Here is a 70,747-nt window from a genome sequence, read left to right as displayed (position 1 = left end):
TTATATATATGATGTTGTGCAAAACATATTTCCATATTAGCCATGTTGCAAAAAAAAACCCTAAGAAAAATAAAGTTTTTAAAAAAAATATACTTCAAACTGCATTCAGATTCCATCAGTTCTCATCATGGAAGTGGATCGCATTTTTCATCATGAATCTTTTGAAGTTGTTTTGGATCATCATCTTGATCTGAAATTATCTGAAATTAAATGCCAAAAAAGTATTTCCATATACACAATTGAATACAAAAGGATATTACATATGAAATAATGAATGTCCACTTCATACTGCTTGAGGGAAAAGTATATGAAAGATTTTTACATGCTTTCAAAATTGTTCTTTCTTGCCTGGATTTTCTTCTGAACTGCCTTCTGTTCTTTTCTGTGCTTCTTTAAAACTTTCTCAGGGAACCTCTTTTTGGCAATATTATTGCTAACCCTCACTCTCCCTCTTCCATTTCTTCTTCCCATTAAAAACTGAGAAAATGTAGGAAAACCTCTTATAACAAATACAAATAGTTAAGCAAAACAAATCCACACAGTAGTTATATCCAAAAATGTATTTTTCTTTTTGTAGACTGAGTCTATTACCTTTCTATTAAGAGGTGGGTAAATTACTTTATCATATGTCTTCTAGAGACATGGTTGGTCATTGTATTGATTGAAAATTTTAAATCATTAAAAAGATTTTTTTCTTTATGTTGTTATAGTATAAATTACTCTTTTAATTTTGCTCATTTCATTTTGCATCCGTTCTTTATTCAGGATTCTCTGGAATTGTTTCTTTGGTCATCTCTTATAATTCAGTAACATTCCATTACATTCATATATCATAGTTTCAATTCTGCCATTGCCTTTCTTTTTCATTTTAATTCATCCTTGAGTATAATAAGGAAGTGTGTTTTTCATGTCTAACCCTTCCCAGTATTATAGTTCCTCTTAACACTCAACCCAACCCTCTCACTTATGTTCCTGTTGAGTCTGATGTATTTCTTTTTTTAAAAATAGCATGTGTGTGTTTCAAATAAGAAGTGAGGTTCATTTGATGGCCACTCCCTCCACCCCTTCTTCCATTTTTGTATATTATTATCTCATATCCCCATTATGATAGATAATGCATTTTTCCTTTTGCTGTCCCTTGTCTTTACCATAAGAACTCTCAGAGCAGAACCTAACTACCCCTTGGACTTATCTAAGGATAAGAGTATTACTAAGCAGTTTTCAATTCTCTTAGAAGACATTCCCCTGAAGGGACACTTGTTTCTTCCTTCCTTATTAGAATGTTAGTCCTATATTGTGTTAGAATTTTTTATGTTTGGACTGAATTATATTTAATAGGTGGTCTCCAGGGACTTAATGACTAAATCCCAAAAATGATTTACTAAAGTAAAATGGAATTTATGGAAGTTTATTTTTACAATAGAGGGAAGATATTAAGGAAGAAAGAAAGGGGGGAGAGAGAGAGAGAGAGAGAGAGAGAGAGAGAGAGAGAGAGAGAGAGAGAGAGAGAGAGAGAGAGAGAGAGAGAGAGAGATGGATGATTTTGGATGATTGTATTCCAAGATCTCATCTAGTTTTTGTGAATCTTAAAAACTACTCAGACTGCACTTTAGAAGATTTGATTTTAGTTATTTCCTTATTGTAACAATGGAGATACTTGGTCTAACAAGAATCAGGAAAACATTGGGAACTTTTAAAATTACTCCACCCTAATTAGGCATACTTTAGGGGAAGATAAAGTTGTAAACTCCTGATTGAACAATGAAGGTACTTAACTCATACCTTATAGTGAAGCTAGAATCTTAAGCTAGGTCTATTTTATATCTAATACAAAAAGCTGCTAAGTACCTGTAAAGGTTAAATTAATCACAAAAAGGTCAAGTAACTCACAAAAGGCAAGCTTAACAAAGAAGCATGAATCAGAAGATATAATCTAACCAGAGAAGGTGAGAACTAAAGAGTGGTGAGAACTAAGAATGGGCAGTCCTGGAAAAAAAGTGTCTACTGTGATTGGTAGATGTAAAAATTTAGGGGAGGTGACATGAGAGAAAATTCCCCTTAAAAGAAGGATAAAGGTCAGTTCAAGAGATTATTCTGAACTCAGTTCAGGAGATTGAGTTCAGTGGAGGACTGGAACCCAACTTGGAGATGGTCTTGTGGTGAGTGATAAGACTGACTCCCTTACCCTTAGGCTCAGGGAGGCCGCTTTGGCCAGGGCCTTTAACTACTGCTTGGCTCAACCTGAGCCAGAGCAGTTTGAATTAAGTCTCTCTCTCTCTCTCTCTCTCTCTCTCTCTTTCTCTCTCTCTCTCTCTCTCTCTCTCTCTCTCTCTCTCTCTCTCTCTTCCTCTCTCTCTCCTTAATTCCTTCTCTCTATATTAATTAAAATCTCCATAATTCCCAGCTGACTTGGGTATTTTATTATTTGGGAATTTTCCCTGGCGACTAATCATTTAGATTTAAGTCAAAACACTAAATTTATGCTTTACAGTTTTAGTAGACAATACCAGATATTGTGTAATCCTAATTGTGGTTTCTTAGCATCTGAACTCTTTGCTCTGATTTTCCTGGGGTTTTTCTTTGCAGTTTTTTTTCTAAGTGATGATCAGGGGACTCTTTCTATCATCATTTCCTCCTCTGCTTCTGATAGATCTGAGGAGTTTTCACTTATGATTTTGTGACATGTAGTATCCAGATTTTACTTTTTTAAAAAAATCTTGGTTTGGGGGGAGTCCAATGATTCTGAAGTTTTCTCTTATTCTTTTTTTCAGATCAGTTGTTTTTATATGAGATATATTATACCTCCTCACCATGTTTTCCAGTCTCTTCATATTTTTCTAATAATTTAAAAAAGCATTTTTCCTTTCCTTGCTATCTCCAGTCACTGATTTTTAATTGATCTGTTTTAGTTTTCAGGGAGTCTGTTTCTTGGGTAAGATTTACCACTTTCTCTTCTAGGATGCATTTTATTCTCCTTCCAAGTCTTTCTTACATAGTATTTATCTCTTGTTTCGTGTAGCATTTGTGGAAAATCCCTTTTTTCTTTTGAGTCTCTGTTTATAGTTGGCATGGGGCTAGATTGGAAGTGACTTTTTAGGCCGGTTGTCATTTTAATTTATTTGTATCTACAGCTTTTAGCTCTTAAATGGGGGTTCTGTGACAAAGCCATGCTTGCTGGATATTTGGGGAGGGTTAGGAATGTTTTTGATTTGGATACCCTAGGTTCTTCCACTAACCTCTTCTTCACAAGGTAACCCTTCTGCCCTGCCACCCCACACCCAAATCTTTGAAGTTTTGAGCACTGGATCCTCAAGACCCTTTCTGGAATCTCAGGCCGTCGGAGCCCCCAGGTAACTGAGCTGTCCATGTGTGAATACTGCCCCACATCCCTCTGGCCACTATCACTCCCTGGATTTTCAATGTCCCCACCCTGGGGCTTTCTGATCTTTCTGGCCTGTTTCTGCTTCTGAATACAGAGCCTTGTAGGCTATATGCATCGTTGACCCATCACTAGTCACTACTCCCAATGGCAGATTAGATTTGTTCACTTGCACTAGAGCTGATTTTGCTGTTGCTTTCCTGGACTTCTGACTGACTCTTTGTGAGGTTCTATTGTGGGATAAGTAATTTGTGGTAACTTCTAATTGGATTTCTTATTCATCCTTTGTTCTGGTACAAATTTCAGGGTTTTAAGGGACTTGGGCAGTAAGCTTCCCACAAGGTAGTAATCTTGCCATCTAGCTCTAAAGAACAAATCATTTCCATCTATCACAGAATCACTAGGGAAAAGACATTTTGCCAATTAGTTTAGCATTATTTTAGGGATATATTTATGTCCTTTCACCCCAGCCTCACCTACTGCCCTTTCCTAAATCTTGATCACGATTTAGGATGTTTTATCCTCCCCATTAAAATTTGTAGTAATTTCGAGAAAAAAAATGTTTTGATATCAGGGGTTAAAGGGAGTAGAGCAATTATAAGAAACAATACAGGATGCATAGAACAAAAATGATTCAAGGAACAGTAAAGTAAACCTCATGAGCAGAGAGCGTAGAATCAATCTTGGAAAGGATTTGTCCTATATAAAGCTAAAGGCTCAGCTTCGGAATACTCCCTACATAGAGGACCTTGATACTGTACATGTAGACAGTTTAGGAAATTTTCCTAAATGGAGTTACACCTGCTCTCTACCTTCATCTTGGTTCTTTGTGTATCTGTCTAAGATTTAAAATTATTTGCATATAGTAGTTCATGAATTTGTCACAAATTGGTTCACTTGACCCCTACCCTAAGAAAATGTCCTAATAGAATTCATGTCTTATTTCTCATTAAGATCCTAATTTTCTTTCCAAATTTGCATAACTAAAAAAGAGAATATGTTCACATGATAATTTAAAGTACATGCAATTTACTGCACTAAATTGAAATTAGAGTATTAAAACTTCAAGTAGTTGAGCCTTGCTCAAGGACAAGATCTATTATCTCCTTGCAACAGCTGTTGGGATTAAGAGCCGAATTCAGTTTTATAGTTACTAGAGAAAGAGATTCCCAGATGTTAGTGAACCATTCATATCGATTAGAGTTTGAACTCATTCCTTCACTGTCCCCAATTTTTAACACTTGTATTCGAGGGAGCCTAAATTTTTTTTTCTTTTAAATTCGAGAAGTACTTCCTGCATGAGCACAGTTTAAATCTCAAGGAGGAAAGGAAGGGATCAATCCACCATCTTCCACTGTAGCTCCATGGTTTGGGGTTTCACAAATCATTTCTGCAAGTTTTCTCTCCAAGTTGTGTCTCATGTTCTCATGTAGGTGGCAGTTCTTGCCAGTAGTTCTCAGACTGATATCACTGGCTATCTAGCAATTCAGGAAATAGAGGAAAAGTGGTGCATTTCTCCATCTGATAGGCAGGGCAACCTCTGCCCAACATGATCCAATGTCCATGTGGATTCTCTCTGACCTAGTTGTGTCAATAAACCAGTCAACTGTGCTTTTTTAAAGTCTTGTTGTATGTTGCAATTAGCCACAGTGTCTCACGCCATTTACTTCCTAATTCTTTTAGTCTCTTGTCCCTGGAATGTGCTGGTCCAAGTAGAAACCAGGTAAAAATGAAGCAAGAGCCTACCTGAATAGAACAAGGACTCATAAATACTTGGGGGGGATATTTGCCAAGACAAACACAGGAATTATATGAATACAACTACAAAACACTTTCCACACAATTAAAATAAGAAATACTTGGGTGAATAACTTGTTCTGGATAGGTAATTTTTCCAGGTAGCTGAAAATTTACCTCTTTGAGGATTATATCATTTAAGAATTTTCATAATTTTGCATAGAAATATTTTTTGCAGCATGTTATATATTGTCCTGCCCTTAACAATTAATTTGATATATTTTGTTTTTACATTTCTCAGGATCCTCTCCAACCCCCAGGTATACCTCAAGGCAAACATTTTTTGTTTTTTGTTGTTTTTTTTTTAATTTAAACCCTTACCTTCCATCTTAGAATCAATACTGTGTATTGGCTCCAAGGCAGAAGAGTGGTAAGGGCTAGGCAATGGGGGTCAAGTGACTTGTCCAGGGTCACACAGCTGGGAAGTGTCTGAGGCCACATTTGAACCTAGGACCTCCCATATCTAGGCCTGACTCTCAATCCACTGAGCCACCCAGCTGCCCCCAAGGCAAACATTTTTTAAAGATGGGGGAACAAACACTTCAATAAAACTGACCAACATATCTAAAATGCCTGATTTTATACATAGTATTTCATAGCCACAATTCACTTTTATATCTCATCTTTGGAGCCAAGCTTGTTATTATACTTAGCAGCATTCAACTAAAAAAAGATATTAATATCTTGTTTTTATGTGACATGCACTTCTTTCTCATTGAAGCCTCATCTCTCTCAAAGAGCCCTTAAAATGAAAAACCAAAAGGAGAGATGGGTGGGGGAAGGGAAGTTCCACAAAACTAATCAGCGTTATCCCTCCTTCCAAAAGTGATGCTATATGCAATGTTCCATATCCATAATTTTGAGTTCCAAATTCTCTCCCTTCATCTTTTCCCACCCTCCCTGAGAAGGCAAACAATTTGACATAGATTATGCATGTGCAATCATGGAAAACATATTTCCATGTGAGCCATCTTGCAAAAGATAAAACAGACCCCCTGCCAAAGATAAGAAAAATAAAGGTAAAAATTTTAAGCTTTTATCTGCATTCATATTCCATCAGTTATTAGATTCCTCTGGTTCTGCTCACTTCACTTGGCATCACTTCATATGTCTTTCCATGTTTTTTAAGAGATCATCTTGTTTGTATTTCTTATGGCACCATAATATCCATTCCAATCCTATGCCACAACTTGTCCAACCATTTCCCCAATTCTGATTTCTGTTCACAAGCAAAAAAACAAAAACAAAAACAAAAACAAAACAAACAAAAAAACAACCAATAATCTAAAATGCTATACTAGAAAAAAATGTCCAGAAAAGTTATATTTCAATTCCTATTAGTCAGTAAATATTTATTAAGCATCTTCTTTGTGCCATGCACTGTGCTAAGCACCGGACACAGAAACATGAAAAAGAAAGTCTTTGCCTTCTAGGAGTTTACAATCTAATGGGGGATACCAGCATACAAAATGAAGCTGAAAAGGTGGGAGGGAAGGTCCTTGGCAGATGGTAAGGAGGAATGTTTAATAGAAACTAGTCCAAGGTTTTTGAGCTGCTAAGAAATAGAGATGGTGGGTGTGGAATCTATTTTTAAGTGGAGGCTTTGGAAGAAGTTTTTTGCTCTGTCTTCTAGTCTTCCACTCAGAGGGGCAGAGAGGCTCCCTGGGAGTACTAATGAGGTAGGAGTATCAAAGCTGATGTAATCTTGCAGGATAATGAAGCTTCCTTGGAGTGGGATGGAGTCCAGTCCAAGGAATGCCAACTGGTGGGAAACCTCTGCTCATTTGTGACTTGGAAATGCCAACTGAGCAAAAACTTTGGTATGTTCTACCTTTAAGTATGGTCTTCATACTCAGCCTGTATCTACTTTACAAGGAAAAGACTAGTCAGGAATGGAGAAGTTCATCACCAATAGGTCGGCCACTTGGTAATGAATTCTTTGGCCTTGGCAACCAATAAACAGAGAAAGAATATGAAATGGTCCTAATTCTCTGTGGGCCTATTCTGCTCCTGCAATGGCGGTGATAGAGTGACAGAAAGGAAGGCACAGGGTTGGCTTTTAGACTCTCCAGGAATATTGCTGTTGGAATTCCAAATGTGAGAGTCTTGTCTGATGGTAGAACTGTCAGTGGAAGAACTAAATGATGTCAATATTGCAACTGTCTCTATAAATAAAACCAGAACACCAAAAGATATTGATAAAATGTAAGGATGGCGCATAGGGTCAAATCAGTTTTTTCAACTTGTGCAAAGACAACAAGAAACCTCATTTCATGGGACACTTGGTCACCTTGAATTTCAATGCTTAGGATAAGAATTTACAAAGGACTTACCATGAAGATAATTACAACTTCTGTACCAACATCTGTTGTGGAAATTGAGGAGATAGAAAAGTGCTACTAAGAACTTGCTAAGACTCTTCCAATGAAGTCAGCCTGGAAGGACCAGCTGGAATGGCGGAGTAAGAGGAAGCAGTACAGCCCAGGTCCCTCTACAACTGCACCAACAAAGATCTAAGAAGGATGCCTGACCAAGTAATAATCAGGAAAATAGTTCATTCGAGAGAAAGCTGAGTCACAAGTTTCTCTGAATAAGGTCTCATGTTCAAGATATATATTAAGGAATATATTCCAATTTGTATGAATAAGAGTCATTCTCGGACTTCCGGGTAATCATGGCTGCAATCTAGACGCGGCACGTTTCCTCTCCCCAGCACCGAACGAAATAGACTACATCAAAGGAGCATAAAATCACCTTTGGAGGAACAGAAGGACTCCCCAGTACCCCACAGAGGCAAAGGTACGTGGGGCTTGAACATTTCCACACTAAAATAAGAAGGAAAAGCTTGCACAGAAAAGTGAACTGAGCCGCCCTTCCCCCACCCCACCTCCCCCACTAAACCAGAGTGAGCTACCTGAGCGCTCACCGGGACAGCGAGTGAGTGGGGAGCGTCTCTGTCTGGGGGGGCACTCCAGGGTCCTTGGGATCTGGGGACTGCCAGGAAAAAACGTCTCAGGGCGCTTTCACTGGAGAAGCCAGCGGACTTCGGGCGGGCTGCGCTGAACAAGGCGCACGGATTATCTGGGCGGAGCTGAATACCTGGGCTCGGAGGCTGGGAAGAACTAGTCTGAAGCAACCTAAATTCACAGAAAAACCACTCTTATAAACCAGACCCCAGACCAAAAAGGAAAGGGAAATAAAACCACCAAAGGGATGGCTCACATGGCCCAAAATCAAGCCTCCAGGAAGAAAGGGAAAAAAGTGACTATTGAAAACTTTTATGGTGGAAGTACCCAAGGGAAAGAGGAGAATGAAGAGGAAATCCAAAAAAATTCAGAACACGCCTCCCAAAATGGAAACTATCAACAAGCTCTGGAAGATCTCAAACTGGAACTTATCCAAAAGATGGAAACCTTCTGGAAAGAAAAATGGGAGAAAGAGATCAGCTGTCTGACAGATAAGACTGCTCAATTGGAAAAAGAACTCGAAGCAGCCAATACAAGGGCAGACAAGGCTGAAAAGCAAATCCAGTCCCTAATGACCAGAATTAAGGACCTCAAAGAAAGTGAGATGATAAAACAGCAAGAATCAATAAAGCAAACCCAAACAATTAATGAATTGGAAGAAAACAGAAAATATCTCACTGAGAAGGTCACGGACCTGGAGAACAGAGGAAGACGAGAAAATCTCCGTATCATCGGTCTCCCAGAAAAACCAGAGGTAAACAACAAATTGGATTTTATTCTAGAGGAGATTATAAAAGAAAATTGCCCCCACGTTCTGGAGCAAGGGGGCAAAATAGAAATAGAAAGGATTCATAGAACACCTTCTATACTAAATCCCCAAAAGACAACGCCTAGGAATGTAATTGCCAAATTCAAGAGCTTCCAAGTAAAGGAGAAAATCCTACAAGAAGCCAAGAAGAAGAGCTTCAGATACAAGGGGGCTCCCATAAGGATCACACATGACTTAGCGGCTAACACACTAAGAGACCGCAAAGCATGGAACACGATATTTAGAAAGGCAAGAGAGCTGGGTCTCCAACCAAGAATCAACTACCCAGCAAAACTGACTATATACTTCCAGGGGAAAGTATGGGCATTCAACAAAATAGAAGATTTCCAAGCATTTGCTAAGAAAAGACCAGAGCTCTGTGGAAAGTTCGATATCCAAGCACAGAAAGCAAGAGAAACATGAAAAGGTAAATATGAAAGAAAGGGAAAAGGAGATAAATCTTATCTTTCTCTTTAAGTCAAACTCTCTTCTATAAGGACTACATTTACATCTAATTATATATATTAATATGTGGGGAAAATGTTTTGTGTAACTCTCATAAATTGTATCATCATAAGAGTAGTTAGAAGAAACATGCATAGGGAAAGATTGGGGAATCAAGAAGATTTGGGGAAAGTTGGGGCAAAAAAAGGAAAAGGGAGGGGGGAACCGTGATAATACTAAGATTAACTTCAAGAAATAGGGGGGGAATCAATAGAATAAACTTTCCCATATAAAGATACACATGGGAAGGGGAGGGGAAGAACTCTCATATGAGAAGGAGAGGAAGAGAGCGTGAAGTGGAAGTACTTAAACCTTACTCTCAGTGAAATCAAATCTGAGAGGGAAGAACATCTAGATCCAGTGGGATCCTGAATTCTATCTTATCCATTAGGGCAAGAAAGAAAGGAAAATTAAGGAGGGGGAGGGGGGAGGGAGCACAAAAAGGGAGGGAAGGAGAGGGGGGAGGGGAAGGGAGCATAAAAAGGGAGGGGCTAGAAAGGGAAGCATCTCAAGGGAGGGGACTAGGGGGACTGACCTAAAGTAAATCACTGGTTCAAAAGGAGAAAGCTAAAGAAGAAAGGTCAGAACTAGGGGAAGACATCAAAATGCCAGCGAATCCACAAATAACAATCATAACTTTGAACGTAAATGGGATGAACTCACCCATAAAACGCAGACAAATAGCAGATTGGATTAGAACACAAAACCCTACCATATGTTGTCTTCAAGAAACACATATGAGACGGGTTGACACTCACAAGGTTAGAATTAAAGGTTGGAGTAAGACCTTTTGGGCCTCAACCGATAGAAAGAAGGCAGGAGTTGCAATCATGATATCTGACAAAGCCAAAGTACAAATAGACCTGATCAAAAGGGACAGGGAAGGTAAATATATTCTGCTAAAAGGAAGTATAGACAATGAGGAAATATCACTAATCAACATGTATGCACCAAATGGTATAGCATCCAAATTTTTAATAGAGAAACTAGGAGAATTGAAGGAGGAATTAGACAGTAAAACCATATTAGTGGGAGACTTGAACCAACCACTATCAAATTTAGATAAATCAAATCAAAAAATAAACAAGAAAGAGGTAAAAGAGGTGAATGAAATCTTAGAAAAATTAGAATTAATAGACATATGGAGAAAAATAAATAGGGACAAAAAAGAATACACCTTCTTTTCAGCACCACATGGCACATTCACAAAAATAGATCATACACTAGGTCATAGAAACATGGCACTTAAATGCAGAAAAGCAGAAATATTAACTGCAGCCTTTTCAGATCACAAGGCAATTAAAATATTGATCGGCAAGGGTACATGGAGACCCAAATCAAAAATTAATTGGAAATTAAATAACATGATACTCCAAAACCATTTAGTTAGAGAAGAAATCATAGAAACAATTAACAATTTCGTTGAAGAAAATGACAACGGCGAAACATCCTTTCAAACCTTATGGGATGCAGCCAAGGCAGTACTTAGAGGAAAATTCATATCCCTGAGTGCATATATTAACAAATTAGGGAGGACAGAGACCAAGGAATTGGAAATGCAAATCAAAAAACTTGAGAATGAACAAATTAAAAACCCCCAGAAGAAAACCATACTAGAGATCCTAAAAATTAAGGGAGAAATTAATAAAATAGAAAGTGACAGAACTATTGAGCTAATAAACAAGACTAGAAGCTGGTACTTTGAAAAAACAGACAAAATAGACAAAGTACTGGTTAATTTAATTAAAAAAAGGAAAGAAGAAAGGCAAATTAATAGCATCAAGGATGAAAAGGGGGATCTCACCTCAAATGAAGAGGAAATTAAGGCAATCATTAAAAACTACTTTGCCCAACTATATGGCAATAAATTTACCAATCTAGGTGATATGGATGAATATTTACAAAAATATAAATTGCCTAGACTAACAGAAGAAGAAATAGTTTTCTTAAATAATCCCATATCAGAAATTGAAATCCATCAAGCCATCAAAGAATTGCCTAAGAAAAAATCCCCAGGGCCTGATGGATTCACCAGTGAATTCTATCAAACATTCAGAGAACAGTTAACCCCAATATTACACAAACTATTCGACATAATAAGCAAAGAGGGAGTCCTACCAAACTCCTTTTATGACACAAGCATGGTACTAATTCCAAAGCCAGGCAGGCCAAAAACAGAGAAAGAAAACTATAGGCCAATCTCCCTAATGAATATAGATGCAAAAATCTTAAATAGGATACTAGCAAAAAGACTCCAGCAAGTGATTAGAAGGGTCATCCACCATGATCAAGTAGGATTCATACCAGGGATGCAGGGCTGGTTCAACATTAGGAAAACTATCCACATAATTGACCACATCAACAAGCAAACCAACAAGAATCACATGATTATCTCAATAGATGCAGAAAAAGCCTTTGATAAAATACAACACCCATTCCTACTAAAAACACTAGAAAGCATAGGAATAGAAGGGTCATTCCTAAAAATAATAAACAGTATATATCTAAAACCATCAGCTAATATCATCTGCAATGGGGATAAACTAAATCCATTCCCATTAAGATCAGGAGTGAAACAAGGATGCCCATTATCACCTCTATTATTTGACATTGTATTAGAAACACTAGCAGTAGCAATTAGAGAAGAAAAAGAAATTGAAGGCATCAAAATAGGCAAGGAGGAGACCAAATTATCACTCTTTGCAGATGACATGATGGTCTACTTAAAGAATCCTAGAGATTCAACCAAAAAGTTAATTGAAATAATCAACAACTTTAGCAAAGTTGCAGGATACAAAATAAACCCACATAAGTCATCAGCATTTCTATATAATTCCAACACAGCTCAGCAGCAAGAACTAGAAAGAGAAATCCCATTCAAAATTACCCAAGACAAAATAAAATACTTAGGAATCTATCTCCCGAGACAAACACAGGATCTATATGAACACAACTACAAAACACTTTCCACACAACTAAAACTAGACTTGAACAATTGGAAGAACATTAACTGCTCATGGGTAGGACGAGCCAATATAATAAAAATGACCATCCTACCCAAACTCATCTATCTATTTAGTGCCATACCCATGGAACTCCCAAAAATTTTTTTTACTGATTTAGAAAAAAACATAACAAAGTTCATTTGGAAAAACAAAAGATCAAGGATACCCAGGGAATTAATGAAAAAAAATACAAAGGAAGGGGGTCTTGCAGTCCCAGATCTCAGACTATATTATAAAGCAGCGGTCATCAAAACAATTTGGTACTGGCTAAGAGACAGAAAGGAGGATCAGTGGAATAGACTGGGGGCAAGCAACCTCAGCAAGACAGTATATGACAAACCCAAAGATCCCAGCTTTTGGGACAAAAATCCACTATTTCATAAAAACTGTTGGGAAAATTGGAGGACAGTGTGGGAAAGACTAGGCTTAGATCAACACCTCACACCCTACACCAAGATAAATTCAAAATGGATGAATGACTTGAACATAAAGAAAGAAACTATAAGAAAATTAGGCGAACACAGAATAGTATACATGTCAGACCTTTGGGAAGGGAAATACTTCAAAACCAAGCAAGAATTAGAAAGAATTACAAAATGCAAAATAAATAATCTGGATTACATCAAATTAAAAAGTTTTTGTACAAACAAAACCAATGTAACCAAAATCAGAAGGGTAGCAACAAATTGGGAAACAATCTTCATAAAAACCTCTGACAAGGGTTTAATTACTAAAATTTATAAAGAACTAAATCAATTGTACAAAAAATCAAGCCATTCTCCAATTGACAAATGGGCAAGGGACATGAACAGGCAATTCTCAGCCAAAGAAATCAAAACTATTAATAAGCACATGAAAAAGTGCTCTACATCTCTTATAATCAGAGAGATGCAAATCAAAACAACTCTGAGGTATCATCTCACACCTAGCAGATTGGCTAACATGACAGCTATGCAAAGTAATGAATGCTGGAGGGGATGTGGCAAAGTGGGGACATTAATTCATTGCTGGTGGAGTTGTGAACTGATCCAACCATTCTGGAGGGCAATTTGGAACTATGCCCAAAGGGCGATAAAAGACTGTCTGCCCTTTGATCCAGCCATAGCACTGCTGGGCTTGTACCCCAAAGAGATAATGGACAAAAAGACTTGTACAAAAATATTCATAGCTGCGCTCTTTGTGGTGGCCAAAAATTGGAAAATGAGGGGATGCCCCTCAATTGGGGAATGGCTAAACAAATTGTGGTATATGTTGGTGATGGAATATTATTGTGCTAAAAGGAATAATAAAGTGGGGGAATTCCATGTGAACTGGAACAACCTCCAGGAAGTGATGCAGAGCGAAAGGAGCAGAACCAGGAAAACATTATACACAGAGACTGATACATTGTGGTACAATCGAAGGTGATGGACTTCTCCATAAGTATCAATGCAATTTCCCTGAACAATCTGCAGGGATCTAAAAAAAAAAATACTACCCACAAGCAGAGGATAAACTGTGGGAGTAAAAACACCGCTGAAAAGCAACTGCTCGACCACAGGGTTGGAGGAGATAAGACTGAGGAGAGACTCTAAATGAACACTATAATGCAAACTCCAACAACAGGGAAATGGGTTCGAGTCAAGAACACATGTGATAACCAGTGGAATCATGCGTCGGCTATGGGAGAGGGAAAGGCGGGGGGGGGGAGGGGAGGAAAAGAAAACGATCTTTGTTTCCAGTGAATAATGTATGAAAACGACCAAATAAAATAATATTAAAATTAAAAAAAAAAAAGAAAAAAAAAAGAGTCATTCTCCAATTGATTAAAAAAAGAATGAGCGGAGTTTAAGAGAAGAAATCCAAACTATCTAAAGCCATATGAAAAAAATGGCCTGAATTACTAAGATATATAGAAGTGTAAACTAAAGAGACTCTGAGCCTACACCTTGAACTTCCCTAGATTGGCAAAGTTGGCCAAAAAAAAAGGGGGGGTGTGACAAGGAAATCACTTTAAAAGACTAATATATATATTAATTTAAGGTCGCCAAGGAATTCAGCTATGTAATTCCTAAATGAAAACTCAAGTCAGCTGTCAACCTTTTATGGAGTTTAATTTCAATAGGAGGAAGAAAGGAATTAGAGATAGAGAGAGAGAAAAAGGGAGAGAAGGGAATAGGGCTTAAATACCCCTTCTGTTTAGGCTGGGCCAAAAGGCCCAAGCCCTTAGATAGCTGAGACAAAGGAAAGAGATCAGTCCCTGTTACTCACGTGACCAAAATGGAGAAACAGTCTCAGAGGCCCCCACCTTCAGCTTCCTTCAGAGCAAGCTTCTCAGAGTACACTGCCACCACTTCGACCAACTCCTCAACCACCTCCGAGTCTTCAGACCCCCCTCATCTTTAAGGAAACCATCCAAGTTGCCTCCCCTCAGTTCTCACCTCTACCAATCACTGTCCATCAATTTCCCTGTGCCAATGGAGGCTCTAGCTTAACCCAGGACCGCCCAGAGGCTTTGCACATGTCTGTTGAAGGTCATATTTTCAAATGATTAAATCTTTGCTCCTTTGCTACAGTCCTTTCTAAATCCTGTTAACCTGAGTAGGGTAGAGATTGGAATAATTAAATTTTGATCTAGGCTGCAGCCCTTACTCAATCCTGTTAGGACTGAATAGGGTGGAGATTGATTCCAAGTATCTCCATTGTATCAATTCTAAAATCAACCATGACTCAAAGAAATTCCTGTTCTATGCTTAAGCATAGGTCAAAGTCCTTTCCATTGTTCAGCAAAGGGTTCTGTCCTAAAGTAATCTTAAGAAGGTAGGAGAAGGAACCTCCCATGCCAATGGGGTTCACATTCCAATAGCCAAGACCCACTATCAATAGGAAATTTTTCAAGTATGAAATTTCCCAATGGTGAAATTTCCAATATTTATAAGTCTAAGAAATTTTGAGGTTTACAGGGGTGATGACAAATATTGGGGCTGCAGTAAAACAAGCACATCGATGCACTATTGATGGAGCTGTAAATAGGTAGAACCATTTTGGAAAGCAATTTGGAACTCTGATTCCAAAATTACTAACATGTACATATCCTTTGGTCCAGAAATACTACTAAAGACCTATTCCCCAAAGAGATAAAAGTCAAAGGAAAGGGTCCTACATATACAAAAATATTTGTATCAGCTCTTTTTGTTGTGGCAAAGAATTAGAATCTATGGGATGAGGGAGGGGGGAAGAATTGCCCATCAACTGGGAAATGGCTAGGTAAATTATGGTTATATGAAAGTAATAGAATGCTATTAGGCCATAACAAACAGTGAAGGGTATAGTTTCAGAGACACTTGCAAAGACTTGTAAGAAGACTGAAGTAGAAAGAACTAGAAGCACAGTGCATGCACAAAACAATGTAAAATGCAATGATTTTGAAAGACTTAAAAACTGTATTCAAAGCAAGAATTAATCATGATTCCAGAAACACTGATGAAGAATGTTTCCAATCTCCTGCCAGAGAGTTGATAGACTATACAGGACAAGACACACATTTTTGGACATAGACAATATGAGGATTTGTTTTACTTGACTATATATATTAATTACAAGAGTTTTGTTATTCCTTTTTTTCTTTGAGTCTGGGGAACTAATAATTAATAATTGAATAAATAAAATTTAATTAGAAACAAAGCATAGCATATACTTTATATTCTGTGATTTTGGTGCAAAAACTCAGAGAAGGCTAGTGGAAAATATATTTAAAAATATGACTCAGGACCAAGAAATTAAAGTGGCCAAAGACCTGTGTCTAAAAAGAATTTCATACCTACCTGCTTAACAGGGCAAGTAGCAAAAATGAAGTTGACTCGGTTTTAACTAACACGAAGCAATTGGTTACTAAAGAAGGAGTCATTTCTGAATCAAATGTCAATTTAAAGACAGGCATTGGTGTTTGTTAATGCATGTGTCAGTATTGGAAGAGACACAAATATTAACTAATACATGGACCCTGACCTCAATGAAATGATGATTTAATATAAACACAGATAACTGTAACATATCTTATAAAATGCATTCAAAAGTTCACATGATTGATTGATTATAAATTTAGAGAAAGTCATATAATCTAACCCTCTCACTTTTCAGATCAGGAAACTAAAGTTCATGAAGATTAAGCAACTTTCCCAAGGAATCTAGCTAATAAGTGGCACATGCAGAACTCGAACCCAGGGCATCCAAACTCATCTCCTGTACTCTTACCACTATTCCATACTGTGGTACAACCCAATATTGGGCTTCTAGAAAAAAAGAGAAAAATTAATACCATATTAGAAAAGGAGATAAAAATGAGAAGCTGATAAGGCATATAATTAAAATAACTCCAATTTTGAATGATTTAAATAAGCCATTGATGTTGAAAAGATGGCAGATAGATAAAGGGATAGCATTGATAGAGATTACCATTAGTTTTTAAGGAAGTTTAACTAAGGTAAACCAGTCACCCCAATGAGGAGGCTAAAATCATATAGAAATCACTGTAACCAGTACATATTTGATCTTGCCAAAAGGAAAGATACTGTAGCCAAGAACAATATAAGTTTATAAAATTAACTCATTTATATAATCTCACAAAAGGATTATGGAACATAATCCTCCTCCTCCTCCTCTTCCTATATATAATGTTATATATATATATATATATATAGGTATACCTCACAAAAGGAGGTAGCTAGGTGGCTCAATGAATAGAACACTGGTCCTGGAGTCAGGAAGATCCAAGTTCAAATTTGGCCTCAGACACTTCCTAGCTATGTGACCCTGGGCAAGTCACTTAACATCCGATGGCCTGATAAAAGGATCCATTGGAGAAGAAAGGGGCAAACCATTCCAGGATCCATGCGAAGAAAACACTATGAGTAGTTATGGAACATCAGGCCATGAAGAGTCAGAGATGTCTGAGTGACTAAAATATTCACATCACAAAACAGCAGAACTCAGTGTGTGGGTATAGTGAAAAGTGTAAGAGATGCACTTAAAAGCCAAATCATCCTGAAAGTACTTCATGATAAAAATAGAAGACCAATTAAAAAATGGAAACAAAATATTTATAAAAATTTTTTATAAATAAAATTTGTAAGATTTATAAATAAAACAAACTATTTTGTCTGTCAGTGACAGTAGAGCAGGGTATTTTTTATTTTAATTTCTAATATTAGACTTGGCATGATGCAGGAAGAAATAGAAAAGGTACTAAAAAAAAATTAAAATGGGAAAAGCAGTCCAACCAGATCAAGTATACACGGAGAGAATTTTCCTGGAGGTGATACAATTATTTGAAAACTAAGATCAGTTAGGAGACTACTATGATAATCTTGGCAAGAAATAATCAGAAATAGTGGCCATAACTGAAGGGATGGGGATGGTCGAGAGATATCGTGGAGGGAGAATCAACCGGACTTGGCATCTGATTGGACTTGAGGAGTGAAGGAGAGAGAAGAGTTCAAGATGATCCTAATCTTAGATGTTAGGAGAGAAAAAAGTATTCAGGAAGAGTTGGTCAACCATGAATAATGTTAAAGAAATGTCCAAAAGGAAGCCAGAGAAAAGCTCATTAGATGTCACAGTGGTGGGAGACTCGTGTCTTTGGGACACATTCACCATAAGGCCAAAGAATGTATTCATTGGGAGAAGGTTATGAACAAGATGTACCTTCCCAGAAAAATATGTGTGTGGGAGACTTCCTGACTTCATGGAAGAGAAGAAAGAATTGGGGAGAGAGATAAATGACTACTGTAGCAAGGTGCCCCACAGACCGTATCTTATCTAGCCAGGATGTTGTAATTATTGAATAAAGTGAGAGCACATATGTAAAGCATTTTCACAAACCCTAAAGCACCATATAAATGCTAAATCTAGTCTTTCTTTCTTTCTCCTCTTTCTTCTCTTTCTCCTCTTTCTTTCTTTCTTTCTTTCTTTCTTTCTTTCTTTCTTTCTTTCTTTCTTTCTTTCTTTCTTTCTTTCTTTCTTTCTTTCTTTCTTCCTTCCTTCCTTCCTTCCTTCCTTCCTTCCTTCCTTCCTTCCTTCCTTCCTTCCTTCCTTCCTTCCTTCCTTCCTTCCTTCCTTCCTTCCTTCCTTCCTTCCTTCTTTCTTTCTTTCTTTCTTTCTTTCTTTCTTTCTTTCTTTCTTTCTTTCTTTCTTTCTTTCTTTCTTTCTTTCTTTCTTTCTTTCTTTCTTTCTTTCTTTCTTTCTTTCTTTCTTTCTTTCTTTCTTTCTTTCTTTCTTTCTTCTTACAATCAATATTGTGTATTGGCTCCAAGGCAGAAGAGTGGTAAGGGCTAAGCAGTAGAAGTCAAGTGACTTGTCTAAGGTCACACAGCTGGGAAGTGTCTGAGGTCATATTTGAACCCAGGACCTCCACTGAGCCACCCAGCTGCCCCCTTATTGTTTCTTATAGAAGGAATGGGGAGAAACAGTCTGGAGCAGAGAATATATAGAACCATCTTGTGTTGAGGATCAGGGTATCCCGAGAATTTCATCAAAATTTCTGACTACTCTCCATGAGTTGCTGAGCTATTTTTTTCTTCCACAGTATTAGGAGTCAGAGGTTAAGGAGGAGATTTCCCTAGTGCGTGGAAATTTTTTGAGATGGGGGAGAGATCAGTGTGGGATGTGTATGTAGTTGATTTGAAAGTGAGGGTGAATTTTCACTTTCTTCATTGGTGCTACTGAATTTTATAGTGCTTTCAAGCACTATATACATACATATATATATATATATGTAAGGAAATTGCAAATCCCTCCTCCTTCCTTCTGCCCCCGAGGTAAAGCCAAGTGATTGAATAACAGCAGGATTGAGGAGGAGAAAACTCGGGAACTCCCTAGGGAAGCTGATGAGCGTCCCTTAGAGTAGATTGTACCAGAACCTCATTTGGAAGCTTGGAAGTAGGTAGGATAGCGGCAATTTAGAGATCGAAGGTAATCTTTGAAAGAACAGTTTAAGGAACTTGTTAGGTGTCAGAAGTCGGAGAGCAAAAATCTGTGGAGTGTGGTAAGGAATTCAGCTAAAGTCCATCCCTTTTTTTTCATTTTTTAAAAATTTATTACATTTTTTATTTCAAATTCATAGGAATAGCAGCCATTCTGAAATTATGAAGCCTACTCTATATTGTCAAATTATTATTTTAAGACCTCAGGATTCTCAAATACATAGGCCAGGGCAGATTCCTTTATTGCTGGCAACATTTGTGAAAAAGACACATTACAGGTTATTATTCTTTTTTTAAAAAAATATATTTTATTTGATAATTTCCAAGCATTATTCGTTAAAGACATAGATCATTTTCTTTTCCTCCCCCCCACCCCCCATAGCCGACGCGTAAGTCCACTGGGCATTAGATGTTTTCTTGATTTGAACCCATTGCTTTGTTGATAGTATTTGCATTAGAATGTTCATTTAGAGTCTATCCTCTGTCATGTCCCCTCAACCTCTGTATTCAGGCAGTTGCTTTTTCTCGGTGTTTCTGCTCCTATAGTTTATCCTTTGCTTATGAATGGTGTTTTTTTTTCTCCTGGATCCCTGAAAGTTGTTCAGGGACATTACACCGCCACTAATGGAGAAGTCCATTACGTTCGATTATACCACAGTGTATCAGTCTCTGTGTACAATGTTCTCCTGGTTCTGCTCCTCTCACTCTGCATCACTTCCTGGAGGTTGTTCCAGTCTCCATGGAACTTCTCCACTTTATTATTCCTTTTAGCACAATAGTATTCCATCACCAACATATACCACAGTTTGTTCAGCCATTCCCCAATTGAAGGGCATCCCCTCGTTTTCCAGTTTTGGGCCACCACAAAGAGCGCAGCTATGAATATTTTTGTACAAGTCTTTGTGTCCATTATCTCTTTGGGGTACAGACCCAGCAGTGCTATGGCTGGGTCAAAGGGTAGATATTCTTTTGTCGCCCTTTGGGCATAGTTCCAAATTGCCCTCCAGAATGGTTGGATCAGTTCACAACTCCACCAGCAGTGAATTAATGTCCCTACTTTGCCACACCCCCTCCAGCATTCATTACTTTCCTTTGCTGTTATGTTAGCCAATCTGCTAGGTGTGAGGTGATACCTCAGAGTTGTTTTGATTTGCATCTCTCTGATTATAAGAGATTTAGAACACTTCTTCATGTGCTTGTTAATAGTTTTGATTTCTTTATCTGAGAACTGCCTATCCATTTCCCTTGCCCATTTATCAATTGGAGAATGGCTTGATTTTTTGTACAATTGTTTTAGCTCATTATAAATATGAGTAATTAAACCTTTGTCAGAGGTTTCTATGAAGATTTTTTCCCAATTTGTTGTTTCCCTTCTGATTTTAGTTATATTGGTTTTGTTTGTACAAAAGCTTTTTAGTTTGATGTAGTCAAAATTATTTATTTTACATTTTGTGATTCTTTCTATATCTTGCTTGGTTTTAAAGCCTTTCCCCTCCCAAAGGTCTGACATGTATACTATTCTGTGTTTACCCAATTTACTTATGGTTTCCTTCTTTATGCTTACAGGTTATTATTCTTAAGAGAAGCCTATGACATGATCTTATTGGTGCAGGGAAGTGTCCTACCCATCTATCTGGGCAGTAACTATGGAAATAGAACAATAATCCTCACTTGATTTTTAAGTGTCAAATAAATAACGAGTGACTAGCTAATAATTGGTGAGTGGACCCCCTCCCCCCAATCAGTGTGCATAGCTCATCAGTATCATTGCTGGCATCTTTGAACAGCTATTTTCATATAAACATTCAAATGAATATTTCATCTCATCTGCATTACAGATTTAACCCTGGCAAGTATTAAAAATAAATACTTTCTGTTCAAACCACAGCCTTGTTTTCCAATGCTTCCTTTACATATCTCCTTCTCTAGTTCCCAAATAATATCCAAAGAGAGAAAGGGGTTTTTTCCAGTCTGTAGAGAGTTTTCAAGAAAGTGTTTTCTCCCAATGGTAAAAAAACTGTTACTAACGCAGTTTCATTTTCTTGGCTTTCTGGCATTTGAGCTCCTCCTCTTCACGTCTCATTTCTTCGAGGTCCTCTTGCATTCCAAGTCTCAAGCTCTTGGCTTCCTCTTTCTGTTGCTCTTTCCAACTGCTTTCCATGTAACGTAAAGCATAATCACTCTCATCTTTGTATTTATTATGGTCATATCCAAAGATTTCCCGGATATGTTTTGATATTTCTTCTTGAGGCTCTCCATCATCAATGAAGTCCTCCATTTCGGAATCATACTCCTCATCCTCATCTTCCTCAAGATAGCGTTTCCTGGCCATAGGGGGAAAAGGGTGCCTCTGGGCACCTTGTGGATATACTGCAGGTCTGTAGCCAGGTGGAGGGGGTCTCATTCCATTCACCATTCCATTGCTAGGTCGGCTGATGATATTCTTGGAAGAGATAGTTTCTGAAACAACTGTGCATCGGGGCTTCACAGAGGGGCCTGAGCCACTGACTGTCTGCTCAGGGCCACCTGAGCCACTGGCGGGTCTCCCAGGGCCACCTGAATTGCTAGAGAGTCTCCCAGAGCCACCTGAGCTGCTGGAGGGTCTCCCAGGGCCACCTGAGTTGCTGATGGGTCTCCCAGGGCCACCTGAACTAGGTTGCCCAGGGCCACTCAACCCACTAACAGGTCGTCCGACTGGGGTCACTGTCTGTCCTGTAGAACTTGTGCCACTGAGTGGCCGACCAGAGCTTCCTAAATTGCTTGTAGGATGCCCACGGCCACTTGATCCACTCACAAGTCGCCCACTGGGGCCTGAGCCACCAACCAAACGTTTGGATCCACTGATTTGCTGTTCGGGTCCTGAGATGGAGCTGCCACTGTGCTTCCTAGGGCTTGGGCTTTGGACTGGCCAAGCAGTCCCTACACCTGGCCGGCCTGAGGTTGAGTTAGAACTGTTCCCTGGCTGCTTGGCACCTGAATCTCTTGTCTTCTCATGTGGAGTAGAGACAACCCCAGACTTGGAATGGCTGGGATGGGAAGAAGGGGATTTGGAGGGCCTATGCCCATTAGATTTTTGAGTCCCATGAACCATAGTCTTTGAGATCCCTTTGCCCATAGAATGGGAGCTAGAGTGGGATTTCCCTGACCCATTGAGTAAGAGGCTGTGACTTTCACTTGGTGAGTGCTGGAAGGTGTCTCCAGAGCTTGCTTTGGTCCTCTCTCCTGGCTGGGACTTACTGGATGGCAGTCTCATAGTTTTCTCAGTAGTTGCAGAAGATCTAGATTTTTTCTCAGCACCTATATGGGTAAGGTGACGCCCTCTGGAAGAGGAATGCTTGTCCCCAGGACCTCTGTGTCTTTCACTAACACTCTCTTTTGAAGAAGGGACCTTTTTAGACATAGTTGGAGGAATTAGCCTTTTCTCTCTTTCAAGCATCTTTTTCTCTTTTCCTCTATCTATATTTTTGTGTTTCCGTTCTAAGAATTCTTTTTCTCTCAATTCTTCTGCAGTTCTGGGCCGCTCTTCTATTTTCTTTACTACCTTAATCTCCACAGGTTCATACTGCTTCTTCTCAGCCAGCCTGAGTAAGTCTGTGAAGTTCATGGGTGGAGGGGCACTTCTGAGGGGGGCCTTTGGTTTTGTTATAGTCTTCAGGGGTGCTTCCTGCTCCTCATACTCCTCATTCTCTGACTCTGTCTGACAATATTCCAAAGGTGGTTCTGTGTCATCTTCATTGGAACATTCTTGGTCTGCTTCTTGTCCTGTGGGTCCCTCAATTCCGTGTTTTTTCTTTGCTTTCTCTTCAAGAGGAATCCCATCATAACCATAGAAGTTGTCTTTTGTCCGCTTTGCCATGGCTCTTGCTTTCTTGTCATGTTTTAGCTCTATGCGTTTCTTCACCAACTCTTCTTTTTTCCTCTTTTCCTCTAAGGCTTTTTTCCTTAACTCTTCTTCTTTCCGCTTGAGGAAAGCCTGCACTGCTGCTGACTGGACACCCTTGACTTTGGGATCTCCTTTAGGAGGACTTACTGCCAAACTGTATCTTTTCGGGATGATGTTGAGTCCCTGTTTCTCAGACGCCACCGTCAGGATGTCCCGGAAGTCCATGGTACTAAATCTTGTGGCCGGGCAGGGCCAGGGCAGCACCGAGGCTCGCGGGCGCAGCCGGGCGCCTGGGCTGCTGCAGCTACCCTCTGCGCTCCCCCCCATCCCTGTTTTATGAAGTTTAAAAGAGAGAATGGATAGCTTAAGGAGATAACAAGATCAAAATAATCAATTATGGGCGTTTATTCAGCGGCACTGTGCCAAATCGCTGGGCATTTTTCCTCTAGGACAGGACATTTTTCTTTAGGAAGCTGAATTCCAAGGTCTGGAGTCTCGGTGCTCTTCTTTTGAGCTAAGCGGATGAGAGTGCAGGCGAATCTTGCAGGAATCCCAGCTCTCGTAATAAATGAATAAATAGCTTGAAACACTTTGAGGAAAGCCCTGCTTTTCAGAAGATGGGGCGGAGCCTGAGGCAGGAGGGGGCGTGTCACAATCGCGTCCCGAGAGAGACTTGCGGGCCTCAGACTTCGTCGGAAGGGGGCGGGTCCTGTCCCTGCTGCGTGCTGACGTCATGCGCCGCCTCACCGGCCCCCGCCCCTCCACCCCGGCGCGTGCCGGCTGCAGCCGCGGCGCCTCCCTCTCCTATACCTCTTGCGGCCTCCCTCCCGCCTTTGCGTTTCCCGCTCCAGGCTCGGGCTCCGGCGATGGCGGAGGCCGTGGAGCGCACGGATGAACTCGTCCGTGAGTACCTGCTCTTCCGCGGGTTCACGCACACGCTGCGACAACTGGACGCAGAGATCAAGGCTGATAAGGAGAAGGGGTTCCGGGTGAGGAGGCCGCCGCGGGCTCCGGGACCCCCTGGGAGGCGGGGGCGGGGGCCACTGGTGGACTGCCGGCCGCGGCCTCGGCCGGTATCTGTGGGCCAGCGACGGCAGAGCTTCTATGTGTGAGCTGAGGAGCCCCGGCTCTCAGACTTAGGAAGTTTGGTTTCTGCCGCGGCAGTGCTCGGGGATTCTGCTGCCGCCCTAGAGTGGCTGCATCTCGGTAAAGTGGTTCCTCTTGTCCCTGGTCCGTTGGCCTGTAGACATTTATTAAGTGCCTGCTGTATGCCCAGGCCCTCAGGAGGGAGGGGAGCCGCGGAGGGCTAATCCTGGTCGCCTTGGATCCCGGTGTAGTCAGTGGAGTGACATCGTTGGGTGACATTCCAAAAAGCAGAATCATAAATGCTGTCTTCACTGTGCAACATCATGCGACTGGTGTTTATTAAGCACCTGCGGTATGCGAGGCATTGGCCTAGGTGCCATGGACACCCGATCCCTGGCGTTTAACTTCTGCTTGCTAGCCCTACCCTGGAGATCTCCGATTTATCCTGTGTAGATCTTGTTTGTACATGGCTGGGGGGGGGAGGGGGCTGGGCTGGGGTTGACCTCAGTGACCTCTTGGGTCCTTTCCAGCCCTCCACCTGAGATGCTGTGATCTGTTTTCTCCATTGTACACTTCACAAGCACTAACTAGGCCAGGTTCTGGGCCAAATGCTGGGGAGGATACAGAAATTGGCAAAAAATGGCCCTTGTAGCCTAAGGGGCTCTGTAACCTCAGCATTTGACCCAGAGTCTGTCCTATACCAAGTGCTTGTGAAGTGTACAAAGGAGAAAATAGATCACAGCATCTCAGGTTGAGGGCTAGAAAGGACCCAGGAGGTGGCTGAGGCCACTGACATTCTCATTATACAGATGAGGAGACTCCTTTCTAGCATCCTCTCCACTCCACCAGTCTGCCTCTCACAAGAGGAAAGGAGGAGGTAGAGAACACTAACAATCAGGGGATTCAGTAAAGACTTCTGCTTGGAATGAACACATGAACTAAGCCTTGTGAAGAAAGATAAAAATTCTAAGGACATTGTTTTGGGCTCAGGCTACAAACAACCTGTGCAATGGCCTGAAATGGAATGCTCAGTTGAGTGAACAGCAAACAGGCCAGCTTGACTAGAATGCAGAGTAAATAAAGGAAGTAATGTGAAATGAGTTTAAAAAGGAAGGCTGCACTCAAAGAGTTAGTTCCCATCTTCTCAAAGATGCACCCAGAGGACTTAGGATAGAATTTTACAGCTGGAAAGGAATTAGTAATTATTGTCGGTTTACAGATAGTTCAGCAAATTACTCAAGTTTCCACTGCAAAGACTTTGGTGGAACCTGAACTAGAATTAAGGTCATCTCATTTTTCATTCATTGTTTGTCTCATGATGCTAAAGGCTGACTCACTGTGGGGTTAAATCAAATATCTAAAATGAATTAAATTTTTTAAATTAAATTATTCAATTTATAAGAGTGGCTGAAGCTTTTTATAAGTAAATGTTAACTTTTAGGGTGAAAGATTCAGGAAGTTTCTTTTGATGATGAGAAAGCTGAATTAATTGAAAAACTGTTTCCTGCTATTCCTGTCGACCTCCTTCTCTATCTCACTCTCTTCTCAGGTGGACAAGATTGTGGATCAGTTGCAACAATTAATGCAAGTTTATGACCTGGCAGCACTTCGGGATTATTGGAGCTACCTTGAGCGTCGTCTCTTCAGCCGATTGGAAGACGTCTATCGACCTACTGTCAACAAGCTTAAGACCAGCTTGTTCCGTTTTTATCTCATCTATACAATCCAGGTGTTTTAGGCATTAGGGGCTTTGCCTTAAAACAAGTATGATTTATTTTTCATAAAGATGAAATATCCTTATCAGATTGAACCACAAAAGAGGACCTTGAAAGTGACTATGAGACCATCAGTTTCTTTCTTTTCCTTAGCATTAGTGTAACACCTTAACTTCTCTCTCTGGCTCTTGTTTTTCTCTCCTCTTCAAGTTTCTAGGCTCTGATTCCTCCCACTTAATTATAAAGATTTTTCTTGACGCAAGAAACATACCCTTTTTCCCCCTGAAAATTAGAAATATCTACTGATTGTCATCTTGTTTTCCTTGGGTTTCTTTAAGCCACACTTAAAAACAGTGTCTGGACTCAGTGCCTTTGTGATATCTAGAGGAATGACTCTGAGGCCTTAGCTAGTAATTTGAATTATTAGGGATGGCTTCAGAATTGCTCTTTGATATGGAATATTTGCATTATATGGTATAGAAAAATCTAACTACTTGACTCTTTTCTTCTCTCTTTTGTGTCATTGGTAGACGAACAGAAATGATAAAGCTCAGGAATTCTTTGTGAAACAGGCCACTGAACTCCAGAACCAAGCAGAGTGGAAGGACTGGTTCATTCTACCTTTTCTCCCATCTCCAGACACCAACCCTACCTTTGCCACCTACTTTTCCAGGCAGTGGGCTGACACTTTCATCGTGTCCCTTCACAACTTCTTGAGTGTCTTGTTTCATTGCATGCATATCCTTTCACCTGTTTGGGAGTGGACAATGGGGAGGACTTTTTGGCATGATCACTCCTGTGGGCTCTCACTGAGTCACTCTGGACAATTTATTTTCAAAGTGCTTTATCATTGTAATATATAAAGTGTTATAGGAAGTACCTGACTCTCAATCCACTTAGCTACCTAGCTGCCCCAGAAACTGGTAGTTTAAACACAGGAAGCCGTTTTGGATTAAAATGTGGTTTTGGTAAAGGCTTTGTTCATCAAATAAATAAATGTTCATTAGTTCATAGATCTAGAGCTGAAAGGCCGTCTAGGCTAACCCCTTTATTTAATAGGTGAAGAAACTAAGGCCCAGGGTTGTTAGATGACTTGTCCAAAGTCACACAGTTAAGTATCTGAGGTAGGATTTGAACTCAGATCTTTTTGACTCTAACACTTTAACTACTTCATTAAGTTGCCTTAATGTTTTATAAATGCTTTGAAAAAACAAACAATGCTTTCACTTCTTAATGCTTTCTTTTATCCTGAATACCTCAATAATACCTTCTCTCACAACAGAGAAATATAATCAAGCAAAATAAATCAATAGGTTGGCTGTGTCTGATTATGTATGCTTTATTCCACACCTGTAAACTACTACCTTTCCCCTGAGAGGAAGGAAGCATGCTTCACCAGTAGTTTCCTGACATCATTGCATTCATGAAAGTTCGACAGCCTGTATTTTTATTTGCCAGTTGTCTTTCAGTGTTTTCTTTTACATTATTGCCATCTGTTTTGTTCTTCTGCTTCTGCTTGTTTAAGGTTTATCATAACTGAAGTTGTTAGGTGTCAGGATGTTAATAAGGGCCCTTTATTCCATACCAAAAAAAGTGATATGGGTGGATATCTGGAGGGTTGTGCAAGTTCAAGAATGTCTTGTCATTTTGTTGTTGTAAATCCTTTCCTGCTAAGGAAGGTTATGCCTATTCAGCTTGGAAAGCGGGAAGTAAATGGATGATCCTTTTCCCCCATCTGATAGATTTTTCACATTTCTCAGCAGACCAATTGGCCACATGCCTGCTGAGTCACAAGCGTCTAAGAACTCATCTAGTCAACTGTCTATTGTTAGCTGGCTAAGGCCTGGCTTTGGTGTATTTAGTTACTACTTTAGAAAAATGCTAACCTAGGCCTACAAATTTGTTTTTAAAAAATGATCACTATTAAAAAAAAATGTATGTCATTTGACAGAAATCTTAAATTTGGCTTTTTAATGTCTATTTTCTGCCCAACCAAACTTTTACGTTCTCCTAGGCAGGGTTCAGAAGGAAATTAGGCCAGATGTTAAGTATTAATATTAATAATAGCTGATATTTATACAGCATGTTACAGTTTATAATTTGCTTTGTATTCATTATTTCATTTGATCTATATCTGGTGAGTTGTAGATATTAGAAATATAATCCTATCATCATCTTGAATTCTCCTCGTTGGCTTGACTGAATAAAGAACATTGGCCTGAGGCTTTTAGAGAAATGCCCCCAAAACATACTGTGCATCATTTAGCAGAGGAGCAGCAGTAAGGTCCTAGTTGATTGTGATTTAACATGGCTATAGTAAATTAGAAGTCTGATTGAGACAAATAACTTGTTCTAATTTTTCTCTTGCTTAAAGGAGACAGGGGTGGTTCTCCTCGCAGAGTGAAATTTAGGGGAGGGGAGGGGAGATTAAAAGTTTTTGTCCAAGGCTTTCATTTTACGAAGTTCTTTAGGCACCTCTCAGAATTACTCTTAAGTGGCATTTATGCTTTATTGGACCTACAATTTCCAGAGGAAAGTAGTTGATATATTATAGAAAATACACCAAAGTGGAATAGGTGGTTATTTAGAAAATAGATAGAAGAAAAATATTAAATTGGCCTTGGATTTTTTTTTTAATCCCCAAAGAAAGGGAAAACCCCAAATGTCATCTTGTGTCCATTCATGTAGTCCCAACTCGGTTCAGAGATATTTTCCAGATTGATTGGGACTTTTCTATCAGGTGTATGAACCATCTTAAAATGAGGCAAGGCAGGGGGACAGTACTGATAAAGGAAACCATTGCTTGGTGTACATGGTAGAGAAAACTTGATTAGCTTCAAGAGAAAATTATTGAACTGTCAAATACAAGATTTGTGAACACCGACCACTGCCTGTTGGTCATAATCCCATGTGACCAACCTTTCCCAATTTCCTGGAGCTGAATTTAAGAGTAATTCTGACTGCCAGGCTGGTAGGGTCTAGTCTGGGTCCCAGCAGTATACTGTCTTGAAAGGTTTATTTTAGCTGGTTCCTGTACAGACTTGTTTTTAAATAGAATGGGTTTGTTAGTGTTCTTTTTTATTGTAGTACTCTTACTGGCTGCCCTGTGTCCAAAACAAGTGATTGCATGCAACAAAAGTACAAACGAAAAGGACCCAATAATAGTTCTCCATATTTTGTTATTGAGTAGACACAGGTTTCTTTTTTTTTTAATGATTTAAAAAAAATACTGTTTTTCAGACAGTTATGTTGGTACTTTTTTTTTAAAGTTAGGTCAATGTTGTCTTCCAAAATGTTAAAAAGCATCACTCACTTCTGCATTGAACTTATAGTGTCAACACAAAGGTGTGGAAAAATCCATCCTGAGCCAGTTCAATTATGTGTAAATTCATACTTTTTAATTTTTTATGCAATCCGATGAGTAGATGAGCTCAGATTTAAAATTCTTAAAAAAGCATGTTTATTGTAACAAGAATTGTTATGTATTAATACTTCATTTTTCAATAAAGATTGACTTGTGTTGCTTAAAAAAAATGTAATCCCCATTTTGCAGATGAAGAAACTGAGGCTCAGAGAAGGAAGTAACTTCTTTAAGATTATGTGGCTACATAGAGGCAGAGCTGGTATTCAGACCTAGGATTTATAGCTCCAAGTCCAGTATTCTTTGCTGTACTCCACCAGAGCTACTGTAGTCCAGTTTGTTAAATATTAAAAAAATAGCTGCCGTCTCCTTTACTGTGATATGCTATGAGGATGGAGGGATGGTTGGTAAACATTTTGCCGGCAGGCTTATTCTTTAACTTAGTGCACCAGTGCCAGTAATCCTGAACTTTGAGGCCGAGTGTCAGAGAACTTCTCAGGTACAAGAAGAAAACGAAGCTCTGCGTCAGAAGGTTAGTTCTGTTTCATTCTACTCAGTCTCACACATTTGAGAGCACTTCTGCTTTCTGGGATGAAATACAGCCGGGGGGCGGGGGGGGGGGGGGGGGACTGCGGCTCATGGCCTGTTGTCATGGAAACTGACCATATCAGCAGCTGGCAGAGTCTAAGGCCACTTCAGTATTTTTGTTTTCTGGGCACCCATAAATTTGGATTGTTGTCAGCTAAGGAAATCGCTTTAAATTTCTTTAGCTCAATCAAATAACCAGAATTGGACCATGTATGTCTCATATATGCTTGAGGCACAGAATAAGCAGATATCTGCAAGTCGGGTATTGGGGAAAAGACCAGTAATGACAAATTATTTAACCCTGAGGCCTTAAAAATCTTTAGGGTTTTTGGGAAACAGGAATTTTTGTAGGTGAAGTAACTTTAAAAAACCTCAAGAAACACTTTAGTTTCCTAACTTAAAAAACTTTTCCACCAGTGTGGTCTTTAATGAGTCTCCCTCAATTCCAGGGCTAGTTTTTCTGGACAAAAAAATACTGAGGAATGGAGTGGGCCTATTCAGTGCACTAGAGAGTAGATTGAGAAAATGGGAAAAAAGTTAGTGGACAGTCATCATTCTTGGCACTTGTGTTATGGAACAGGTAGAGGTCAGTCTTTTTGTACGTTGTACATTGAAGAAACGGAAGAATATTTTTAGGAGAGAATGAGCAAGGCTGTATCAAGGAAGAGGAGGAGGTCTTGATATATAAGCTTTGTTCTTTGGTGATATGTGTACCCTAACACTGCTTCCATTTAGGCCTTAAAAAACTAAATTTCAGCTGTGGAGTTGGTGAACCAAAAAGGAACTAGTTCTGATATTTGGCAGTAGAGTATTCTAAGACTTCTTCAGGACTCCAGAAGGAGTCTGCGTCATTGATATGACTATTCCCTTCCCTCTTATAGATCACACATCCTCCTAGCAGCCATTTTGGTCTTAGCTAAATGTTTTGAATCATGTTTAGCTTGTAAGGATCTGTGTTTGTTCTGTTGGCATAGCTTTTGGGGATCACTTCATGCCAGGGATCACAAGAGCTAATGTTTCTGTAGCATTTGGTTGTCTCCTTTTATTCTGTGAGATGTGTGCTCACTTTATAGCCGAGGAAGCCAAAGCTCAGAAAAGTGAGATAACATTTTCAGGGTTAAAGAACTAGGATGTCTCTGAGCTGGATTTGAACCCAAGACTTACTGATGTCCATTCTAGTACTCTAACTATTCTACTATCCTGCCTTTAATGAACTAGAATGATGACCTGTTCCAAATACCTATGGTTAAAGTGTTAGACCAATGGTATTCGTAAGTTCTTTTTGAGCATCTCTTATGGTTGGCTTCCTCCTTCCAGTTATGGTTTTTTCTCCAGTGGGAGTGTATTTGCTAACCACTTATCCTTCCCGTAGGATCCAATTTTGGGATCTGTTTGTGACCAAAAGGGGAATGTTAGGTTTTACAAATAGTAAAAGGTCTGCTTTTATATATGGAGTATACATACATATTATGTTATATATATATAGGTATAATTCCTTTTATACCACAGCATGGTATTAGATGTGCTCATTGACAGGATGGTAGTTGTATTGAGGTGGCAGACTTGTTTTTTTTAGCTCTCACTTAGAGCAGATGTAAGATGTTGAGCCAGGTTATAGATTTGATAAAGCTAGAAAGCATCATAGCTCTGAGGACAGATCAGGTGAGAATCTCTTCTAACTCAGTCCCATTCCTACGTAGCTTTTTGCATTGCAAGCAGAAATCCATCGGATGAAGAAAGAAGAGCAGCAGCTTGAGGAGGAAGAGGCAGCGGTTCAGCACAAACTCCCTCATTATGTGTCCAGCATGGACCGCCTGGGAGACTCCGAGCTGTGAGTGCTATTGGCATTTACACAGTTGTGGAGTTAGGTGGTTATCCCCTTTGGTTGTTCCCGCCGTGCATTATCTTATTCTCCCAGAATATGTTGGGACATGCACTGCCTTTCTTTCAGTTAGGAGTTCTTAGTACTGCTCTCTAATGTGGGGAGGCAGCCTGCATGTGGGTGTGGGAAGGTTTAGAGGAGAAAAGAGAAGATGGACACTTGAGTGATTTTGAGAAATAGCCAGTCAAGGCAGAGCTTTCTTGATGAAACTTCTTAGTTTCTTACCACTGAACTCTGTAAGAAGAGTGGAAAAGCTATGTCCTTCTTCCAGATGAGGAGCAGATTACATCACTACTGAAGAGTCACCCCAAGGAACTAATAGCTCTGTGGCCCAGCGGTGTGCCTTCCTCCTTCAGCTCTCTAACAGTGTTGGACTTCTCTTTGTGCCAGTGTCATGGTATGCAGCCAGAGGAGCACTTCACTTTCCCATTCCCCCAAGATGAGCTTCTTCTCTGCCCTGTTGCCCCAGAGTAAGAAGAGTCCCTCCAGGGTGTCGTCAGCTCCTGGTCCCCCTCAGGCACAGTCTTCTGGGAAGAAAGAATTAGCTAACAATCAGGTGAGTGTCTAATTTCTGCCTCCTATGCACTGGTTCCCAAATGCATCTCTGATATCTGATGGTATTTCAGAGATACCTGGTTACTTTTTTATATTTACATTTAGCTGCATGTTCTACATTAGAGCCAAGGTTTTTTTTTACCTTAAGTTTGTGTCTTTTCTTTTTTTCTTCTTGTGTTTTCCTTGATATTAGAATTGTAGGATTGGGATAAGTGATAAGGGTTTGACTGGAGTAGAGGAAGGTCTCCTATTCTCCTCCCATCCCAAGTCTTGAATTCTGACAGTGAGATCAGAGCTGTGTCATTGACTGTTGTGTGGCACTCTTACGTTTTGGCTGACTCTTGAGATTCACTGCTGCCTTTCAAGCTGGTTGAGACCAGTTGTAACTGACACATAATAGTCTTTGAAGGTTTCCTTTCCCTTTCTTTTTTTTTTTTTAATAAACTCTTACCTTCCATCTTGGAATCAATACTATGTATTGGTTCCAAGGCAGAAAGTAGTAAGGGCTAGGCACTGGGGGTCAGGTGACTTGCCCAGGGTCACACAGCTGGGGGAAGTGTCTGAATCCAGATTTGAACCCAGGACCTTCTGTTTCTAGGCCTGGCTCTCCATCCACTCAGCCACACAGCTGCCCAGCTGCCCCCTTCCTTTCCCTTTCTAACATGGTAGTGAGCAGTCTACAGTACCTGTAACTAAAGAGTGAATCTGAAAATCTGTGAAAATGTAGACACATAAAATCAAAGTCTACTGGGAAATAAATGATTCTTAATAGTAGGCCCTAAAACTGGAGAGAGTGTTCCTCCTTTAAACTAGCAAGTTTTTGCTGATTCTGCTCAGGATTTTCACCTTTTCAACTCCTGAAAGCTTGCAAGATACTTGCTTCTAATGCCCACTACCATCAATAATTATATGTGGCATAAATAGGGAATAATTAACAGAGAAAATGGCACTAGAATTAAGAGGGGTTGGGGAAGGCTTCCTGTAGAAAGTGAGATTTTAGTGGAGGTTAAGAAAACTAGAAAGGTCAGTAGTCGTAGCAGAGAATCAGATAATTTTCCAGGCATTGGGGTGGCAGCCAGAGAGAATACTTGGAACTGAGAGCTGGAAGGTAATTTATATAATTTATGGTTTGGGGGTTTATCACAGATGGAGTTATAGAGTTTCATTATTTCTTATTCCCGATTACCAATTCATCTTTGTCTAGTCACTTCCACTGGTCTATTTCTCTTTTAATCAGTACTAAATAGTTTTGATAACTGCTATTTTACCATATGCAATAGTAGACCTTTTCTTCCAAAGTCACAACTTTTTGGAAGAATAATTAAAAATACCATTTGTTCTCCTATTCTCTTTAGTTTCTTATTCATTATTTAGATTCATGGAATTTAAAGCTGGGAAGGACATTAAAAATCTTTTAACCACTTTATTTAACAAAGGAGTAACCTCAGGTCCAGGAAGATTAAATAATTTGGTCTGGTAACATAAGCTTTAAATCTAGATCCTCAGATACCCTCCCTTCCTTACACCATTGCTTTTTCTAATTTACCATGCTATCTTTGTATCTTTAGAGAAATATTTTTAATTTCTTCTGATTCTTTTGCCATATAAATAGGACAAATGAGTAGCAATTAGTGAATTTGAGTGTTTGCAGATTCTTCATCTTAGAAATCTCACTTAGTTCTAGTTAGCCATAGTAGAATCTTTGCCTTTTAAATCTTAAACTGAATAAAGTCCTTTAAGTATCCATAAGTTTCTTATAAGAATTCCAGATATCACATAATCATTTTAAATGCCACAGTTTTCACTAATATTATCCTACACAGGTATATATACTTTGCAAAGACCATGGAATATGCCATGATACTCCATGGGGTCTGTTTACTACCTTAATGTCTTCTTAGTAAACTAAGGTCATTATTCTCAATTTATAGATCTTGAAAAATAGTGCTATACCTTTCATCATACATAATTACCAATTAGAAATATAAAGGGAAGCTTGGAAAGCCAGAGACCCTGATTTACTTGTGTAGCCATTGAGTTTCTGCTTGGCTGAAATAGTGAAATTTAAACTATGAAAAAAATAGAAAGTAATATTAAATGAAAGACACCAATATGGCATTGATGACACCATGTTGTAACTCTTCTTTCTTTTCTCCCTGCCTACTTTGGCCTGGGCATAAACTGAAATTGACTTTCTATTGTTTTGATTCTTCTAGATGCTTAAAGGAAAGGAAGTCACATCAGGAGTCAAGGATGGAAAGAACATCTTTAGTGGATTATCAACTGGAGAGCCCATCTTGACACATCATCGACAGAAGCGCCTGCAAGATCATGGCAAGGAAAGAAAAGAACTTTTATCCAAATCAACTTTTCAGGTATGACCCCCTACTCCATAAGAGCCCACACCCGTTCTGTATATTGTATATATTTCTTTATCAAGGTTATCCTAGCTAATTGACAAAGATATTTTCATTGCAGTTCAGATTTTATTTGTTAAGCCCTTTATAATAGCTTAATTATGTAGAAATATTTGGTATGTTTTTTACTTTGTTTTCTTTGTGAAGGGTTGTTTTTGCTTAATTAAATTAAACTAAATTTTGTTAAAAATTCATTAGAGAGCATTTTTGTGTCCTTCTTGCTCCACCCCCCCCCCCCGCCTTGTTTTTGTTTTGGTTCTTTTCCATGATAGCATATGCTATGATTGCTAGCTAGCATATGTAATATTTCTGTAAAAGTCCAATTGTAAAGAACTTAGGAAGGATTAATATACTGTCCTTATGCTTACCTGGGTTATTGGAACTCTAACAGCTCTACCTATTATGTATATGATCTGCTTTTACCAGCAGTAAAAACTTTTAGATTTTCGATGTCTATGAAAAAACATAAGAACAGGGATCTGCAAGTTTGACAAATAGATGGTTGAGGAGATAATTGAGGGCAAATGGTATTCTGGTGCACTTCATGCTACCATGATATATCATAGTTGGGTGAGGAAGAATAATTGATATGGGGAAGTGTACCCATGTCTCCAGCCATGAAGAGGTTTGTTCAGAATAAACCATCTTCTTTAGGAAAGAATGGCCCAGGCCTGAAGGAGGCAGGGAGGGCCTTAGAAGCCAAAACTTAAATTCAGTCCTGCCTGGGGTTTCTTTAAAGACTCACTTCCTAGAGCTTGTTATTCTTTAGGTACCATCATCCTTTCTGCCTTGGACTGTTTCTTTATATCTCAGTTAGGGTAGCTATGAAAAGAGCTTTTGGTTTTCCAGGGAAGACTGCAGGTTTATCATAGCTAGACTGACTAGACTGTAGAGTTCATGAAGTGGAGTAATGTGCATTATGGCTGGGAAGGTGGCCAGGGGCCAAGATGGAGAGAGTTATATTTATAGATGCCAAGTAGAGGAGTTGACAGATAGAGTACAGCTCTCTCCTGTTTTACTCATTTCATTTGTTTGAGGCAGTATTCAGAGAAGAAAACAGAAGTCAGTGGCCCAGAGGCAGAGCCTTTCCCAGAGCTCCATATTGAACAAGCAGACTTGATTGCCAGAGCTTCTGGAGCTGGCATAGAAGGGACTGGCTTCCGACCTGAGCAGCCTTTCATTGTTCTGAGCCAGGAGGAGTATGGAGAACATCACTCTTCCATCATGCATTGCAGGTGAGTAATGGGTAGGAATACCTTAGGGGTGGCAAGGATTGAAAACCAGCCCATTGTCTGCATTGTCTTTACTTCTTTAGCTTGAATTATCAGTCTGGTACCTTCAGGGTAGCTAGTAAAAGATGCTGCCTAGCACTATAGGGAAGGAAAATGAGATCTGACAGTGAGAATGGAAAATTATTGGGGAGGCTGTGCTATTTTCCCCAAGATTTTAGTAAAAATAAACATCTAACAATTCAGAAATCTTCAGGCCCCATCCTGCAAATAGATGGAGCTGAACTGATGGTCTTTTAAGGCTCTTTCCAATTTCTTGGTTGTGATTTTAATTAGTTACTCTACTAATATAGATTCATAGAAATCCAGGGTGAGAAGGAACAGTAGTCATCATCTAGTCCATTCTTCTCCCAAAGTATGAATGTCAGCTGCAATAGGATTACAAATGTCATCAATCCTCTATTTGAAGACCTTTCACAGAAGATATTTATTTACTTCTTCTGAAGGCAATCTATTCCATTTTTGATAGCTCTAATTAAGAGGTAGTGTTATTTTCTTACACTGAGCCAAATCTGCTCTTCTTAAAACTTCTAGCAATTGACCTTATTTCTTCTGTCTAGAACCAAGCAGAACAAATAGAATCCCATTTTTTTCTGCATGTTAATGGCACTATGTGGCTATTCCCTAGCTTTTGTTTTAGGTTAGAAGGCTCCTTAGGAAATGATCCTCCATTGCCTTTTGAAAAATAGGGAATTGATAGCACAGAAGAAGCTGGGATTTGGTGGAACAATGCTTCGCTTTTTGGTTGTGAATAAGAGTTCAGGGACAATCTCAGAAGAATGGTTAGTCAAGACTTATCTTCTTATAGTAGATTAGGAATTCTTATATTCTTAGAATTTAGGTTCTTAGGGTTCTATCATGACAGTCACATCTGGAAGAAAATAAAACTTTATAAAGTCAAAAACTATGCACACAAAATGCACTGAGAAGCTCCCTGGCAGTACATCACAATTTTCTGATTTCAGAATAGGTAGACATGTTGTTGTGAGGCTTTTTGTTTTTGGTTAATAGTTCAGGACAATTGTAGATGAAGGAATTTAAGTGTCTGCCTGTAATTATTGAGTTTGATTGTCCATTTAGTCTTAGCATTTTTGAGCCTTGTTTGACAAATGAGATAAATTAAGGAATGGAGACATTAAAAGACTTTTCAAACTAGGGCTTCTTGTTCAATTCAGAGTGGTGCTTTAGGGCAAGAAAGGGGAAGAAATTCCTAGCGAGGCGACCTTGAGCAAGTCATTTAATAATATGTATTATACAATAAGACATATTCTTTTTTTCTTTTAGAGTGGATTGCTCTGGGAGGAGGGTTGCTAGCTTAGATGTGGATGGAGTCATCAAGGTCTGGTCATTCAATCCAATCATGCAGACCAAAGCTTCTTCTATATCCAAGTCACCACTTCTTTCTTTAGAATGGGCTACCAAGCGGGACAGGCTGGTGAGTAATCTTATACTAGAGTTGCATTTTTGGTGTTTTTGTATATAGATAGGGCTCTAAAAGTTCACCTCCCTTGTATCTTCTAACCTCTTACCCATGTAGCTCTAAGTATGCTTGCACCTCTAGGGATCTAGGCTTCGTGGCCATGATTAGGAACAGTCGAGTCACATCTTTTTCTCCTAAGGGAGATTTAAGATCCACGAGTCTAGAATTTTCCTGGCCACCATCATGTTCCTGTTGCATGTCTGAATGGCTGTATGAATGTGATGCCAAGGCCTGTGTGACTAAAACTTGTAATTGGAATGTGGTTGAGTTTTAAGGAGAGTCCTCATGGTGGCAAGAACCCTAACTTTTCACTGGAGAGGCTGAGGCCAGCAGAGAGTTTGATTGTGGGAGTTCTGTGTTACAGTGAAGCTTGAGCACAAAGGTGTCTGCACAAAGTCCAGTACCAGGACAGGGAGCTCCTCAGAATAGGGTTCTCCAGACTGCCTTTGTGGGGGAGCAAGCTGACCCACATCAGAAACAGAGCAGGCTAGCCCTCTGTGCCCAAATAAAAACAAAAACCCAGCCTTCCCATATAATACTTTTTGGTGTCCATTGTTTGAATCCTACTTCCTACTTTTCTATACTAGCCCTATTTATTCTTTGCTCCATCAGTTCTTCAGAAATAGGTCTTTTAGAAGGTCCCTTTTGATTATTGATTATTAAGGTGTTGCATTAAGTCCCGTTTATCATTCCTGTGATTATAGTTGTCTATCAGATTGGTATGGGTTCCCTCTTTATGTTGAAATTTGTGCTCATGAGATGGGATTTCCTAAACAGTGAATGTGCAGTTAGTTGTCCATTTTTTTCCTTTTTGATAGGATCATAACACATAGCCAAAAATATTCATTGAAAATTTAATAAGACAAAATTTATAAATTATAGGAAATAGTCTTCGTCCTTTAACCTTTGTTTCCTCTAAATCTCAAAACTTAGCCTATGTTGTTTAAAAGACAATATCAGGGGAGAGCCCATAACTATGGACTTGTTTTGCAAATATTTTTCCATCTTGTTTTCAAATTGTATTCTTCTTAAGGTATTGCCTTTTATTACTTTGCTATTTCTCCTAAGATATTGCTTAAGAGTTTTCTTAGGTTGTGGCAATTTAGGGAAATGACTTCTGAAACCTGTGCTTAGGGGATCTTTGATACCTTAATGGTACCAGAATCAGTAGACTGAGACAAGCAGCTTAGGGGAGAAGTACCTCAGTCCTGGGCAGCTAGATGGAGTAGTAGATAAAATGCTGGGCCTGGAGTCAGGAAGACTCAAATAGCCTCAGATGCTTACTAGCTGTGTGACCCTGGGCAAATCACTTTACTCTGTTTGCCTCAGTTTCCTTATCTGTAAAATGAGCTGGAAAAGGAAATGGCAAACCACTTCAGTATCTTTTCCAAGAAAACCCCAAATGGGGTCATGTAGAGTTAGACATGACTGAAACAAACTGAAAAAAAAAAAACACAAAAGCCCAACCATCTGGACACTTAAATAAAAGAACTGAAGCATTCATAGGTATTCAATCATCTTCTAACCCAGAAGACTTCCTCCCTTTCATACAGGCAGCTAGAGAGCTCAGTGAATAGTCTTGGGCCTGGAATCATGAAGACTTGTATTCAGATTTGACCTCAGAGACTTTCCTAGCTGTGTGACCTTGGGCAAGTCATTTACCTTCTGTTTCCCTTAATCCACTAGAGAAGGAAATGGTGAAACCCTCTAATATCTTTGCTAAAAAAATCCCATGGGGTCCCAGAGTTGGGCACCACAGGACAACAGCCCTTCCATTCAAGTACCCTCTGACTATATTGCCTTCGTTTCTTCTGGTCCCTTTCTGGATTTTAGATTTCAGTCTGACTGAAATGTTGAGCAAGTATAGAAGTCACCTCGGAGCCTCGGTTCACCGCAGGTCCATACACCACCTGAGAAAGGCCACCAACCACTCAGCAAATGATATTAACTTTGTTCTTTTTCTCTTTCCTCTTCTGCCTGTGCCTGGCCAGCTTCTCCTGGGCAGCGGAGCAGGAACTGTGCGTCTCTATGACACCGAAGCCAAGAAGAATCTCTGTGAAATAAGTATTGATGATGACATGCCCAGGTGAGCATGCGATTAGAGGAGATGCTACTTTATAAAAACAAAACAACCCTTACTTTAGTATCAATTCTAAGACAGAGGAGTGGCAAGGGCCAGGTAATTGGGGTTAAGTGACTTATCCAGGGTTGTTTAGCTAGGAAGTGTCCGAAGCCACATGACTTAATTATGACTGCATTCATATTGTCTGTGTGCGTCCTTTATGCTGCATATATTGTTGTTACTATGTATTGTTTTCTGGACTTGACTGTGTATTCCACTTGACTTCAATCTGCATCAGTCTATGTGAGTCTTTTCCAGGTCTTCCCATGTAATCCAGTCTGATTCTGGATGACTCTAATTGTTAGGAAGTTTTTCCTTAAGGTAACCAAAATCTCCATCTAGTATTTTGTACCCTGTTGAAACCAACCCAGGAACTACATGAACATAATTATGAAACACTTTTTATACAAATAAAGACAGATCTAAATAATTGGAGAAACATTAATTGTTCTTGGATAGGTAAAGCCAATATAATGAAAATGACAATCCTACCTAAACGAATCTATTTTTTTAATGCCATCCCAATCAAATTACAAAAAATTATCTTCTTGAATATAAAATAATAAAATTCATTTTGAAGAACAAAAGATCAAGAATAGCAAAAGAATTAATGAAAAAAATGTAAAGGAAGGATATCTAGCAGTTAAACTGTATTATTAAGCAGTAAGCATCAAAATTATCTGGTATTGACCAAGAAATAGACATGTAGATCAGTGGACAGAACAGACATATAACAAACAGTAGTCACAAGATGAAATGTAATCTTATAATAAAAGATGAAAGGAATCTTGTATTTGACAAAAAATATAGTTCCCCAGGTTATTGTCATAAGAAATCATTATTTTTTATAAATGGCTGGGACACCTGGAAAGTAGTTAGGCAGAAACTAGGTAGATACCAATATCTTATACCATTCACTAAGATAAGATCAAAAATGGATACATAATCTCTAGACATAAAAGGAGAAATAAACAAATTAGAAGAACAGGGAACAGATTACCTATCAGATTTATGGATAGGAGAATTTATAAATAACAAGTTGGAGAGCATGGTGAGATGTAAAATAGATCATTTTGGGTACATTAAATTGAAAAGTTTTTATACAAACAAATGTTGCCAAGATTAGAAGGAAAGCAGAAAATTGGGGGAAATATTTCATAGATAGTCTCTTGGATAGAAGTCTCCTATCCAAAAATATATATAGAACTTTGTCAAATTTATGGGAATAATTGCCATCTCCCAATTAACAAATGGGCAAAAGATATGAACAGATAGTTTTCAGTTGATATAGGTACATGAAAAACTGCTTTAAATCACTACCAATTAAGGAATGGATATAAGGTATCATCTCATACTCAGCAGATTGACTAAAATGACAAAAGGGAAAATGACAAACATCAGAGGGGATATGGACAAGAAGAAACACTAATACATTGTTAGTAGAACTATGAACTGGCCCAATCATTTTGGAGAGCAATTTGGAATTAGGCCCAGAGAGCTATAAGATTGTGTATATCCTTAGTCCCAGCAATACCATTGTTAAGTCTATTTCTCAAGGAGATGAAGGGAAAAGGAAAAGAACCTCCATTTCCAAAATATGCATAGTAGCTCTCTTTGAGATAACAAAAAACTAGAAATTGAGAGGATATCTATCATTTGGGGAATGGCTAAATAAATTGTGGTATGTGATTGTGATGGAATATTACCATGTTTTAAGAAAGGACGAGCAGTTTAATTTTTTAAAAATTTGTAAAGAACTACATGAGATAATAAAGAGTGAAATGAGTAGAACCAAGATAAATGAGTAGGAACATCATGTACTACTATAGATTTAATATTTGAAGAATGACTTTTGAATGTTCCCTTCCAGAGAATGAACTAAGAAACAGAAACACAAAAGGCAGAATCCATATATTTTATCAGATGATGCTTTCTGTGTTGTGGGGAGAGGAAAGAGGAGCTAAATTTAAAAAATTTTTAAATTTTAAAATATTTTTTAAAAAGGTTATTTTGGAATGATTGGGTCTTCATAAATCTACTCTGGATTAGTAATCACTAATTCTTCTTAAATGTCTTAAAAACTTTCATGGAAATTTAATAATAATCAAATCACTTAAATATGCATATAAAATAGGGATTAAAATCTTATGTAAAACCTTAGCATTTAATCAAATGTAGTCAAATGAATTAACAACTAACAAACAGCAAATGAATTTGCTCCATGGTCCTTTACATGTCTATCTGAGATTTTGTCACTATGAATTTCCTTTTCTTTAAAGAAAAAATAGTTTTAGTCAAGGTATCTGCAATTCAGTTTCTGCTCATTTTGTATTGCATCACTTTGTATAATCTTTCCATAGTTCCTCATAAGTTTTTTTAATATCACTATAATCCATCTTCTGACTATACTGTAACTTTTTCAGCCATTCACTCAAATGTTAATTGTGAAAAGTACTTCTAATTGTCTTGTATTACAAATGTTCCAACTTTAATTTTTTTTTGACAGTTTCCTTTTTACCTTTTCATGAATTTTTTAGGAGCAAGTTCCAGTAGTTGAATTGCTGGGTCAAAAGAAATGATCAGCTTTGTGACTCAGATCCTTTTGAATATTACTCACCTCTTTTTATAAAAATCACCAACCAGCCCTTTAATAATCTGACCTGTAGCTTACATACTCCTCCTTATTTCTTTTTCTTTTTGAAAATTGGGGACATTTTGTGACTCTCCAGGCCTATCCTCCTTGCCCATTTGCTGAAACAAAGATCACAAGCAGTTATTTAGCAGTCATCTTGGCAAATTCTTTCAGGATCCTAGATTAGGTCATATTGACCAGGTGACTTGAACTTCTGTAGGGTAGTTAGCTGCTCTCTTACTATCTTGGTTTCAATTCTGTGACCTATTTTTGTTCTACTTTTCTCAATTGGAAGAATAGGAGTGGCATTCTTCCTACATTCTTTCCATTGTTCATCATCCTAATCATGACAAGTAGGGCTCTCATTGACCTTCCTCTTGCCACTGAAATAGCTTTTTGAAAAGGCACTTTTTATTGTCACATATTGATTGGTCTTTAGCCCTTCTGAGGCTATTCTCTTAGGAAAAAGCAACTCCTTTATTTCTCAAAAATCTGCCCTTGTTTAAATACCCTTTTAAAATGTAAGTATCGATGAGCTCCTTGCTCAGCCAAATTGATCTTTCTAGATTCCTCTCCTTTTCCCTTGTCAGTCTCATTTGTGACTCTTATGTCGAGAATTCATTTTTGAGTCTCTCACCTCTCCCAAGCTGATTTCCCTTTTAAAGTTTCTGTCCATGGAATCCTGTCAATCTTTGAAATCTTTGAGATCTATTTTCTTAAAGTCTAGGGAGCAAATCAAAATATACTTGGTATTCTCTTCCTCATTTCACACTAAAGTGGCATGATCTTTGCCACCATAGATCCTGTTATTTGTATTTCCCTAAATGATTTTCTTCTTACTAATCTTGGTCAGATTTAGAAGTGCCCTGAATTACTTTCTCTACCTCTTGATAGATCTTTTGTGGGTGAGACATCTAATCAAGCTGTTTATTCATTGTAGGATCCTATCGCTTGCCTGCAGCCCTAGTGGGACCTCCTTCGTCTGCTCAGCTGCAGCCCCTAGCCTTGTTTCACAGGTGGACTACACAGCACTAGACAGTGGCATCAAAGGCCTGAACCAGGTTCCTGGCAAGCTCTTGCTGTGGGACACTAAAACCATGAAGCAGCAGGTACGTGCATGGGCCTCTCCCTGGGTATGTGGTGGCTGCTCGTGGTAGCCTCTCAGTGATGTCTCCTGCCATGGCAGAGACTCAGCTGGAGAATTAATAGGCTTCCATGGCAGGGACACTGCTTAAGGCAATTAGCAGATTGCCCTGCTTAGGTGCGAGTTCTCATAGTTCTACACAGAAACAAACAGCTGCTCTTATTTAGTATTTGTTAATGTTCTTAAGCTGTGAAAGAATTTTGTGGGGTGAGAATGTGACTCAATATTAAAGTACATCTTGAGGTCAGACTTGCACTAACTTTGCTCACTTAGAAACCAGCCGCAAGTACAAACTGGAAGTACAAACAAACTACCGAATGTAGAATTGTGGGTAAGATAAAATAGATGTAATTAACAAATCTCAGGATACTGAAAGAATTTGCCAACATGATTGCTAAATCAAGCATCCCTATACTTAATGGTCCCTGAAGACTTCATTGTATGATGACAGCCCACTACAATAACTTATATTCATAATAGTAACTGACTCACCATGAGAAGTTTAAATGAAGTCCAGTGTAATCTATTTAAGAAGGCAAAAAAAGGGGTTGATTCATTTGAGGAAGCTGTCTCTCTATAGAATTTTGGAGCTTAAAGGGGATAAAGCTTGGAAAACTTATTTATTTGGCACATTCTATTTTCTTGACTTCACTAGATAAGGAAGTATTAATATGACTAAGCAATCACTATCTTTAAAATAAGTTGTTTTCCAGGCATTCATTTGTAAACCAGTTTGGAATTTTGGAAATGTTTTCTCAAAGAAAGAACATTTTAAATGGGTTAGCGTCATAGGCTATCCCAAAAAGACCTGAAAGTGTTGTGAACCCCCTCATCCCTCCCTGCCTCTTTGTTTCCTTGGCTTTTTTCCAGTCTCAGCTCAGACCCCATCTTTTGCAGGAGGTCTTCCCCTCTCTCTCCAGCTGTTAGTGCCTTCTTCCTTCAGATTATTCTTTAGACAGTTTGTATGTGCCTAATTATTTATGTATTGCCTCACCCATTCTGATCTGAGCTGCTTAAGAGCCTTTCTTTATATGTCTGTGCTTAGCACAAGGGAATATGTATGGGTAGTCACAGAGTGTGGGCTTAATTCGTGCTAGTTGTCTGCCTCTGACATATACTGGCTGTATGATCTTTGCTAAACCATTTAACTTCTTGGGGCCCTCAGCAGCCTTGGAAGATTGAACTGCAAGAATTGCTCATTTGCTTTGAGAGAGGGAATTTCTCATACCAGGGAAATCAGAGGTTCAGAAAAAAAAATAAATTAGGGATATTAGCACTTCAGTACCTGCCTCAGGTATTATTTGAAAAGCACTTTGTTAGTCTTAAAGTTCAGTATGAGTTGCTGTTAATAATAAATAAGAATGAATCCAGAATGTCGGAAGCCTTTTTTTTTAGAGAAATCATCATCGTTGTCATCATCACCATCATTTTTATTACTACTACTACCATCAAAGCATGGACCAGCTCATTTTAGAAAGGACACAAGTGATTTGGAGTTAGAGGACCTTGGTTTGGTTCCTGAATCTGCTCCTTACAATCTCTAATATATGTTAGGTGAGCCACTTCACCTCTGAGGACCACTGTTTGCTCAATGGTCAAATAAGGGGGTGGATTAAACAACTTCTGAGTCCTTTTCCTACTCCAAATCTAAGATCCTTTGTATTATCTGTTATGAATATGCTGTAACAAGAGTCTCAGGAAAGGCCGTTTGTAGTAGAATTCACAGTCAGACTTTTTTTTGGCTAGTGCTGTGATCCTTACTGCTGAGAGGGGGGAGGACCAGGCCTCATAGTGCCTTACTCCAGAGCTTGTACCCTGTACTTGGGAGAGCGAGCTACTGATAGCTCTTTCTTACAGCTCCAGTTCTCCCTGGATCCAGACCCCATTGCTATTAATTGTACTGCTTTCAACCACAACGGGAACTTGCTGGTCACAGGGGCAGCTGATGGTGCCATTCGGCTCTTCGGTGAGTACTTCTGTTCAAGGAGATCCATTTCTCAACTGTCTCAGAGCAGCAATATGGGCTCTGGGTGTATGAGGCTGGAAGCACCATCAAGCCTGAATCTGTGCAGCTGAGAAAGATCCAGGGTGCTTTTGCACAGTAGTGCGTCATTGTTATCATCCATGTGACCAGTATCAGGGGAAAGTTGAGATAGTGAGGATTAGTGCTTCTGCCATTCCATTAGCAGTTCTCCTGGATTGCTTTGGCTGTCAACTGACCTGTGACCTAGTGAGGTATATATTCAGTTCTAAAGCTGAGAGTGGCACTCTTCCACCCACTTGTGATTTCAAGGTTCACTGGCTCGTATCCCCTCCCTGTAAATTTGTTCTTTCTAGAAAGGAAGGCAGAATTGCAGAGTACATGGGGAAGTGTGGGCCCACTTTCATTGGTTGTATTTTTGGCAGTTTCTCCATGCCCTTAGCTCCTTATGTTTGGGGGCCCTTACTTCCTCCTAGGTACATGAGTTCCTCTGCTGCTTCCATTCAGGAAGGGCAGTAGAATATCATCAACTAATGATAGAGTACTTGGTCTTTGAACTTTGAGGGAGAAGCCTAGAGTTTGAGGCTTGACTCTGATGTTACTATGACCTACAGAATGAAAGGATTGCTGACCCCTAGAATTTCTTCCATTTCTAACATTCTGTGATCAAAAAGCAGACAGTCAATAAGACTCCTGAGAAGGCAGCATTTTATACTTTGTCCTAGAAAGGACATTCTCTAGAATGAAAGATAATCTAGCTAATTTGAACTAAAGAGTTATAAAATAGAAATAGTTATAAAAGTATAGCAGCTTGAGACCATTGAATATTAGGGGCAAACATTCTGCAACTTTTTTTTTCAGATATGCAGCAGCACGAGTGTGCTATGAGTTGGAAAGCTCATAGTGGGGAAGTCTATTCTGTGGAATTTAGCTACGATGAGAATACTGTGTATAGCATTGGAGAGGATGGGAAGGTATGTTGGAATTTTGTGGTAGGAGGATGGAGATTGAACCCCTTGGATAAAACTGGCTTGTCCTGAGTTGTATTGGAGATGACAAGATTAATGGCTCAGAATAATTTTATTTAGTGTCAGATATTTTCCTTCCTCACTGGCATGGATTCTCCTGGATTCTAGGGGTTAGGACTTGCTTCCTTTTTCTTTTGTTTCTTCAGTGTGAAGTGACTCATTTTATGGTAGGTGGCAGGGATGGGAGTGGATAGTAGGAATTGAGGTACTGCAGATTAGCTGTATAACATGAGAATTGTGTGAAGGGATTCAAGTAATTATTTTTCTACTATTGGTTTTCCTTCTACTAGCCACCAAAGTCCTTGAAACAAATTTTTTTTTTTTACATATTGCTTATCTAAAGGCCATGCCTACCTAAGGACCAAGTTTTTAGGGAGGAGATGGGCTTATTGTATTGGGTTTCACCAGAAGCACTTCCAGCAGGCTCTGATGATCTCTGTGCTCCTAGTGGTAGATGCTCTATTTTAATAGCTTTAATTTATTTTTTTTGTTTTTACATTATCTATATTTCTCACTATTTCTTCTTTCCCCGACTCCTTCCCTGAAAGGCTTATCTTTTAAGAAATTTTAAAAAAAGAAAAAGGAGAAAAAATCAGCAAAGCTGATTAGTGTATTTGAAAATATCTGACCTATGCAATGATGCACACCGATTTCCCCTCATCTCTCTAGAGAAGTCAAAGGAGGTGTTTTCTCACATCTTCTCTGCGGGACCCAGCGTAATTATTCTGCTTGGCACCATTCACTTTTGATTATTCTGTGGTTCTTTGTTATTATTGTCATAGTCATCATGTAGATTGTTTTTTCTATTTCATTTTGTGGCTAGATATTAATCAGTCTTCTTGTACTTTTGTAATTCTAGTTTATTCAGTGGAACATCCACAAGAGTGGCCAGAAAGTGTCTGAATATTCCCTCCCCATGGATGCCACAGGCCCCTTTGTGTTGTCGGGTTACAGTGGTTACAAGCAAGTCCAGATTCCACGGGGTCGTCTCTTTGCTTTTGATTCTGAGGGAAATTACATGCTGACTTGTTCTGCTACAGGGGGCATCATCTATAAGGTAACAGGGTTGAAGTATAATTCCTGAATGTTTCTCTTGAAGGCCTCAGAGTAACTTCTGGCTCTAAATCATCCATTGCTATCTTGTGATGTTGTGGGTAGATATCCTTTATCTAGATTTTGCCTCATCCTGGTATGTGTTTAATCTTTGGCCACCTGCCTTAGTGCCTGAGCTCTGTACTGACATCATTGCTTGGTATTTCTGGGCTTCTTCTTTGTGTAGGAGCCATTTTGCCCATGTCCTTGGATTTGACTGGGATTGTATGGAAGAGTCAATGTGCTCTTGACAAGTGGAAACAGCACCATATGATGGAAGGAGCTTCCATCACTAATTAACCAGTGCTGCCTAACCTTGGGCAAAGGAATGTTAATAAGGAAAAATGAAAGTAATTGTGGAAAGTATGTTGGAAATAAGGTTCTAGACAAATGAAATAGTTATTTTCATAAATCAACCTGATACAGGCTTATTAATAATATGGACCCCCCTGGTTATAAACACATACCAATCTTTTAGCAGGATAGAAATCTCTTGGTGATATGACAAGTGCTGGAATTTCTCTTTCCTAATATCACACAAGCATGATACACTTCCTACTTCTGCAAGAGTACATTTAAGCTATAAATAATAATCCTTTATGATCGGGGAAGGCACTCAGGAACCTAGGCATTCATATTCTTACTTAGGTTATGTGGGCATCCTTACAATCTAAATAAGGGTTGGCCAATAAAATGAGCTAACTTTTTTCTAAGGGTTTCTTCATTTCCAGTGGCCTGCCATTCCAGAGTTCTCTTGCTTATCCATCTCTTCTTTTTTGTCTTTCTTTGCAGTTGGGCAATGATGAAAAAGTCCTGGAGAGCTGCCTGAGCCTTGGGGGTCACAGAGCCCCAGTGGTCACAGTAGACTGGTGCACAGCCATGGACTGTGGGACTTGCCTTACTGCATCCATGGATGGCAAGATCAAGCTGACAACCCTGCTGGCTCAGAAATTCTGATGGGGCACAAGCCAGGGAGGCATTCCAGGATGCCCCCTGTGGAATCAGTATTAGCACGAGATTGAGATCACTGCCTGGGAATGAAGAGGCAGGGGGAACACCATTGCATTGGGGTTTTCTGGAAAGACTGACAGGTTTGTGGTGACAAGCTACTAGCTACCTGGGGGAACTTTGGGGACAAGAGACCAAAGAATTCTGGTTCCAGATGCCCACAGACTATAATGTGGCCTCGAGCTCTCATCAGTTTGTGGCAAGTGGCTCAGCAAGACAGACTTTGGGTGACTGTTGCTCTGGCTCCTGGGACCTAGACAGTATTTTGTGTATAAATAGTTCCACTTTACATAAGTGAACCCCTCCCCAGATCTCTACAGAAAGCCATTTTTACATAATGCAAATTTGCCAGTGGATGCTCAGAAGACAGGAAGAGAGACAGGAAGAGGTTAAGAGCCAGTGGAGAAGAGAGCCAGCACCTGGTTCAAGCCTGGAGAAGTAAGAGCAGTAGCAGGGGCCAGAGCCAGCCACACAAGGGCCTGGCTGCGACCGAGACGAAGACCAATCACAGGGCAGAAGTGGCTGGGCCCGACTCTGCCTCTGGCAGAAAAGACAGGCAATGCACAGGGGCTGGGGGTAGATGTGCAGTACCCAGGCGAGGATGAACCAGAGACAGACGTGGAGTGGGATACGGCAGAAGGGCTGGGTGGTCAGAGCTAGGCACAGTCCCTTCTCTTGGCACCAGAGGTCTCAGCTAAGCCCTGGGGCAATGGCAGATCTTTGAGGGTCAGCCTCGGCTTTCATGTAGAGGGTTCTTTTGCTGGTGGGTGTGGAAGGCCAAGGTGGGGTGCTGAGCCGAGGGCAAGAACTGGGGAGAGAGTGAAGTACTGAACAGTCGAGCTAATGTAGGTGTCTTTGGAATGTGTATTTCCTTCAGAATTCTTTACATAAAATCAAATTTGCATCATGTACATTTATGTAAAGTGAGAACTGTGTATATTTATCTATTTCTCTCTTTCTCAAGAGAATTTTGTTCTCGTTGTCATTTAGTGTTTTTCTATAGAAGTAATTAATGGAAGAGAAGCTGCTTCTGTAATTCTTTTCCTGGTGATACTTGATTGTGACTCTTATATATCATTCAGAAAAACAGAAACATTGTCCTGGGAAGCTTACCTGTCTCCTTACTTACCCAGGTAGAATTAAGATGAAGCATGGTAGTGTGGTGTAGTGGATAGTGCTGGATTTGAAATCAGCAAGATAGGAGTTAAGTCTTCCCTCTGGTGTTTCCCAGCTGGGTGACCTTGGGCCAGTCACTCCTCCATCTCTCAGCTTTATCTACTAGCTTATATAGACTGGTGGCAATCTGTACTAGTGGAGAGATTTCACACATTGATGAAATCTCAGACCTTTAAATATGTGTTACTTAATCCGTGAGCTTTCCATAGTATCCATCAGACTAAAAGGGTTTGAGGTGTTGGTTTATTGTAGAGTTAAGGCTATTTCTATAACTCAGTCTGTAATTCTTACTCGGTCCATTCCACGTAGGCAACTGTATGTATGTATGTGTGTTTATGTATATACATATATATATATATATGTTTATATATATGTGTGTGTGTGCTTTCTATACCAGTTACTCCCCCTGGACTGTTAGGAAAGGCTTATTTTTCTGCTTAGAAAGCTTTGTGAGGCTATGTGGGAAAGATGTGCAGCAGATCTGAAGTGATGCCAAGAGCCTCTGGTTTTAGCTGTCTATCTAGCAGTCTGTGTCCATTCAGCTCCTAACAGTAGTCTTACGCCTTCTGGCTCATAAGGTGGAATAGCACCAGGCCTTGGCTCTCTGTTCTATTCCCCCTGTCTCCTGTGTACAGATAGAGGAACACCGACTACCCTTTTGCCAGTGAAGGAATAGAGAAAGATAGTGATTTGTCTAGGTTGTGAACTTCGGTGGCAGAGCTCCGCCTAGAAGCCAGGTTTCTTGTTACTCAGGTACCATAACTAAGCTAGTTTGTTCATCAGTTAACAAGCAGTAAGCAGGCCTGATACATGCCTTTGAATTCCATGTTTCCTAGGCAGGCTTGTTTGTTAAGGGTGGATAGCTCTCTCCTCCTTTTCCATAGCCTGTGGGGAAGAGATAATAGCCTATTGGTACTCTTGCCATAGCTATCCGAGTGAGGACTGGAGTCGGCAGATCTGGAACTATCTAGAACAGATGGCTGAAGAAATAATTTCTAGCATCTACAGAACACTTAAAAGGTCTGCAATGTGCTTTACGTGTATTCTCCTTCCAGCCTTACAGAGCCCCTGTGAGGGTAGGTACTAGTTGAAAATGTTATGAAATAGTTATCCCTTTTTACAGATGAGGTTAAATAATTTGGTCAGGGTCACACAGCTAGTAAATGTCTGAGTCTGGATTTGAACTCGGGTCTTCTTGACTCTTAAGTCTAGAGCTCTTTCCACTCTCTATCCACCTAATATTGCCATTGAATTGGTTCATTAAAGGGATCAGTGGGAAGTTCTCGAGGCTGACAAAGTATAAGCACAAGTTAATAATCACCACTGCCTGCGTTAGGCTGGTTCTATCCCAGTTCTGGGGCTTCAGCTCTAGACTTGAGGGTATCCTCAGGTTTCTCTGATGGCTACTAGGAAGATAGTGAGCAAATCTAGGGCTTTGTCCTTTTGGGGAATGAAGGAGAAGTGAAAGAAGGGAAATACTGAACCTTCCTTTGAGCAAGCCTGAGGTGCAGTAGCAGATTAGGGATATTCCAGTTCCTGGACTATTGACCATTTCCCTCTGGAGAAAACACCCTCTTGCCTTCTTCGTGAAGGGCATGTTCACATCTTGAAATCATGTACTTTGTTTTCTCTCCAGGCCACATATTTTGACTCTTCCCCTTCCCTAAGTGTTTTTCAGAGGAAAATATTTTCTTCCTGTAATTTCTCTGTTGAAATGGTAACCTTGATTCATCTGTAGCTAAGAAAATACAGCATAGCAAGTAGAGTGTTAGCCTTGGAGACTAGTAGATGAAGATAAGATTATGTCTGACCCAGGGCAAGTCACTTGACCTCTTGAATCTCAGGACACTTTAACACTTACCTCCCAAATTATTGACAGATTGTAATCTATATTGGTGTTCCACTGACAAATCGCAGACCCATCATATATCTAGTTAAATGGATAGATATGCTAGCTTGAGGGGAAAAAAAGTCATGTTCCTATTCTAAAACTCCAATTTAGATGGACCCTTCCTATCTATACCCACTGTAAGTATCCTAGTTCAAATTCTCACCACCTATTGCTCCCCTCTCCAATCTATATTACACACTGCCGGTTCAGATTGTATTAAGGGGGCTTACACCTTTGCACTAACCCCTCTGTGACTTCCCATTACCCACTTAATAAAGTGCATACTCCTGGACACTGGCATTCAAGACTCTTTACAATTTGATTCTACAAGCAACCTTTTCCAGGCAACTGAACTGCCCATTTCCTAGTCTTGTTCTTCATTCTTTTGTCTCTGCTCCCTCTTCAAGAACCAACCTGTTACCAGCCTCATGCAGCCTTCCTTCTCAGACTCCCTTATTATCTTCCCTCAACTATCTCCTGGCACTTTTCTGTGTGTTTGACAGGGACCTCTTTTTGCACTTCACAATTCTGCCTTGTGTAGTTGTTATTAGTATACTTACATTGTCTTCCTTCCCCTATTAAATTTGTAAGCTCCTTGAGGGCAAGGGCCGCATTCTTTTTCACATCTGTATACAAGTGCCTTGCACATAGTAGAACCTTAATAAACATTGAATTTGTTGAATTATATGACTGATACCTAGCAGTGGCTTCACAGGGCGCTGAAGGATGTTGACATCCAGGTAAGTAATGAAATTCTTTGTCTCCCCTAAGAAGCTTAATCCTGAAGGGTGTTTTATGTTCTGGCATAGTGGGAAACAACAAAATGTTTTATTTGGCAAACACAAATTTAATCCCATTTATACGTACAGATGTTAAAAATTGCCTCAGTTCCTTAAGGCACTATTCTGTTTCAGAGGGAATTAGAGAGCAGTTCTCTCTGAGGTAGCTAGGTAGCACAGTGGGTAGGATAGAACCCTGGACTTGGTGTCAGAAAGACCGAGTTCAAATTTGGCCTCAGACATTTACTGGCTGTGTGACCTTGAGCAATTCACTTAACCTCTGGCTCAGTTTCCTCAACTGTAAAAGGTGGATAATAACAGCATCAATTTCCTAGTATTGCTGTTAAGAATCAAATGAAACCATATTTGAGAAGCGCCTGCCACATAGTGGCCAATATCTAAATGCAAATACCCTCCTGCTTCTCCCCTTTCCCCTTATTTAATACCATAGTTACTTCTTGGAAGCCCCTAGAACTGTATTTCTCTGGCCAAACTACACTGTAACCCAATGGAATCTCTGAAATTTCCATTGTGGCCTACTCTGCCATATGAAATTTAAAATATGCTAGCCAACAGGATATTGGTAGCTGCCAGGCAGTAAGGATGTCTACTTGCAACTCAAATGGCCCGAACCGTGTAAGGAACAATTCTGATTCCTGTACCTTCCTTGGCTTTTGCATGGTTAAGTCACAACTTGAAGAGGGGATTGGGGAATCCAAGATGTAAGTACAATATAATGGCACTAAAACTGCCTTCCCGCATGACAGCACAATATTTGACATATAACAATAACAATAGAATCTGATGATTTGCTATTTCTTTCTAAGGTGGATAGTAGACGAGGTGTCCAGTGCTCCTAATTTGGTTCCTATTTTGAGTATCAGAAACTATGTGAGAAACTGAGGTTGAAATTTATAATTAATTATAATTAATAAAGTTTAGTAGATTCCAATGAAGAGTTGAGAATTTGAAAATTTCTTTCACCTAATTAATCTAAAGAACAAAGTACTAAAGAACAGTAGCTAGAATGTAAGTTTTAAGTTGGCACAATTGGTTGAATGTTAGAACATGCTCTAAAGTTAGATCTTTGTAGGGCATTTTGTAGTTATTTCTAAGGTTTTCTATGCATTTTGTGTCTTTTTCTTAAATAGGACAAGAAGTCTTTGAATTCCAGTTCATTTATTCAGTCAATGTCAATCGAATACCTACTCTGTTCAAAGTTATTGTATAGTTTGTGGATAGAATGGTGGTGGAAAGGATATAAAAATGAATAAGGTGACAACCAACATTCTATTAAGAGAAGCTTCATATATGTAGAGTATATGTATATATGGAGCATATGTTAATGTTTCATAATCATCATAAGGAGTATTTGTTGAGTAATTTTCAGTTGTGTCCAACTCATTGTGAGTCCTCCCCTCTCCTTTAGGGTTTTCTTGGCAAAGATACTGGAGTGCTTTACCATTTGCTTCTGCTCATTTTACAGATGAGATTCAGGCAAAGAGGGTTAAGCGACTTGCCCAGGGTCACAGGGCTAGGAAGTGTTTGAGACTACATTTGAACCCAGGTCTTTGTGACTCCAGGCCTGTAGCTCTGTCCACTGTGCCACAGCAGTCCTAAAGGCAGTGTCAAAGGATTTCGGGGGAGGAGAGGCTTGTGCCTCTAGGGTTCAAACCAAGGCTCCCCACGTGTGAGGAGCGCTCTGGCTACCCTACGGGTCGGATGCCCCTGCCTTTTCCCTATGCTCATTCTACCCTTCCCTGGCATTCTCTCCCTTGTCAAGGCCGGTACATTTTTGCTTTTTACCAATCTCTCCCTTTCAGGGGCTAAAAAGCCCCCGGAATACACTAACCAAGCAGGCCGAGGCCCCTTCTGGAAGCCCCGGGCGGAGACTAGGTAGCCTCAGGGAGATAACGTGCCGGTTCTAATAAAAGAGTGCAGCAAGGGCAACTTTCACCTTTCATTGGCTGTATGGAGTCGTTTTCGGGGAACAGAGGCTTCCGGAGGCACCGTTTTCTCCTTTCCCAGCCGAGAGCTCATCCCCGATCCGGATACCCAAAGATTTCCCTCAAAGACAGGGCCCTCCGGGAATGGCTGCTGAAACGGGCTTGGAAAATATTCAGTCCAAACGCGGGCTGAGTGGCCCAAAACTCGGGTTCCGAGCCGCCAACTTTTAACTGAAAATCCTGAGTCAGCATCTCTCCCTAAGGGGGAAAGCCTCGGGGCAGGCCCGCCCCTTCACGTTCTCTCGGCGGACGGCAGAGGGAGGAAAGGGAAAGTGGGCGTGGCTCCTAGAAATCGGCGCTGTGAGTGGGGAAGGGACCTGCGCCAGCCGGCCCGTCAGTAGCCCGCCACCAGGGGGCTCCTGGGTCTCAGCATCCGGAAGTGCCAGAGCTGGGACCGAGACCCTGGGGGTGAAGGAGGCGCGGTTCCTAGCAAAGGTCTTGAGCTCCGGACGGTAAAGGAGAGCGGTCGCGGGACTCGGGACCGGGCGGGGACTTCTGGCTCTGTCTTCTCCCAAGGAAGGAGGCCCAGCCTCAGAGCCCGGATCAGGGAGGGGAAGGATTGGGAAGGGCGTGTGTGCGTCCCCGGGCTGAGCCCTCCCGGGCCTGGAGGGAGAAGGAACTCTGGAAAAGGCCTTGGAAAGTCTGGGGGTTATCCGCAAAGGGTGTGGGCAGGAATCTTGGCCCTCTGGGTGACTCCCAACAACATACTGGGTGCCTCTGATCCCCAAACCACGAGGGAGGGACGTGGGGCTCGGTGGTTTCCAAGGGCCTTACCAGGCCCATCATAGAAGATCGGAAGGCAAGGGGGTGGGGGAAAACCCCAGACTTTGGGGAGAGAGGCCCTAGGAGCAGAGCGGGCTTCTGGCAGCTCTAGCCTCAGCTTCCTATGCTTTAAAGAAGAGGGGTCTTGATTTGACGGCCTCCAAAGGCCCCTGTGGCTGTGATCCTTAGGGGAATAGTAGACCTGGGCACCTTCCCTGGAAATCCTCGTCATCCCTCAGTTTCTGCACCTGCTGTGGGCTGGGTGCTGGGCCAGGGCGGAGCTGGTAATCTAGGTGGGGAGATAAGGCAGTAGGCAAGTCAGGCTGCCTATATACCAAGTGCCAAATGGTGCCGCTGATAGGAACAAGAATTAGGCAAAAAGAATGATCCCCAGAGCCAAGTCAACTGATAAATCACCTGTTAGGTGACAGACCCTGTGCAGAACACCATCCCTACACACAAAATACATGGAAAGGAATCTTGCGTAAAGGGAAGGGAATCTCCCAGGGAAGCTGTGGGAGAGGGGAGGGGGGCAAGGGGCAGAGACTGGGAAAGTCCTGCAGAAGTAGGAGTTGAATTGAGCCTTGAAGGACCCCAGGGAAGCATCCAGGAGATGGAAGTGAGGAGTGAGAACTGGTTCCAGGCATAGTGGAGAGAAATGGTGAAAAGGGAGCGATTTGGGAGGTGGAGGGCTAGGACTTTTAGGATTCAGTTGAACAAAGTTTTATGATGTGTTGAGGGCATTTTGCTAGGACTTTGCCAAGAGGTAGGTTGGCTCTGACTCTTAAAAGACCTACACAAAGAGATTCAATTAAATGAACATTATAGTACATGCGGTGCTGACTGGGAGGTTAGAGAGAAGGTTTAGAAGAGACATGGTCCTTACCCATATGACCTGATAAAAATCTTTTTAGGAGGAAGAAGGGTGTGATCATATGAGTAAAAGCAAGAATGTTTTATTCCAAGAATGGTCAGTAGACCAATTTGACTAGACCTAGTGCCAATGGGCTGCTTTTCTTTTTTAAAGACAAATCTGCTGTGTTTAGGTAAACTGGAAAGAGCCAGTGGGGGGGGGGGAGGGGGGAGAGACAGAGACAGAGACAGACAGAGACACAGAGAGATTGATTAAAGATACATGAAAGGGAATTATTCATGGAGCCAAGTCCAGGGCAAGGGATGGAATCACTGAATCCTACCTGTTAGGCCTGCACTCAGACATGGGACTCTAATAATTGTAAGAAAAACCCAAATGAAATATCTTCCATTAAGCCCTCCTTGATTACCTCTGCCAAAGATGATCTTTGAATTCTCTTGTCACTATTTTACATCTTTCTTATGGTGTTTATTTTATTTGGAAGAAGTGTTATTCAAGACAATAAGCATTTATTCTATATGTCAGGCTCTGTGCTAATAATACAAATAGACTTAACTTTTTTGTTTTGACAGGTGTTTGTCAAAGGCCATCAGTGGGCATTTCCTTCACCTATGGCACTACCTGGGTACTGAGCACACTGCCTGAGGACTGGAAATATGGCAGATATACAGCCTGAGAATAAAAAGAGGGATCTTCCTCCATGGATGACAGCCCAGGTGCCTGGGAGGAAATCAGTACCAATGTGGAGACCAGCTAAGAGGAAAAAGATCACAGTGCAGGCAGCAGATCCATCATCAAGGTGAGTTTTGCAGAGAGCTGCTATTCATCAACAAAACCTCTGTGGTCTAGAACCATCTTGGAGGAGCAGTGGATAAAAGAACTGGGGGACTTTCTGGTTAAGAAGTTAGGTGGACACTATGGGCAGTGGTATTTCCAGAAGTTAGAAAAAGTCTATTTCATGGTTTGTTGCTCCTATCCATTGGCCCCTCCAGGGTCATATCCCTCATTCCTTGAAACATTTATTTTTGGTTCAATTGATAAAAATCCTGCACCATAAGAAATGATGAGCAGATTAATTTTTTCAAAATCATGTAAAGATGTGAAATTATGAAAAGTGAAATGAGTAGAATCAAGAGAACATTATATACAGCTATAGAATTAATGCTTGAAGAATACTTGTGAATGTCCACCTCCAGAGAAAGAACTGATAAATAGAAACACAAAAGACAAAGTTGATATGTACATTAAAAAAAGAAGAAAAATCTATTTTTCCCTTTTCCTACCACTGGAAAAAAGAAAAAGAAAACCTTTGTGACATGCACAATCAAGCCGATTCAAATTCCCTAGCAGGCCATTTTCAGACAATACATATTTCTTTAGCATCCTGAGTCCATCACTGCTTATTCAAGAGGTAGGCAGCATTCTTTGTCATTTATGGAGTCATGGGCCACCATTGCACTGAACTCAGTCCTTAGGGCTTTTAAAGTTACTTGTCTTTACAGTTTTGTTATTATATAAATTGTTTTCCTGGTTCTCACTTTATTTGACATTTATTTCATACAAGTTTTTCAGATTTCTCTGAAACTATCTCATTTGTTTTTATGGCATAATAGTATTCCATTATGTACCATAATTTGTTCAGCCATTCTCCAGTTGATGGGCACTCTCTTACTTTCCAGTTTGGAACTTTCTCTTTCTTCATCTATCAGTACACCTCTTTGTAGAAGGGGAGCATCCAAGAGTGTTTGTCTATTCCTATTCAGAAAGACCTCATAGATAGGAAAGTTCAGGTTCCTTCACAGGACTGCAGCATTTTAGAGATCTCAGGAGCCCAAACTATACTCCCACAAATATTTCCCACAAAACATAAAAACAAGTGTTCAGCTTCTGAAGACTGACAGTGAAGGGCTACATGTTTTCCCTTACATTTGAATGTAAGCTTCTTAGAGAACAAAAGAAAATCCAGAAGGGCACCCAGACAAGGAAGACAGGCTTGAAATTGATGTCTTGAATGTATTACACTTAAAAAAAAAAGGAAATTATTCCGAATAGAATAAACATTTGAATCCACAAATCAAGTGCAGCTCTCTCTGTCCTTTGTATATGGAAAATACTTATGTTTCTTGGTATTTGTTAAGTTCTTAATAATAAAAAAATGAAGATTATTTTTAAAAAGTAAATTCTTTGAGAATAGGAGCTGTTTTGATCTATTTTAGTATCCCCAGGGCTAGTGCAGCTCCTGGCACATTATAGGGGCTTAATAACTGCTTGTTGATATAATGATTTAAAGGAAACCCATCCTCTTGTGTGTATTGTTAGGAAGGTTTCCTAGTCAAAACTGTGTTCTTCTCTTTGCATTCTCCACCCATTCTTTTGAGTTTTGCCCATTGAGGCCATATAGAACAAGTCTCATTCCTGGCTACCGCTTAAAAACTTAGAGCTGTCTTTTGGTTCTGATCTCACACACCTATTTTTGTCTCATCTCTCTTCTCCAGGCTTCTACTAATCTAATCCACAGTCACTTCATGCAGAAAACATTTCATTAGCACTTACTATGTCTAAAAAATGTGGCTTGATGAAGAGGTAAAGGTACATGAGATAGGATGCCTTCCCCTTGTTGCTTTTTAGTGTTTTTCAGTCCTTGGAGGACCTATGTTGTACCTAGAGAATCACCTGTCAGTGGAAAATGTAGTGAACACCGATGACAAGCCAGGTGTCATCCAAGATCCATAGTTAATCATGTTATTTTTAGTTGCTTGAGGGATTTGACTTTTCTTTTGTGCATATGTGTCTCTTAAAATGTCAGTTGGATATATGTGAAGGACATATGACAGGGAAAGGCAGGGGCTAAACAGTAGTTTCCCATTTAAATTCCTCATCCCTAGGCTCCAAAGCCTATGTGGAACTAGCTGTTCAGATCAGGAGGATGGGTGTGCTCTCATTCTTGGCTTGGAATACGCCACTCTCAACTCCAGTTCCCCTGTTTACCTGCCTGAGACTCACCTTGTATCCATCTTTGCCTTCATTTCTTTTTCAGTCTTCACCCTATCCGAACTGTGTACTTCATGAATGAAGCAGAACTGGTGGATGTTGCTCTGGGTGTCCTGGTTGAGGTAAAGACCTTTTATACTAGTGGATGCTGATTTGTATCTTTGTGGCAGAAAACTCTTGGGAGTAGATTTGAGGTCTTTAATGTTATTGAAAATAGTATTAGCATTCCTGATTGACTCAATGTGATCTCATTGGGAGTCAGGGAGAAGGAACAAGCATTTATTAAGCATCTATAATGTGCCAGGCATTGTGCTAAGTGTCTTTCAAATATTATCTTATTTCATCTTCACAATGACCCTGGGCAATAGGTGCTATTATGTTCCCTGTTTTATAGATGGGGAAACTGAGCAGAGGTTAAGTGACTAAGGTTCTGGGGACTGGATTGAACTTGGATCCTACTGACTCCAGGTCCAACCTTTCCTCCACTGTGCCACCTAGCTGCTAGTCTATGTAGTGGTCTTCAAGTGTTTTGTTTGTTTGTTTGTTTGTTTGTTAAACCTTTACCTTCCATCTTGAAGTCAATACTGTGTATTGGTTCCAAGGCAGAAGAGTGGTAAGGGCTAGGCAATGGGGAAGTGCTAGGAAGTGTCTGAGTTCACATTTGAACCCAGGACCTCCCATCTCTGGGCCTGACTCTCAATCCACTGAGCTACCCAGCTGCCCCCCTTCAAATGGTTTTTGATCATATATCCCTATTTATAATTTTCTTCCCTTGTGGATGTGTGAGGTAGTATTGATTTTGCCCATGGAATCTACACCTGTGCTGTGGACACTTGGGGAAGAGTTGGGTTATAATTGCCATGAAGCTTCTCAAAAGGGAAAGGATGGAGAGAAAGGGTGTAAATTCCATGACTGACTGTTGTGGGGAATGTGATATGTGATTCATCTTCCCACTCTCTGATTGGTTGATCACATACTCCCTGGGGTTAAGCTACAACCTACATGGGGTTAGGCTGCAGCTCCTACTTTGGAGGATGCTGATCTGGAGGCAGGAGAACTGGACCTTTGTTCAAGTCCTGGCTTTCAGTAGTTGTGAGTTTGAGGGAAAAGTTTTTTCTTCTGTCAGTTTTTTTGTCCGTGAACAATTATTTTTAAAATGGTGGGAAATTCTTACGTTGTTTGCCTTACAAAGTTGTGATGAGGAATCATCAAAATAAAATATGGAAAATTATGTGACTAAATTGGGGAGTCAAGGGCACAGTTTCTAGTCCTGGTTCTGCCACTGATTAATGGGGTGAAGGGTATGTTATGTGAACCTTTGGGCCTCAGTTCCCTTACAAAATGTGGAAGTTGGCCTAGATCAGAGTTCTTCAACTTTTTGTAGCTTAGATCCCCTTTGGCAGCCTGGTGAAGCCTATGGGCTCCTTCAAAGTAGGTTTTTAAATGCAATAGATAAAATTCCCATGATTTCAAATAAAACCACTTGAATTGAAATATAGTTACTAACATATTTTTAAAACCAGGTTCACAGACACTAAGTTAAGAACCTCTGGACTAAATCACCTATAATACTTTCCAAACTTTATGAATCTTGGACATATTTTAAAAATGTTACTCTCAACCAAGAAGTCTTCTCCCTCCCAACTTTCCCACCTATAATAATGGTGATGAAGATGATGACAGCTGACAGTTCTTAGTTCTTTTAATGTTTGCAGAGGATTTCAGTGCATTCTTTGATTTGGACCTTGCATCACCCCTGTGAGGAAGTGGTCCTATTATTGGAATTTTTCCAAGGTCTCTAAAGCTTAGGCTCATAGAGATGAATTTCCTGCCTGGAGTTAGACAGCTAACAAGTGTCAGATGTGATTCCTGAATCCTGGTCTTGCTGACTCCAAGCCAATATTCTCTTTCTCTTGCTCCATGCAGCTGGCCACCACTCATCTTCCTGGCTTCTCACCTACTTGTTTTTCTTCCTCCTCTACAAAACGGAGCTAGGAAGAATATGGATTTCTGTGTGTCTGTGTGTGTATCTGTAAGGCCTGTTGACTTTGTTCTGATAACGCTATCTCTGTGTTGGGAGATAGGACGAGTGGGGAAGAATTCAACTGTTAGGCATGTCTGTGATTTCTTAATGGGCTTCCTTTCCTCCTTGAGTTCCTTTGAAGTTCTTTGACTCTGCCCATTTGAGAAGGGTTCTGCCTAATGAAGTTACTCCTTCCTATTTCCCCCCTTTCCCTTCTTTCTGTTTTGGGACTTGAAGCTGACTTCCTCTTCTCCTCATCAGAACAATTCAGAGGTGTGTATGTGTGAGGAGAGGCAGAGAGAAGGGGAGTGGGGAGGAAATGTAGATGGTATGGAGGAAGATGGTGAGGGGGGAAGGAATGATTCATGTAGATCATCAGTCATTTGGGAATCCAGTGAAATAATGGCCCAGAAATTACCCTGGATTGGTAGGAATCTTGTGTCCTATACAGATAAACTAGAAAGTCAGTAAAAATACTGTTCTTATTGTTTCTCTTCATCTGCAGTGCCGTAAACAGGAAAAGCCCTTGGAGCACACATTGCTGCTGGGAACTGATAAGGACCAAACTGCACAGCCTGAGTCTCCCTGGGCTTCTGGGAGCAGGAGTGATGGAGAGGAGGAGGTGGATGATACCCCTCAAACACATCCCTCAAGCAAGCAGGAGTGTTCTGCCTCTGGCTACAAGAAGGGCTCAGGAGATGAAGAGAATGAAGATGCTTTAAAATACGTGAGGGAGATCTTTTTCAGCTGAGAAGATAGTTGAACTTTTTAAAATACTTTTTGTTTTGGGTATGTTGGAATTCTTCCTTGTCCCTAGTTGCTGATTCTGACCAGTAGGGGATGCAATCGACCAGTGTCTCCCTAGGTATCTTCAGAGTAGGCCTTTAGGCCTGGGCATGAAATCAGGGCCATTGGATTGATTGATAGATGATTATGTGGTAGTCAGAGGTTAAGTCGGTGGCCAGAAAGTCTTCATAGTTTTGGTGGTCAGTCTCTGCTTCATTGTTAAGAATCCTCGGGAACCTCCATGATTGTCAGATTCTGGGGAAAACTGACCCAAATCTATCAACATCTAGCTAGATGACCTCTGGGAACCTTTCTAGCACTCCATTAAGACTAGAAGGTTTATAAGGTTCTTTTCAGCTTGAAATCTATGAAAGAGTGCAAGTGTTTTCAATGCCTTAGGCAATGACTCTGGTGCTGTTTCCTGGTTATTTCACTCTCCTTTACCTCTGTTGCTGCAATGGCCTTGAAGCAGATCTTGGCATTTTATATTTCTACAGTTAGGGATTCAAGTATATTCTGAATTTGTCCTCTCTAGAATTTGCAGAGTTATGATCCTAAGCTGATTGTATTTTTTTTCAAAGTTTCATCACTAGTATAAAGCAAAGTCTTGTTACCAGGCTAGCTAATGATGCCAATGTCTGATCTACCCCAGGTTTATGGCATTTTCCCAGACTACCTGTTTAAGTCATGCAAAAAATTAAAAAATTAAAAGCTTCCAGAAATACCAGCAATTCATTTGGTATCATATTTTCAGTTTCAGAGCTTCCTTCAGGCCTGAATCAGCTGTAAAAATTGTGGCTTTTGGGGGCAGCTGGGTAGCTCAATGGATTGAGAACCAGGCCTAGAGATGGGAGGTCCTGGGTTAAAATATGGCCTCAGACACTTCCCAGCTGTGTGACCCTGGGCAAGTCACTTGACCCCCATTGCCTAGCCCTTACCACTCTTCTGCCTTGGAGCCAATACCTAGTATTGACTCCAAGACGGAAGGTAAGGGTTTAAAAAAAATTGTGACATTTGAAAAAAAAATGTTCTGTTTGTGTTGAGTGGAAGCATTATTCGGATGAAATGAAAATACAAGAAAATAGAGTGAGCCAACCATCTTGCAAAAACTAAACATTGCTTTGTAGTGTGTCACAAAGAGATACCTAACAGTGAATTGGTGAAAAAATCCTTAAATTCCTTTCCCAACATGATGTACAATTCTAAAAAATCAAAACAGGATAGGAAAAAGTCATAGATGTTAAATTGATTAAAGAAAAAGAACTGTGGGATTGAAACATTCCCCCTTAGTGATTTGTATTAATAGTATGATCCTTTAAAAAAAATTAAAATTAAAGATGTTTCACTAAGACAGGAGCTGATGACAGTTTCAGATTTTTCAGAATCAAGAGGTATAGCTGAAAGAACACTAGCCTTGGAGTCAGGGTGCTTGGGTTCTAAAGCCCAGGCTCTAACACCTATTCATTGTATGTGACCTTGAGCAGTGACTTCACTTTCCTGATTCTTAGTTTCTGGGTCTGTAAAATGGGGACAAGATTTGTTCCAGTTACCTCACAGAGAACACTTTGTGAATCATTAAGACCTATATAACTTTGAGACATCCTAATGCAGCCATCTGATCACTGGTTCTACTTCCTCCAGAGATGCCAACCACACCATGTCTCAGTTTTAGTAAACAATCTTGAGTTGCTGTAGCTGAAAATCCAACTGGGGGCCAGTTTGATAGGCTCTCTCCAAGAGCTTCTTTGGACTCAGGCAGCAGAGAGAGACTTGATTGAATCCATCATTGAGTCCTCACTAAAAACTTTCCTAGTTTTATTGGACCATAGAGCTTGTCCTGCCCTGATGCAGTCTTTAAAAAGCCATTATTTGCACATGATGATGAGGTTGGGGTAAGGCTTTAGGAGAGGAACAGAGGATAAAACACTCTAGGGCCTGGACCTGCAGTCTTCATTTGCCTAGAGAATTCACATGAGGAAATTCCCTCTTGCAGTGCAGGTTTTGCACTGTAAAGCAGTAAGTGGCTAAATGACTTGTCCAGAGGTTACATAGCCATTATGTGTCAGAGGCTGGAAGGCTGGACGTGCACTTTGGCCTCCTTAGCTCTTGGGCCATCTCTATCCATCACATCACACTGAGTCATGGTTGTTTTTCTCTCTAGACTCCATGGGACCAGGGGGAGGGAAGAATGGAGGTACATAACTAGGTGTGGCAGTTCATCCTGAGTTCGTGCAGAAGTGAGAGGAGGATCAAATCTTCATCTTCCCTCCAGGGTCCATTGAAGGAGGAGACTGCCTTTTACTCTGCAGCTTCTGTCAGTCAGTGGTCTTAGCAAGCTGTGGAGCAATATCTCCACAGGAGCAAATAGAACCCTTCTCAACTGATGCCAATTCCTGGGAAAGAAAGAAGAACCCTCTTCTGGTTCTTTGGATATTTTTTTGATGCCAGTGCCCCATGGGCTCTTTATTAACCTTTTGTTGTCTGCAATTTTTGCTATTGGACTGGCCCTTCTCTTTTTCCTATCATAAAAGGCCTTGGTGAAGTTTTATACATTGCTCCTTGCTTGCAAGTCATTATTGCTGTTTCTCTGGTCCTTTGATTCTAGAGGCTGACTGATGAGGTGAAAATTCTTTTGATCTTCCCCCATACTGGAATCCTCATTTATTTTAGTTCTCTATCTCCCCAGTTCCTATCCTTGTCTTCTTTTCTCTTCCAATTCTCCCTCTGGAATTCCTACTCTTTGAATAAGTTTTTATTTATATCTTCATAAATAAAATTTACCTTTCTTTCATTTGCTTTTATATTACCTAAATTTCCCACTCTAGTTCCTCTACCCCATACCTACCTCCTCCCAGAGAACTGTCTTTTATAATAAAAAAAGAGAAAAAAAACTGAATGATATAAAAAGTTGGATAGTATATATAATATTAACATCTTATAAGATCTTTTTAAAAATAAAATTTTATTGGTATATTTTATCTTTATATTTAGATTTATGTGTATTTATCTTTATGGTTAGATTATACTTAGATTTTTCTTTGTATCTCTCCATCATCCAACAGAGTTATCCCTAATAATAAAGATTTTCCCAAGGTCTTAATCATGTCAACCAGGTATGGAGATCCCTAAATATCAGGTAAGGAATTTGTATATTTTTCTAAAGGAAATGGGGAGTCACTAGCTTGGGAGTGCCATAGTCAGACCTATGTGTTAGAAAATTATTTTGGAAACTAGTCAGATTTGAGAAATTCAGGGAACAGAGCTACAGTCAGATGAATCTTGTAATGAAGAAAAGGGAATATGTGCAAGAGACAATGTGGAGATGCAGCTAGATATTTCAGGCCACATGCGATTGTGGGTTCAAATCTGGCCTCAGTTGTTTCCTAGTTGTGTGACCCTGGGCAAGTCATTTAACCCCAACTGCCTACCTCTTATCATTCTTCTACCTTGGAACTAATCCTTAGTGTTAATTCCAAGACAAAAGGTAAGGGTATTTAAAGAAAAAAAAAAGACTGTGGAAGCCCTTGTCATGGATGTAGAAGGGATTCATACTTTATTTTGGTGGGCCACAAGAATATGGATGGTGGTCTTTGATTGATACTTGGATGGCTGACAGTTCCCAATTACAAATGATTGGAAATTAGTTGTTGGAAATAGAATGGACAAGGATGTAAAAGGTAAAGTAGAGAAGATACATAGGATACAATCAGGACTGATAGAGTATAGGTTGTTATTACAAATACTTTGGGAAGGGATCTGGGGCTCACTTGGGCGCTCCAGTTAGCAACTTCTAGGATTTTGAGCATTAAACAATAGAGCATTATGGAAGCCTGAAATCTGCTTCCCACTAGGTAAACCTTCCTTAAGAGAAAATGTAGTTTTATATAGGTTGGAATTAATCTTGAAGACTTCTCATTAGTCATACCATGGTTTATTCTCCTCTCCCTATGAGTTTTCTCATAGGAATATGATTTTGACTCATTTTGTTCTTGAGTTTCTGAGTTGAACATCAAACTAGACTCATATTTAGGTCTCTACAACATAAAAAGTGGGCTCTCAACTCCCATGTAAATATTCCGGCTAACAAAATATCAAATATGGGATAGTCTTTAATCCAATCAAAATAATGAAAAAGATGCATAAACATTCAAAACCTTTTTCTCCTTCAGTATCCCAGGGATGACACGGTAGTCCAGACTTAATAATACCACCCCAGCTAGAGCCAGAGAAAGAAATCAGGGTTGCTGGAGAGTCAGGCAACCCGCTTCTACTTATTGTGGCAGCCTTACTTCCCAAGGACCTACATGATCCTCCCGACTTAGCATTTCTCTTGCACCATTTCCTTCCCTGCTCCAGCTTGCAAAACGTACCTGGGAGTCAATAACTCATCTCTACTGTTCCCAGACCTTCACAGGCCCCATAAACTGACAGTCCCAATAAAAGGCAAGACCTGGGTTTGTTACTCCATGTGGTGGCCCTCTGTTCCTTGGTTTTAACTCCTACTTGGTCCCAAAACTCTTCTACCCGCTTGCAGCTCTCCAGCTCTTCCTCTACTTCTTCCCTGCTTCTGGCTGAATTCCTATAATGCCTGGTTTGTTCCAGGAACTTGTCACTATTTTGCAGTTGCCATTTCTGTGTGTCTGTGGATGGACCATGCTGATGTTCAAGGCACCCCTCCCAGGACCTGAGCTGCAGTCTCAAAATAGCCTTCCTGCTGCTTACTCATGTGACCTCTAGGCTCACCTTCAAGGCTAATCCCCAAGGGTGTGGCCAGATTTCTGAACTCTAAGGAACCATCAACAGTGTGCAGTCCAAGGGACATGGGAGCTCTCACGTCTCACCTTAATGAGAATTTTATACCTAGTGCCAAAATAAAGACATCAACCAACAGTGGAGACAAAAGGATGATAACCCCGAGAGAATAGGATGGAGAATGGGCACATCTACTTTGTGCAAATCCTTTAATTTTTTTAAAATTTAAATTAATTTAGTCAATTTGGAACATTATTCCTTAATTACAAGAATCATATTATTTCTTTCCCTCCCCTACCTCCACCCTTCCCATAGCCGATGCGCAATTCCACTGGGTATTACGTGTGTCCTTGATCAGAACCTATTTTCCATGCTGTTGATATTTGCATTAGGATGTTCATTTAGAGTCTATATCCCCAATCATATCCCTTCGACCCATGTAATCAAGCGGTTGTTTTTCTTCTGTGTTTCTACTCCCACAGTTTTTCCTCTGAATGCGGATAGTGTTCTTTCTCATAAATCCCTCCCAGGTGTTCAGGATCATTGCATTGCTGCTGGTAGAGAAGTCCATCACATTCAATTGTACCACAGTGTATCAGTCTCTGTGTACAATGTTCTCCTGGTTCTGCTCCTCTCTCTCTGCATCAATTCCTGGAGGTCGTTCCAGTTCACATGGAATTCCTCCAGTTCATTATTCCTTTGAGCACAATAGTATTCCATCACCATCATATAACACAATTTGTTTAGCCACTTCCCAATGGAAGGGCATCCCCTCATTTTCAATTTTTTGCCACTAAAAAGAGTGCAGCTATGAATATTCTTTTTCCTTATTATCCCTTTGTGGTACAAACCCAGCAGTGCTATGGCTGGATCAAAGAGCAGACAGTCTTTTAGCGCCCTTTGGGCATAGTTCCAAATTGCCCTCCAGAATGGTTCAAATTCTTTAAATTTTGATAAATGCATAATATTTTTAAATGGTGGCCCCAGTCTGACACATATGCACACATATTCCTATAAGAAGAATGTGATTAGATTAGGAACACATTTCACTCACAAAGCCCCACGGTGCTGGAGATGAAGTCACACAGCCTATCAGTTCCCAATTCCAATCCTAACCAGACTAATAACCATAGGGGTAGGGTGTGGGGTGTGGGAAAAGAAGGAAAGAGATGTTGATCTGCCTGTGTGACCTTGGGCCAGTCACTTCTCTGGGCCTTAGTTTCCTTGCCTGTAAAAATTGGCAAATTTGACTAGAAGATTTCCTAGCCTCCTTCTAGCTTTAATAACCTGTGGCTGTGTGATCCTATGAGGAGTGGCCAGCTCACCTTCAAAAACAAGGCCAGACGGAGACAGATTGAGAAATTCAGTCAGGCATTCCATTTCCCAAGTTATCATTTTACTGTCATCTCTTACTTGCTGTGTGATCATGAGCAAGCAACTTTTTATGCCAGTTTCTTCATGTATAAGGCTGAGATCATACACTGCCTCACAGTTTTTATGAGAAAAATGCTATGTAAGCTTTAAAAGTGCTATGTCAAAGTGAATTATAATGAATTATGTGGCCCGGCAGGGGGCTAGCCCGAACCCCTCCTTACCTGGACAACCAACCTTGGTCAAATCAGTTCTCTGGACCCAATTTCCCTCCTTGGCAATGAATTTTCCCTAGGACATAATTTGGAGGAACTTTCTGTTAACCAGGCTAAGGTGATAAACAGGAAGGATAACAACAGAGAGATTTTAATCTGACCTATCACATGTGGATCTAATATGTAAGGGCATGTGTAGCCTGTGTAGATTCTGTATATCCAGTTGGATTGTATAAGTGCAGCCAGCAGGGAGGCAGGGCCGGTGTCTCTAGAATCCAGCCCACCTCTTTAATCGAGACTTGGATTCCTGCCTGGAGGGGTTAACCCTAAATTCGTGCTCTGGAGTATACCCATCTCTTGTTTTATTGTGCTTAGAAGATAGAGCCTTTTTGGCAAATTGAAAGTTTGTGACAACCCAGTAGTCAAGCAAGTCTACTGGGCCATTTTTCCAATAGCATATCATGTCTGTGTCCCATTTTGGTAATTCTTGCGTTATTTCAGACTTTTTCATTATATCTGGGGTGTGTGTATAAAACACAATAATAAAAAAAGATAAATGATTTTGATGCTATTTTTTGTTTTTTTTGGGGGGGGGGTCACAAACTGCCCTCCTATAAGATGGTGAACTTAATTGGTAAATGTTGTGTGTGTTCTGATTGCTTTGCTGTTCCTACATTTCTCTCCCTCTCATTGAGCCTCCCTATTCCCTGAGACACAACAATATTGAAATTAGGCCAAATAATAACCCTATGATGGTTTCCAGATGTTCAAGTAAAAGGAAGAGTCAATTTATTTGATAAATTTATTGTCTTTTTACTTTAAAACACTACCACAGCCCCCCCAACCTTCAGCAACTACCACCCTGATCAGCCAGCAGCCATCAACATCAAGGCAAGACCCTCCATCAGCAAAAAGATTACAATTTACTGAAGGCCCGGATGCTAGTTGGCATTCTTTTAGCAATAAAGTATTTTTATATTAAAGTTTATACATTTTTACACATGATACTTAACATGTACACTTAATAGAATATAGTATGATGTAAACATATTTTTATAAGCACTTGGAAAACAAAAATTCCCGACTCACTTTGTTGTGATAGTCTGGTTAGGAAACCAGCCTGCAATATCTCTGAAGTATGGCTTATATTGGATTATGCTCTGTCTCTCTGTCTCCAATTCTCTCTTAAACACACAAGTCCATTTATTTGATCTCCTAAATATTGTGACAACACAATTTTTAGGTTCAAGAAACTTTTCTGGCCACTAGCTCTTCAAATGGGAGGGTACTCCCAATTTATATCTATAAGTCTTCTACCAAATGCTAGTTTTACAAAAGACCCTCGCAGATAGTGAGCAAGCACAAACCAAAATATATATATATGTATATATCTGAAGTTACACAAATTAAAATATACCAGAAAAGCCATAGAGTGACCGAGTTTTCTCCCACTGAGGGTCAGACGTCTGAGCTAAACTGAGAGACCTCAGTTTCATTGAAAGGGAAACATCTGTATGTCTCCAGCTCCTCAAAGTCTTTTCTCTTCCCAGAGAATTTGTTTCTTAAAGAAAGATATAAAAAGTACCTCAAAGCCTTAACCTACAGAAATGTGATTTATAGAAAAGACCCAGGAAGAAATAACTGTTGTTTTGGGGATCTTCCTAGAGTATGTGCTGGTTGAAAATCTGATTGTAGATGGGTTGTCTAAGGCAGAGGAGAGGGAAAAGATCACAGGGCTAGGGACGTAAGCTTAGGAAATGTCCATAGTGAGACAGCAGGAGGAGGAAGAAGGGGGATAGGATGAGGACACTAAAGGAATAGCCAGAGATAGGAGAAACACAAATTGTACTTTCTCCCGTGGCAGGGCTGGAATCAGAAAACAGACGGAGTAGACATTGTGTCTAGAAAGAGATACACGATATTTCTTGGGCTACAGATCTACATCTTGACAGCACCTCAGAGTCTGAGGAACCCAGTTTCTAAAAGAGAGTTAGAATGAATTCCATTCTCCAGGTGCCTTTATTACCCCACCAATCCAAGGTCTTTCTGTGGGCAGCTAGACGGGACAGTGGATAGGGTGTCAGGCCTGAAGTCAAGAAGACTCATCTTCCTAAGTCAAATCTGGTCTCAGACACCTATTAGCTGTGTGACCCTGGGTAAGGCACTCTCCTCCTGTTTGCCTCTATTTCCTCATCTGTAAAAGGAACATATTTCTCTTCTGAGAAAACCCCAAATGCTGTCACCTGCCTGAAAAACAACAAAATAGGCCTTCTCATACTTATTTTGTGGAAGGAGGGAAAGACCCAAGAGATAGGTATGGAGAAGAGTTCATCTAATTTTACTCTTCCTAGATTTCCTCATCTTCACTGATCCTTGGAAATGATCCTGGGGCCTTGAAGGCCTGTCTCTCTCCTAAATCATCAAAGGCGTGTCTGATGAC

General features: G+C 40.1%; 4 protein-coding genes across 12 annotated transcripts in view; 2 read left to right on the top strand and 2 right to left on the bottom strand.

The window, feature by feature from the left end:
* Window positions 1-19,801: 19,801 nt before the first annotated feature.
* On the bottom strand, window positions 19,802-24,008 carry LOC100022062 (protein SPT2 homolog). Its single transcript, XM_016426176.2, has one exon. The coding sequence runs from the start codon at window positions 23,626-23,628 to the stop codon at window positions 21,442-21,444; it is 2,187 nt and encodes a 728-aa protein (XP_016281662.2). The 5' UTR covers window positions 23,629-24,008; the 3' UTR covers window positions 19,802-21,441.
* A 66-nt stretch (window positions 24,009-24,074) lies between these two features.
* Window positions 24,075-52,435, top strand: WDR91 (WD repeat domain 91). Of its 3 annotated transcripts, none has more exons than XM_056799731.1 (15): window positions 24,075-24,204; window positions 25,937-26,116; window positions 26,633-26,840; window positions 29,913-29,995; window positions 31,752-31,882; window positions 32,324-32,489; window positions 34,705-34,863; window positions 35,947-36,140; window positions 37,479-37,629; window positions 39,666-39,760; window positions 43,369-43,537; window positions 45,430-45,538; window positions 46,415-46,527; window positions 47,441-47,638; window positions 48,466-52,435. In XM_056799731.1, the coding sequence occupies exons 1-15, from the start codon at window positions 24,193-24,195 to the stop codon at window positions 48,628-48,630; spliced, it is 2,133 nt and encodes a 710-aa protein (XP_056655709.1). In that variant the 5' UTR covers window positions 24,075-24,192; the 3' UTR covers window positions 48,631-52,435. The 3 variants fall into 3 exon arrangements, with proteins under 3 accessions (XP_056655709.1, XP_001367489.3, XP_056655708.1); XM_001367452.3 differs by having other exon boundaries at window positions 24,160-24,290; XM_056799730.1 differs by lacking the exon at window positions 24,075-24,204 and adding an exon at window positions 24,374-24,507.
* CYREN (cell cycle regulator of NHEJ) lies at window positions 48,627-64,953 on the top strand. Of its 4 annotated transcripts, XM_007504363.3 has the most exons (5): window positions 54,829-54,985; window positions 56,742-56,968; window positions 59,207-59,282; window positions 61,689-61,972; window positions 64,131-64,953. In XM_007504363.3, the coding sequence occupies exons 2-4, from the start codon at window positions 56,826-56,828 to the stop codon at window positions 61,932-61,934; spliced, it is 465 nt and encodes a 154-aa protein (XP_007504425.1). In that variant the 5' UTR covers window positions 54,829-54,985; window positions 56,742-56,825; the 3' UTR covers window positions 61,935-61,972; window positions 64,131-64,953. The 4 variants fall into 4 exon arrangements, with proteins under 4 accessions (XP_056655710.1, XP_007504426.1, XP_007504425.1 ...); XM_056799732.1 differs by lacking the exon at window positions 54,829-54,985 and adding an exon at window positions 48,627-48,764 and having other exon boundaries at window positions 61,689-64,953; XM_007504364.3 differs by having other exon boundaries at window positions 54,812-54,985; window positions 61,689-64,953.
* A 4,142-nt stretch (window positions 64,954-69,095) lies between these two features.
* Window positions 69,096-70,747, bottom strand: part of AGBL3 (AGBL carboxypeptidase 3) — a 176,378-nt gene continuing 174,726 nt past the window's right edge. For all 4 annotated transcript variants that reach the window (XM_007504352.3, XM_056799722.1, XM_056799723.1 and 1 more), the window contains one exon: window positions 69,096-70,747. This exon is cut by the window's right edge and continues 553 nt beyond it. In XM_007504352.3, coding sequence (XP_007504414.2) covers window positions 70,655-70,747 — 93 coding nt within the window. In that variant the 3' untranslated portion in view covers window positions 69,096-70,654.

Source organism: Monodelphis domestica, chromosome 5 (assembly GCF_027887165.1).
Source record: "Monodelphis domestica isolate mMonDom1 chromosome 5, mMonDom1.pri, whole genome shotgun sequence".
Classification (NCBI taxonomy): Eukaryota; Metazoa; Chordata; class Mammalia; order Didelphimorphia; family Didelphidae; genus Monodelphis; species Monodelphis domestica.
Note: the sequence above shows the minus strand (reverse complement) of the source record. Positions and strands in the feature narration are given on the sequence as shown.

Excerpts from the sequence above, each read along its gene's own strand:
- LOC100022062 (XM_016426176.2), bottom strand. The coding sequence starts at position 23,628 with ATGGGGGGGAGCGCAGAGGGTAGCTGCAGCAGCCCAGGCGCCCGGCTG.
- WDR91 (XM_001367452.3), top strand. The coding sequence starts at position 24,168 with ATGGCGGAGGCCGTGGAGCGCACGGATGAACTCGTCCGTGAGTACCTG. Across the intron at positions 29,996-31,751 it reads ACGAAGCTCTGCGTCAGAAG|CTTTTTGCATTGCAAGCAGA; the intron begins GTTAGTTCTGTT and ends ATTCCTACGTAG. Across the intron at positions 34,864-35,946 it reads TATCCAAATCAACTTTTCAG|TATTCAGAGAAGAAAACAGA; the intron begins GTATGACCCCCT and ends TGTTTGAGGCAG.
- CYREN (XM_056799732.1), top strand. The coding sequence starts at position 56,826 with ATGGCAGATATACAGCCTGAGAATAAAAAGAGGGATCTTCCTCCATGG. Across the intron at positions 56,969-59,206 it reads GCAGCAGATCCATCATCAAG|TCTTCACCCTATCCGAACTG; the intron begins GTGAGTTTTGCA and ends TTTCTTTTTCAG. Across the intron at positions 59,283-61,688 it reads CTCTGGGTGTCCTGGTTGAG|TGCCGTAAACAGGAAAAGCC; the intron begins GTAAAGACCTTT and ends CTTCATCTGCAG.